At 38.9% G+C, this 72,089-nt stretch overlaps 2 protein-coding genes across 2 annotated transcripts in view; one reads left to right on the plus strand and one right to left on the minus strand.

The window, feature by feature from the left end:
- The window catches only part of AARD (alanine and arginine rich domain containing protein), a 4,797-nt gene extending 1,511 nt beyond the window's left edge, over nt 1–3,286 (minus strand). The window contains exon 1 of the mRNA XM_004679999.1: nt 2,915–3,286. Within this exon, the coding sequence (XP_004680056.1) occupies nt 2,915–3,286 (372 nt within the window). The remainder of the gene's footprint in view (nt 1–2,914) is intronic.
- Nucleotides 3,287–30,097: 26,811 nt separating this feature from the next.
- On the plus strand, nt 30,098–57,828 carry RAD21 (RAD21 homolog (S. pombe)). The gene is made up of 14 exons (XM_004679627.2): nt 30,098–30,281; nt 37,457–37,631; nt 42,687–42,816; nt 43,943–44,042; nt 45,491–45,597; nt 45,961–46,167; nt 46,643–46,768; nt 47,094–47,216; nt 48,846–49,069; nt 50,147–50,306; nt 50,740–50,888; nt 52,762–52,911; nt 54,049–54,132; nt 56,200–57,828. Exons 2-14 carry the CDS (start codon nt 37,488–37,490, stop codon nt 56,389–56,391), a joined length of 1,896 nt encoding a protein of 631 aa, XP_004679684.1. The 5' UTR covers nt 30,098–30,281; nt 37,457–37,487; the 3' UTR covers nt 56,392–57,828.
- The last annotated feature ends 14,261 nt before the right edge of the window (nt 57,829–72,089 follow it).

Below are 72,089 nucleotides of genomic sequence, written 5' to 3' on the forward strand. Positions count from 1 at the left end.
GCTATCGTGGTCAGAAACCTTGCCTGCCCTCACAAAACACACTATGAGGAGATTCACCCCTTTGTGCCCCTAGGCCCAAAAAGTCCTTTCCCACCTCTTTTCATACTGCATCCCATCAAATGCCAAGACTTGTATAAAAGCCTTCCCTGTGGTCAGTAGCTGTGCTTCCACAGCATTCTAGACACGTGCTACTCACAGCACACACACTCCACTAGGCTGTTGACTGAGGGCACAGTGCTTCATATTCATGATTGTGTCCCCAACTTGGGAGCACTTCCAGGGCACAGAACGTGGTGTGTACTCTATGCTGGGTTAAAAGACAACTGAATGAATGCATAAATGGATGAGTTGATGAATATTCACCATGTACTTTCAGATTAAGAACCAAGGAGTAAAACTGTTAAAATTTGCCGTCCGAGAAAAAGTAAGTATAATTCACACTTATTGTAGGAATTCTCAGATCCATGGTTCTTTGCTTTTGTTTTATCATGAATCCCTTGGAGAATGTGATGAAAACTATGAACCCTCTCTGAGGAACAGTGCATTTTATGCACCTGCAAAATTCCTTGTCTAATGTAAGTACATAGAACCTCTGAAATTCACTCATAAACCCTAGCAATCAATGTGAGACAGTTCAAACAAAAACTAACAGCATATCATATATAGCAACATGTCTCCACATTTAATTGAAGCCATCCATCATTATTCTTTATGCAAATCCCACCCCAGAACATGACACAGGGTGAGTGTGTGCTAATTCCTATAGAAACCTGGCTAACGGCCCTTTTGTCAGAAACAACATCTTCCAATGCCAATGTCAGCCTGAAGCACCCCTGTTCTTTAGCCTTTCTCATGATTGGACATGCACATTGATGAGCTGACTAGTCAATATGTTGAAGGTAATCTAAGGTCCAGTAACATAGTATCTAAGTGTATGTGAAGTTCTCTGCTCTGAGTACCTCATTTATTTTGGTACAATTAGACTCCCAAATAATTACATTATTTTAATAATAAGAGCCACTGAACAATGCCTATGTTCTAGACACTTTATATAACATTTCATCACCCTCATAGCAACCCTACTATCTCCATTTTACAAGTAGGTAAACTGAAACTCACACTTGCCAATAAACAGCCCCAGTGTCATGAGGCAAGGTGGTAAGCAGCGCTTGTAATGATAATGTTAGGATTTATAGCTGCCGCGCCAGCACGACAGCAGAGATGGTCTGAGCGAAGGACGTCAGGATTAAAGCACACACTCCTTGGTCAGCAAGCAAAGGCACACTTTATTTTTCTCTCCTTCCCTATTTATCCCCTTCAGCCTGGAGCTTGGGGCTGGGGGTAGGCGGAAGCTCTCAGCAAGTGCATCAATAACATGCGACAATAACATGGGGGTCAAAGAACACAAGGTAGCAAACACAAGGCAGGAACACTTCCTGCCTCCTGTTTTTCTGTTCCAGCACCCATGGCTCATTCTTTGTTTCCACACAACAGTGTGCATATAATTCTGTGGGGGGAGGTGGGGAGGTCTGTCCAGGCAAAGGACCCAACAATAGCCTTCTCTCTTTGAAAGCTTTTGTTCATCATCTCCTCTCCTCCTCACACCTCTACATACATTACTTGCCTGGAACGCCTCCTAGTGGTGGGGCAACTAATTAAATGTTAAGATTGGAAGGGGTTTCAAAGCTTAATATCATCTCTTCCCTTGGTTTAAACACAAGTCCAATGAGGTGCAGAGATGAGTGATAATATCCAGGATCAGAAGTGCAGAGATGGCTGAGCCAGGGCAGAAAAACTCCAGTTTTCACTGCTGGCCCACAGTGTACCCTTTCGCTGGGTATCCTAATAAGGTGTTTCTCTTATCAGACTAAGTGCAGGAAGAAATCCAGCTGTTTCTTCAACGTGGTTGGACCAAAGATAATTCATCTCCTGTTAAATTCAAATTATTAACATGGATAAAATTATATATGTGATGGTTTTACTCAGAAGTAAGATAAATATTCTGTAAACGTTCTTAAATCAGACAATTAACTGAGGTCGAAATCTGTTCTAACATAGTGGCTAATGCTTTGTTAGCATTCAATACAAAAGAACAGTATCTCCCAAGTCAAGTTTACACTATTGGCATCATAGACACCACCGTTTTAAAATCTGAATGGCTTTCACTTGTTTTGTCTTTTTCGATATTTGTTTCATTTGGAATCTATTTAAATTTATATTTATTTAATTTAAATTAAACAGTTAAGTTTACAGTGGCGTAAACTAAAATGTTCTAAGATAGTTATTTGGAAGATAAAAAATCTAAACTAGTCCAATTGTAACTTAAACATTAATAAAGTACATCCCCTCCTATTTAACATTCAAACTTAGCCTGCCTGATGTTTAAAAGCTACAATTTTATAAAACATCTTATTTTCAGTTTTCTGAATTCTTACCAAGGTGCTAAAACTTGCAGAAAGACTTGGCTAACAGAACCCCTCAATCCTAGGCGCGTATTTCGTAGAACTCTCCTCCTGCCTCCGCCCCCCACCCGGACCTCTACCCCCAAGTTCCTTGAAAAGAACTTTCTACCAGGTAGAAATACATAGAACAAGTTGGGCAGGAGTTACTGGACTAGTGGGAAGTGTCACTGAGCCCCTGTCCTGGGTGCTAGCACCCCGGATCCCGAGGACACCAGGCTGTGGGTAGGGATGCGTGGCCAGCCGCACTTGTCCGGCTGCGAGCTGGAGGTCGGGGGAGATCGACGGCCAGTGCCCTGCTCCCTCTCGCTGCACGCTTCTCCTTCTCCCTCTTGGGTTCAACTACTCTTGGCTTCCCTCTCGCTAGCCTCGGGCAGCGCTGGCGATTCCAGCGCCCCTGGAGCTGCCGAGGCCAGCGCGGACCCGCGAGCACGCCGCCCTGCGCACGCGCTCACCAGCTCCGCGCGTAGCCGGGTCAGAGCGTTCTCCGAGCGCGCGCGCTTCTGCTCCTGCTGCGCCGACGCCGCCTCCCGGGAGCGCCCGGAGCTGCGGAGCGACACCGCGAGCTGCAAGGCGCGCACCAGCCGCCGCCTGACGTCTTCCAGCAGCGGGCTGGCGACGGCAGCCTCCTCCTGGCCGTCCACGGTCCTGTCACGACCAGGGAAACCGCGCACAGAACGCGTTGCGGCGGGCCACAGTCCTCCTCTGCCTGGCGGTCCGGGGAGCGCCCGGGAAGTTTCCTCTTGCGCCATCCTGAGTCCCCGAGGCCCATCTCGGAGGGCCACGTCGAGTGGCAACTCCGGCGTGCTGCTCGCTAGCTGGTTCATCTCCACATGCGAGCGTCGGGACGCAGCAGGACCGGGGGCGGGGGGGGGGGGGGGGGGGGAAGCACCCAATGGGCAGGACCCCAGCCAGTGGGACTCCACTGTTGCTCAGCCACCCAGAGGTGTTCACTGCTCTCATCACTGTCCTTCTGTCCCTCTCTAGCAACAAAGGAGGTGGTGTCCATACCACTGGAAGTCCGAGGTGAGGTTTCAACTGATACATTTTTTCTTGCTTGTTCAAGTGTCTTTCCCATGGGAAGTCTTGAGTCCATCCAAGTAGGTGGAATTTGAGGTGTTGATGGAAGATTTGAGACGAAAAGGCAGACTATTTTGTTATCAAACTTCCCCGGCTGTCTCAATTATTTAATACTTTGTCCCTTTAAATTTTTTTTTCTGATGTTGTAGTTTCTGCCAGTCTTTGTCAGGTATTGCCCGTTGTTGACCACAGTTAGTTAGAAAATGCAGAAAGAACTGGAGATTCTGGAACTCCATGTCACTTTCACATTTCGGAAGGGGTTAAAGTGAAAAATAAATCCAGTTGCTGCAAAATGCGTTTTAATTCCTATTGAAGTATCATCATGTGACTATTACTTGTGTATCCTATGAAGGGACATAATCAACCGCCTCTTTCCACCTAATAGAGAATTTCTAAAAAGGAGTAGAGTCAAAACTTACTTGTGACCATGAATACACTCTCAGAGGACAAAGATGGTCATAGATTTTAGAGTTATTAATCTATTAAGTAAAGACTTACAATTCACCTTCAATTTTCCAGATCCATGGTGCCCATTAGGCAGTAAGGATTACTTTTTATTAGTGCTTACTGAAGTACCAGCACTTGTTAATACTGTGTACCAATAATACTCTTGGTTTCTGTATTTTGCAGATGAGGCAAAAAAATCACAGACTGGTAAGTGTTCTGCTGGGGATTCGTACCTAAGACATCTGTCTTGTCCTCTGAACTACTGGGACATATCCTGGAAACATACTGTCTCCTAAAGAAGAAAATGGAGCTCTCCTTTTATATGTTGCATGAGTGAAATCCAAACTCGCTACACTCCTAAGATTCTGAGTTGAGATGACCTGAAGATCCACTCAATAAGGAGGAAGACAAGGTAGCAGACTGCTGCAGATAATTTGCTATATTGCACTGAGACAGTAGGAAAATCTGTCTTTGCAAGGGGTTGAGAGATGGGGAGCTGGGGGAAGGAGTTTAATAGTCAGAGGACATGGGGTTTTTTAGGAAGAGAAGCTATTTTGTATAAACTACAATAGTGGATACACTTCATTATATAGTTCTGCAAACTCAGAATATACAGTGCCAGGACTGAACTCTGAGATAAACTATGGACTTTGGATAATAATGTTATGTCCATATAGATTCATCCCTTGTAATAAATGTGCTGCTCTGGTGCAGAATGTTGTTAGTGGGGGAGATTCATAAAGGAGAGAAAGGCGTGAAGACAATTAACAAAGCAACTCTTAGACACTAGATAACATAGTCATATTGACACCAACACAGATGAAGATATTGAATATTTATGCATACATTAACATATATATAGATACTGATAGACATAGGCATATAATGTAAATAATCTTGACAAAATCCTATGCTGTTTATTTTGGGTTTTAGGTGAAAAATTGGAGTTCCAAAAGATTAGAGATTTACCTAAGGTCATATAGTAAGTAAAGTAGGAAATACCAAAAGCAGGATTTGATTCCAGATCTGCAGGGCTCCCAGCATTTTGCTCTTTCCCTATTCCATGTCAGGAAATATGCAGTTGCACGATCACTAAAAATCTGCTAAAGGAGATTAAAACTTGGATTTCCTTTAGTCCAGTTACCTAGACCAGTTCTTCCCGAGTGCCAGTCTCACACTGGTGAGGCCCCTTCTCAGTCCATTTGAATCCTAGAAGGAGATTGGGTGCATGGACCCTATTCCTCATGCCTGCAGAACAGTAGCAAAAGTGTGGTAATCTCTATGCAAAAATCTAATCTCTTCACATAAATTCACCAGTTAATATCTACTACTTCTTTTATGTGTCCTCTAGCTGTACCTCCGGAGCCACTGATCCAATTCTACAGCCTTGCTTCCTCTTCAACCATCTACCTGAACAACTGAATAATTGTTCAAGGGTTAGACTCTGTTCCCATTGAATGTAGAATGTTCCTGAGTCTTCTATGCAAAAAAGAAACAAATAGTTCTCTAAGCTTCAAAGAAAGGACATCATGCTTATAACTTTGAAAGTAAATATTTGAAAGCTTTCAGTGAACAGCTTAAGAGGTTGAGAGACATTTCAGAATCTAAAGGGAATGTGCTGATTTCATTTTCTAGCTAACTAATGATGAGAACATTTCCTTATGGTAGATAAATGAAAACATTCAGAAATGCACTGATACAAATAAACACTTCATAAATGTTATTCCTGCTTCCCACAAAAGGGATGTGTGGGGGTTCTTGCCATAAGAACATGGCAAGAATATCACATTGCCTCAATGGACATCACAATGCTCTCTCTCTAAAATAAAGATAAAGAGAATTGGTATTAAAATTGCAAGGGATTGAGTCAGGTCTGACCTAAGGCATTGAGGCCAGGCTCCACAAGCACATTCCAGTGGATAGGATGACCAATTTAAATTGTGACCCAACGGAGCCAGTATAATCATCTCAATCTTATGTTCTAAGTTCATACGGTGAGGTGTATTTTCATTTGAAATACTCTCTGCCTCTTGCAGTGGAAACAATATTTCTCCATTCCTCTGGCCTCAGTCTTGTCCAAAGGTTTGCTTAAGCCAGAAAGAACAAAGGGTGAGTCCCAGCAAAATCCTTAGGTGTGGTCACACAATTCCCCCCTTTCTCTCTTTCAGCAGAACCTCAGAGCAGGCACTTCTTTTATCCTGGGTCCTAGAATGAAAATATGGAACTGAGGGTAAACTAGCCTGTCATGCATATATAGTTTGAGTGAGAAATAAGTATGTATCATAATCCTTGGAGAACAGTGTGTTCTCTTGAAAACGCTGATATTTGAGACACCTTCTGGTTTATTTCCCTTTCCTGAAAGTAGAGAGTGCAAAAGTAAGCATCCAGTGGATATAGAGTTCTGGTAAAGAGAAGTTTGACTAATTCATTTCTTTAAAGAGATGGAGAGAAGTTTCTTTGCCCCAAACATGAAAATTCTAGTTGTTGAAAGATACAAAATATTTCTAATAACTGTCCGAATACATTTACTCTTTCATAAAATGATTTGAGATGAATTATGAAAGTTGGGTATGAATATAGACAACAGGAACTTTTTTTATTGACGGATAATGCTTAACAGTCATGTACAAGTACATTTAATTTTAGTCTGTCAGTTCACAGTCTGAGAAGAACATCACAGCTTCATTTCCATACCATCAATAAAGAAGAGATATGTTTCTTTTCATATAATTTTGACTGTTTATCTTGTCTTCATGCTCTGTATGAAGACATTTCAATTATAGCTTTCTCCTATGATTTAAGTATAGTATAGAAAAGTATAGACAGAAAACTTAGAGCACTTTTCTGTGTATGCTAAGAAATACAGTAAGTGTGTCAAAACCTTGATACCTTTCCAACAACTATATTTTTTAATGTAAGATGAACAGGTTAACTATTTTTTGACAATTTAATTCTAGTAATTCTATGTACTCATGAAGCAATTGCTGCAGGAGATCATTATTGCCTTCTTTCTAAGATTAGACTTTTGCAGTCAAAAATAAATATTATCCAATTAGCGTACATTTTTTGCCCTATACCCAGGGCTATGTACTATTCAAAGAACACCTAAGCAGAGGAGTATATTACAGTGCCTCCCTTCTCTGATGACAGATATTTTGCTTTATTTATTTGTTTGTTCATTTTTAAACATCTTGTTTCTTTTTTCACAGTTTAGGGTTTCTTCCCTCAGATGTAGTCACCACAGTTTTCCTACCATCAATGTGCCCACAGTCCTCTACCAGCCTCCACCACACTCTCCTTTCTTCTATTCTCTGTCACCCTCTGTACCACCCTCTGTTCCCCCTCTATCTTCTCCCCCTCTCCTGAGTGTCTCAGACCTACTGTCTGCTTTCCAGAGTCAATTTTAGGGGTTTTCTTTGTCTAACCTTTATTTAGATTCCTAGATTCCTGCGAATCTAGTCTTTAGATTCAACGTATAAGGAAAATCATCCATTATTTATCTTTCTCCCCCTAGCTCACTTCATTTAGACTAATCCCTTCCAGTTCCATCCATGGCATGAGTTCATCTTTTTTTTATCTCTGAGCAGTATTCCATTTGCACATATATACCACAAATTCTTGATCTACTCATCTGTTCTGGGACATTTTGGTTGTTTCCATATCTTGGCTATTGTAAATAGTTCTGCTATAAACATATTTTTCTGGCTTGCACTTCCAGTATGATGTTGAATAGCAGCTCTTCCGATGTCTTCTCCAAATTCCCTAGTAAGGAATAGAACTTCCCTCTACTGTGTGTTTCTACTGCTGTATCCATAACTCCAACTATTACTCTTCACTATGCTAAACACTACTGCTGTATCTCCTATAGTCTGTGAGTTCTTGTGGAGGTACCTTGTCTTATTCATGATATCTAGCTCATTGTGTCATCAGTGGTATGGGAAGGATGAATGGATGCTAAACTAAAGATTGAAATGCACTCTAGGTTCATAGATTCATAGTTACCACCACTGTACCTAACAGAGTAAGTTGTACATTGATGATTCTAAGAATATGGAACTTCCATAGTATCTGATAAACCTCGCTTACTTTGCAGCAGTGAGAAAGTAAACTGAGCAAAGTACAGAAAACAATAGGAGCCTACTTGCTGCTTTCTAGTAGTTGGCAGTCCTCTGCTATCCAGAAAAATAAGATACCACAGCCTTTCTCCAGGCTAAGAGTGTAGCGTTAAATATTGTACCCAATATACAACCTAGAAAACTTAACTTTCCCATTCAATAAACCATATCATCATGGCACGACCACTTTGACCTAAAGCAGCCTGAATCAAATCCCACCTCCTCCCACTCTTTCTTTCTCTTTTTCAGCAAATTGCAAGACTATTTGCTCTTGGAAGCCAGAAGCCAGCACTGTAGGAATACAACACATCCAGGAATCCAATGCCATTGGTGAATTATCAGAACCTTTGGTCACTACTTCCTCCTTCATGACAGTTACTGAAGCCTCACTCTAAACACAATCCTGTAGTGAGGCCAGCATTGTGTTGCTTTTCAAGCAAGGTCCTGCTGACTTCATAAATAGAACCACTTTCTTTGAAAGTATTGTAAGAGGGAGAATGTATTCAAACTGGCCACAACACATCAAAAGCATGGCTTGCCTGAGAGTGTTGCTTAAGACAAAACAACAATGAAATGAGACACAGACACTTTGACACGTGCACACACACACACATGTACACACACACACACAGAAACAACCTTTGGGGGGAAACCCTGGGCAGTTATCAGATGGATTTGGGTTTCTCCTAGACTCTTAAATTATCAATTCATGACTTTCAGCAAGCTATTGCTCTGAACATATTTCCCTATAAAATGAGGAATGCAAGATCACTAGCCTCAGCATAGTGGTGATGAGTAACTGAAGTACTAACCACATATCAGAACTCCTGGACTTTGTAAGTATGCTACTGGTATTGACATTATTTATGTGTCTTTATATCAATTCAGTCTCACTCCTTAGGATCAATTTCTGGAAATGCAATGCTAGGTCAGTACATCATCCTTCCATATGACATGACCACTAGTGTTTATTCAGTGAAACACTAATTTACTGCAGCGATTTAATAATTTTTCTTTCTTTTTCACTTTGTTCGTTTTTGAGGAGAGGAGGTAAGTCTTTCTTTAGTTTTTGGTATGAATTAGCTTTTCTATTTGATTTTAATAATTTACTTTGGGAAGCTGCTATCCCCAGTTCTTTTCTAGTGCCACCACTCCCCAAGTCATATACCCCACACTGGCCTCCTGAGATAATTCTAGAATAGCTTCATACGAAGCCTTGCACTTACATTGAAGTTCCAGGGACTGAAGGAATTTTTGTTCTCAGAAAAAAAGGTCATTTACATTTTATAACAAGATTGAATGCAGTTCTTTAAAGTCATATGGCTAGTAATAAGTACGTTAATGTAGGCATAGGTAGATGTATGGGTAAAGGTATAGTTACAATAATGTGTCAATGTAGTTTCATCAGTTGTGACAATGTGGCCCTCTGGTGTGAGATATTAATGACTCTTCAGTTCACAAGAATGACATTCAGTTTTAGGAGGATCTTCATGAGGATTTTGTTCCTCTTCCATTGTTATCCTCCATTCATCATGAATGGAGACATCAGTGGGTCAGAGTAAGGATCTAAATTCAAATGGGGGGCTTGAAGTTCTGTCTAGATATAACTATGAGCTCAAATCCCTCTTTATCTGAAATTCAACTTTCTCCATTCATCTTGCTTCAGATTTAAGATGTAGTTCCTCTTTTTTATTTGACATTTATATTTTTCTTCAACCCATGTAATTTATTTTTATGATTAGCATCTTGGTTAGATTAATTTTTATCTTTTACTCTCAGGTATGTGAACACTTACACGTAACTTTATGATTTCCTGCCTTGACATAATACAATTTTTACTTAATGAGATATCCTACCTAGGCTAAATGATATTCATAGAGAATTGTAATAAAAAGCATCAGAGAAATGAAGTATATTGAGTTATTTTAGTGAATCAAGATAAATTTTAGTTATGGATTTTACCTATCCACCCATCTTTTATAATACTGTCTGATTTCTATTACTATTAAACCTGTCATTTCAATGTCTCTTAATTAATGTAATAAATAATTTCTATTGGATTTCATAATCTTGAGCAGTTATTAGCAAGGCAAAATTTAATTCCTTAGTCCCCAAATAATAAATACCCATTGAGAAGTACTTGATATTAAAATAACTCCTGGCAAAATATCTTTGACCCTCGGCTTTTCTATTCAAATAGAAATACTCTTATTCTAGTGAAAATTTGTTAAATATTAGATCCAGCTTATAATGCTGGTATTAGAAGACAGGTTTATAATTAATAAACTTTACTATGCTTGAAGGGATACATGAACTAGAGGAGTTTTATGGACCTTCAACCTGAGCCCAAGGTAAGTCATTACATCTTTGTTTTCTGATTTGATAAAACAAAGGAGCTAGCTATTAATTTGAAGTAAAAATTACAACCAGTGAGCCCTAATCAGAATATTCTTCTGCATGAACATGTTATCTTCCAAGAAGGAAAAAAAATGGTAACTAGGAAGCCAAATTATTGGCTCTATCTTGACCCCAGAAAGCAACCCTTCAAGTGAACTGGGTTTGAAGAGTCCAAAATGAACACTACTTTCTTCCACTCTTGCTTGTCACTAACTAGGAGATAGGACTACTGACAGTCATTGCTGGAGTATAAGACTCAGAACTAAACCAAAACAAACTCTAGAAAACTGACTAGAATTGAGGCTACAAGAAAGGGAGCTTGTGAGTTAAATGCCTAATGGTCTGGGGTGAAGGACTCAGGTTGTTCATGTGGTAGGTGTGGTGTGGTGACATATAGCTGAGGAGTTGTGAATCTGTTGCCCTAAATCATTTGTGGTGTTGTAACCCGATGTTACCTGAATAAAGAAAAAAATAAATTGCCACCGTAAAGCCAATTAACAAAGCTCCCTCCTCCCCCAGGATAGAGGCTGGCCGAGGACCTTGAGTTGACCATGTATTTAATTTGCTAAGGTTTCACCATATCTTCATCTTTATGATGACTTGCTAGTTTCCCTTGGTTCTTAGATTGAAAAAGTAATGCCTGAAATTTTTTTACATCCTACCTTCAGGCAGAGCTATGCTAATCAGTATATTTGTGCACAAAATGTCTTGTAAAGGAAAAAAGAGCCCTCCCTGGTGGCACAATTAGTTAAAGCACAGCACTCAGCACTATGAAGCCCAAGTGGCAGTCACTTCAGCGTGAGTTTCATCCCAGCCCCAGAGGTGACCCACATGTCATAGCAGACATCTCCTGTCTCTCCTGCTGCTCTCCTCAGTAGTGTGCTTTGTCAACCTGCCTGTTCTGCTCTCCACTCTGTCTCTGGTGAAGCCTCTCACCGCTCCTGCACCTCTGCCCCGTACCCCAGTTCTGTATGCAAAAATAAACAAAAATCTTTAAAAATAAATAAATAACAATAAAGGAAAAAAAATGGATAGGCAACCTATTTGCACAGAGTAATGGCGGACAATATATCTTTCTTTGTTTTGATATTATACCATGCTGTACTTGTGAGGAAAAATAGTACTTGATGAGTACATCAAAATTAAATAGCAAAACATGACTTTGTTTAATTTGGAGAGTTAAGAAAAATATTGGACAGAATAATTTAATCATCAAAAAATACTTCTTAAAGTGTATGTGTCTAATAAAAGTGAATTCAGTAAGGCAAAATTCATTTCCCCATAATTGTAACATCTTGCAGTTCTTTTGGGTCTTTATATTTTTGAACTAGCTCTAACTAGTTTGAACAGAAATGTTGTTAACACTGGCATTCTTCCTTGTTTTGTTTCAACTTGCTCTGCAACACATCTGCCTGGTCATAAATGATCACAGCGCTTGAGGGCACAGTTTTCCTAAGCTTGAATCCATAGACAGAGAAGGCCAAGTACACACACGCACACACACAAACACACACCTCCTCATAAATGCACACCTGAGTAGGGAGGTAACTTTGGGTTCTTCAGCAAAACAAACTGAAACACATAATTTTTTTAGATCAGTTGTTTACATATACAAGTCCCCATTATCTCTGTAAACCAAAAATTGCCCCAAACTTGATATAGGACAGAACAATATATAAATTTATGGAAAATCAGAACATAATTAGTACCCCTGATAAAATGTATAAACAATTTTCTAATGAGGTTCCATAGGTTTAAGACACATTCTGAGAAGCAAGTCATTCACCCTCCCCATTACCAAACATTATTTTCTATATTTCAGCACAAGTTAATGAATATCTTTTCCTAAAATATCCTTACCAATAGTGAATCTCGGAGCTGGTCTTCAGAAAGACATTTTGCTAGCATCATGCTATCATACTAAATCCTCCAACGACTTTTTCTTAACATTTCAAAACCTCCATTAGCAAGTTATAGTCTAGAAAGGGATTTAGTAGATAAGCCAACAAGTCAGTACATGTGCTAACTGTAACTTATAGATATGCCTGGTTTGCATAAGGATGGAGGAAAGAGTTGCAAGTCAGCTCACCCGAGAAATATTGAAGTCAGAGAATTTTTGTGAATATTTTGTGGAGCACATTTCATTTGATGCATTTGTTTTGTTTGATGCAGTTGCCTTTTTTTTAGTATTTATTTATTCATACAGAACTGGGGTACAGGCCAGAGCTGCAGGGGTGCACCAGAGACAGAGTAGGGAGCAGAACAGGCAAATCAATGAAGGCAAACTGCTGAGGGGAGCAGCAGGCAAGACAGGAGAGGTCTGCCAGGCCGTGTGGATCACCTCCAGGATCAGGGATCAAACTCACACTGAAGCAGCTGCTGCTTGCTTGCAGTGCTGCATCCTAACCCGTTGCGCCACCAGGGAGGACCCAGTTGCCTTTTTAAAAAAGCACATTGTTTTATCTATGCTACAGTTTAAAAATACTTTTACGGAACAGCTGGAAACTTCACCACTATGGCAATATCATTACTAGGAGAAAATATGCTACAGATTCTCAACAAAAAATCCCTAACCAACTTTTGAAACACAACCAGTTCATAAACCAAGACTTTCTCCTAATCTGTGCGTAAGAATACAACAGGCGGAAACTAATTCTTAGATGAATCCAAATTGATTTCACTTTGCAAGGTCAGTCTCAACCACCACCTTCTGATTACTGAGCTGGTGTTTCGAGTTATCTTAAAAATGGGAGGAAAATCCCAGTTGGTGGACACAAGGATAACATTAGTCACAGCAGTTAAATCTTGTTACAAAATCAGTCCATTGACATTCTAGTGTATGAATTAGTCTTTGTCAATTAGAAAAATATCCTTAATGCTAAAGTTGAGCCTTTACAAATGGTAACAGAATCAATCCATGTGCTTTAAGAGATACTGATTCTGCAATTGAGAAAATCCAGTTATTATTTCTTATTTGCTTCATTGTTTATCATTAATGACTTGATAAAGTTATTGCCAAAAAAATGTCTAGAGGACACAATTGACAAAACTGGAAAAAGACCTACATGAACTAAAATAGACCAAAAATCCACCAAGGGATAAACCTTTAAAAAAAAAAGTTCCTTCCTGGTAGAGCAGCAGGTTAGGACACAGCACTGCAAGTGAGCCGCAGCTGCTTCAGTGCGAGTTCAACCCCTGCCCTGGAGGTGACCACATGGCGTGGCAGCCCGCTCCTGACCCGCCCACTGCTCCCCTCAGCAGTGTACTTCATCAATATGCCTCTTCTCCTCACTCTGTCTGGTGAGTCCTCTTACTGCCCCTGAACCTCTGGTTTGTACCCCAGTTCTGTATGCATAAATAAATAAATCTTTTTTTTTAAAAATGCCCAGATAAAGGAAAATGAGACCTGGCAACACCAACTATAATAATTTAAAAAATTAGAGGGACTTTGACTGATAGTAAATTTAATGTGGATTAAAAATAGGAAATACCAGGGGGAAAGCTAATTTGAACTCTACCTCCAAAAGCTTTAATTGTTCAGTAAGTGCTTACTTTGCACTCCGTTTGGGTCTCCATATCATCATAAGTTTATAACAAGGGTCATTCAGTTTTATTCTGTGAGGGTCAGACCCCAATTGAGAACAGTGCTACATTTCAAATAAAAGGGAATGGGCATATATTCTGGAATTGGATGTTGGGCTTTAAGTCTTTAGTAGGGCCTTCCCTGGTGATGCAGCAGGTTAAGCACAGCACTACGAAGTAGGCCACAGCCTCCTTAGTATGCGTTTGATCCCTGGCTAGGGAGGTGACCCACATGGCACAGCAGATCTCTCCAGTCTCACCCACTGCTCCCCTCAGCAGTGCATTTAGTCACTCTGTCTCTGGTAAATCCTTTCACTGTCCCTGCATCTCTGGCCTGCACCCCAGTTCTATATGCATAAATAAATTATAAAAAGTCTTCAGTAAAATAAATTCTCCACAGATAGTGCTTCACAGAGTATTTATTGTGCAAAGTGATAGAGATTTCCATGTTCACTGTTTTGAATTCTAAACCGTGAAATTGTTAATATAGAAGAGGAGTATGGAAGGTTGCTCTTGAAAAATGTCTCTTAACATCAGGTCACTTCAGCCTGAAATCTAATGAATGAATCAACAATCTCTGATCACAGCTGATGACTATTTTTGTATGCATCATACCTCTGCTGAAGAGCTTCATTAATCCCATAAATACACCTTCTTAAAGGAAACAGAATGAGAATCATTTAATTAAATAAATGAGCAAATGGCAACTTTGGCAAAACTATTTCTAGCATAACAACCAGGATTTTTTCCAGCAGAGGAAAGGACCTTCATTCTACCCTGAATATAGGACAGGCTGTACAAAACTGGAGTTCCACAAACTATTAATTTAATAGAGAACAACTAACCTCCCGATGTTTCATACCAATTAAAGAGAAAGCTACACTCACAGAACCTCAGGTAGCAAACGGCTTCTCAGCGTAAATGAACTAAAAAAATTAGATGAGATCAGTTTTCTTTCCTACTTGAAAATTTTTGACCTCTGGGATGAAGAAAATGACTCCAATTTTCTATAAACTTAAGGTTTCAAGTATGTGAATGCAGGCACCAATAATATATCTTAATGGAAACATGGGAAGTTACCCTGTCATCTGCCACTTTCCCATTGGAAAACCAAAAGACTCTTCTGTCTCACACTCCATGCAGCCAACTCTTGGTCTGTAGAGTTAGAACAAGAGAAACAAATGCAATCTGGAGTAAGACTAAAATGTCAGGGAAGTGAATGCAATGCACAGTTTAAAGGCGATCCTGTGTTTTGGACCCCATCTTTGGTCTTCAAGCAGAGGATATTGCAAAAACTAGGAATGACCTGCAGGATGCTCCAGAGCATCAAAAGCTAAATAGGTTATTAGCTGACAGTTGAGCCCGTAGATTATAGAATCAGACAGAATTTAGTTCAGTTAGTTAGTCTGCTACTTACTAGCAGATAGTTAAACCTCCATCATCTCAGTTATTCCATCTACCAAATGGGAAAAAAACGTTATTGATATTTTATATATATATATATATATACATACACACACATACAGAGAGTCTACGATAAAATATTTTCTTTCTAAAATAGAAATAGCAATTAATGTACTGTATCTCTTTTCTGTGCAACTAGATAATAAAGATTATTTTTAAAAAATGTACGTCTACATTGTCTTTTTTTTTTCCCCAAAGCACAGTAGCCATTCCTAGACCTCTGATAGTGGTACAATAAGTACTTTTTGACTAGATAACTTTAGGATTATGATATAACTATAATAAGAAATACCATCTCTGCCATCATGCAGCGTAAAGTGTAGTAAGAAAAATAGATTTAAGCAATAATTGTTACCAAAGCTCTTTAAAGTTGCATGGATTACTGAACTTGTCTCTAAGATCAGTTTAAGCCTCTTAGTCTCCTTTCAGTGAGTCCTTCCACTCCCACATCCATAGACAGAGCTGTCTTCTTCGCGATGTCAGGCTCACATCAGTTTTTAAAATTGTTTCACTCTTCTAACTCCAACTCAGTGGTTCTCAAAAGTGGGTTGTATCTCCCCCTACTCCCACTCCAGGAGACTTTTGACAATGTCTAGAGACATTTTGATTGTCACATGGGGAAGGGAAAGAAGATACTACTGGCATCAAGTAGCTAGAGACCAGAGATGCTGAGAAAGAGCTGACGTACAGACAGCCCTCCACAAAGAACTGTTCTGCCAAAAATGACAATAACTTCTTGGTCGAGAAACCCTGCTCTAGCGATTTCTTTCTTAGATGTCTTCTATGTCATTTTTCTCCCCAGCTCCCTCCATGTGTTCCTTTTAATCCCTACACTATTATATAATTATAATGACAAAGCAATGGTTTTTACAATAGGATCACTTTTGTTTCAGACAAAAACTGGCTTTCTTGGAAAATGTATATCATGTGTGAGGGTGAAGTATTTTGTCAAAAGAAAATGTAAGTTGCTATCTCCAACAGAAATGAGTTTATTTTCTCACTTTTAGCTTTCCATTGAAAGGATAGAATGTGTCAAAGCCAGCCTACTTATTATTCTCCCCCTTTAAAACATGCTTCAGTGATGCATCTGACAATTTATACTCAGATGTAATAGCTGTCCTATAATAAAGATGAAGCCTGTTAGAATTCTTTAAAAGGTAGAATTCAATCATATAGGTCATCAATTCCTCACAAGAAGTTCCATCAAAGATAGATATGTATTTTTAATTTTTTATGATGGCAAATCCTAAAAAAAAAGTTAAGTCAGATAATGACACTTTTAATGATGCAGAATATTATTTAAAATCACAGTAGCTTCAAGCACATAGGTCTTAATACACCTATTCTTACATTTAAGAAATGTATATTCATTTGAACTTTGTTCACGTTTTTGAATATCCTAGTTCAAAACACATAGCAAACCAAGCAAAAAATTACTAGAGAAATTCCCTCTGAAATTTCTACTTTGGAATAAGTGTGAATCTCTGATAGGGGCCTCACCCCTCACTCACTCCACTCCAACAATATCAGTTTCCTTGTTGTTTCTTTTGAAACATTCACCAATGCTCCTTCCTCCCAGCCTTTGTATTTTCTGTTCCCTCTCTTGACATTCACTCCCCAGAGACGCCTCAGGACTCACCCTTCACATCCTTCAAATCTTGATATAAATATCACTTTTTCAGGGAGCCTTCCCTCACTCTGCAATTCCCTTTATTCTCTTGCCCTGCTCACTTTTTTCTATTGCACATTTCACTTTATAACATACTGTATTATTTTTACTTATCTTTACTAATCAGTCGCCTCATGCTCAAATGGAAATCAGCTCCTAACACAAATGTGTGTGGCATTCATTTAGTAAATAAAAGGAAAGAGAAGTGGGAACACCAGCAACATCCACCTTGCATAACCTGGTTCCTTATTGCTCCTGCTTGGTGACAGCTTCTAAGGCGGGTGCATAGCTTAGATGGTGTGATTCTAGAAACAAGGCCCCAGTAATGTCTCCCTGATGCTCTGGTCTCACAGCGTTGTGAGGTAGCCCTTTCTGTAGAGATTGGTTCTCAGGAGCCACAGCTCAAGCCAGTTCTTCTTCACAATCTTCATCTTAGATCATCCAGTTATTTTCTGCTACTGTTAAAGGGAAGGATGTCCTAAAGGAACTCTGCAGTCGTATGGACTCCACCCCCTACTCCAGAGATCGAAAACTACAACTCCCAGCAGCACCAGGGAGCGAACTGCAAGGGCCCAAGGGTAGAGCTAAGCAGGAATTCTGGGACTTTGGTGGGGGTAAATAGGGCGCCATTTGGTCTCTTGCTCTCTCGCTCGGAGACAGCTCTCCGGGCCTGGTAACTCGGTGCTTTCAGTTAGTTACCAGCGCTCCAAGTCAGCCTAGCCGGTAAGATATTCCAGTTGTTGTTTCCTTTTCTTTTCCCCTTTTGTAAATAAACCCATTTTGACCCTTTTGTGTGTGCCTGCAGTACAACAGAATTTTAATCGCGCGGGTGAGGCCCCACAGACAGGTGGCCCAGTTCACACTGGGGTGCCCTGTAACACTACCACCCATAGAGCCTGACTGATATTATATCTCCACTTTACAACATGAAAACTGCACACCAGGAACACTAATTGGTAGCAATAAATCAAGCTTAAGTTTATATGATGACACAAACAAAAGGAACAAGTCTTCCAATGACTCGGAATAGTAAAATCTTCTCAGTCCCAGAAATTCAGCCTCCAAATACCTCAAAACATGGATTTCTGAAACTGATAACTAAATATATTCTTCCCCGTCCAGCATTTTGCCTGCAATAGTTCACACCTGCTACCAGTACCTTGCCCAGAGGGAAGAAAACCCACATTTCAATATTTAAGTGTTTTGCATTATGTATACTGTGTGATATTTTTGTGGAATTTTCAAGATGTTGTACAGGGAAATTCAAATTAAGTCATAAAGATCGGCTGTTTGGTTATAAAACATCCATTGTGGTTTTACAGTGCATATTATGGATTCAAATCTTCCTTCAACTAAAAGTGGCTTGTTTCCCTTTTCTGATGGCTCAGTTGATGACTTGTGTGATTTGAGACAATCAGAGCCTAAGAATCTGACTGTTGCTTCAAATCTTTTTCACATTCTGTTTGTTGCAGCAGCTAAACTGTTTCCCATATCTAGTTATTTTGTATGTGTGTTTCTGGGAGTTTTTTTTTTTTGAAAAAGAAAATATTTTTAGGAGAGAATACCATCTCAGGAAATGGGGGGGAATACTCTCCATTATTCTACCAACATCTACAAAACGAAGACAGGCTACTCCTCTGAAGAGGGAATCTGGTCAGAGATGATTCCATAGTAGACATGGCAAATAAGGTAGGAGGGTTAGACCATGAATAGGGCCAACACTTTAGGGGGCTAAATTTGAAAACCACAAGGATACTGAATAATATGTTAATTTTCTATTTATTTGAGTTATTTTGTGCATTTTTAAGAATGGTCCAGAGCCCTTCCTTGGTGGCATAGCACTGCGAAGCTGCCACAGCCACTTCAGTGCAAGTTCAATCCCCTGCCCCAAGTGACCCACATGGCACAACAGACCTCTCCTGTCTTACCTGCTGCTCCCCTGCTGCAGTGTACTTCATTGATCTGCCTGTTCTGCTCCCCGCTCTGTCTCTGGTGAATCCTCTCACCACCCCCACACCTCTGATCTGTACCCAAGTTCTGTATGCATAAATAAGTAAATCTTAAAGAAAAAAAAAATGGATCCAAGAAAGTACAAAAAAAGAGTACAGAAATAAGTGACTTTCCCAAGCAGTCACATAATTAGAAACTGTCATTAACATTAAAAATTATAAAAGGAAAAGAGGGCCCTCCCTGGTGGCACAGGGGGTTAAAGCACAGCACTGAGAATCTAAAGCCACTTCCACATGAGTTTGATTCCCGCCTGCCCCGGAGATCCACATGGCGTGGCAGACCTCTCCTGACCCGCCCGCTGCTCCCCTCAGCAGTGTACTTCGTCCATCTGCCTGTTCTGTTCCCCACTCTGTTTCTGGTTAAGCCTCTCACGACTCCTGAGCTCTGGCCTGTACCCCAGTTCTGTGTGCACAAATAAATAAATCTTTAAAAAAAAAAAAAAAGGAAAAGAGGGTTTTCATTGCCACAAAAGCCAAAAATCAATTGTCTCATGTTCAAATGGAAATCAGCCCCTACCTAACAGAGAAAATGCTCCTTAAAAATAGTCATTTCATGCTATTTAACATAATAGTTGGTTAAGTTTAAAAGAGAAGGGAGAAAATAAAAGCCTTGCTACCCTCAATCAAAACCATCTTTTAAAGGATTTTATGTTGAAGAATTCAGTCACAAAATGTCATTACATAAAATGTTACCCTAAACATATTATATAGTATATGTAAATAAATGGGGCAACTCCCACTCTGTGCCAGGAAGACAAGGAAACAGGAACTGTACATGTATGGAGAAAGAGACAGGCATGTGTGGGACTGGAAGAAAACCTGGGATAGGGTCTCATATTTGGAGATGCAGAGTTTGCTAAGAGTCCAGAACGCATTTTTGTTAGATCATTCATTAAGTCTCACAGCTGTAAAAATCGCTTCACCCCACACATGGGGGAGCTCACTGGGTGTTTGCCCAATGGATACCACAGTGATGTCTGCGGAGCACAGAAATTTCTTTCTTCCTTCTTGTCTGAAAGTGTTCCTAAAGCAACAGGCACTGTGTTCCAATCAAGAGCAACAAGCTGATACTCAAAGGACTATATAGCAGAAAGATGCAAAACAAACAGGTCTTTGAGGTTAGCAAGGATTCAACTCTTCCAAATGTTGTGTTATGTGAAGACTAAAATATCTCTTATTCCTAATTTATTTGTCATTGATTACTTACAGAAAGGTCGATTACTATATGCAGGAGAAAAGTACTCTTTTCTAATTCTTTTTGTGGTGACATCGGTTTACAGTATAGTACATGATTCAGAGGCACCTCTCAGAGAGGTGATCACCTCTCTTTTCTTCCCACACCAGGGCTCCCTTAGTCCTGCACCACAGTCCATTGGATCCCCCTCACAATAGCAGATATATCACCCTGACTTGGTAAAGAAGCAGTCTTAATTGATTAAGATCTAAGTTAGATCATTTAACTGGCCTAAAGGAAAAGTGTATCTTTTTTCCAAGTTCTCAACAATAGTTAATTGCAGGGCTCCTTCACCAGAGCACCCCTCGACAATGCATGCAAACAAAATCCCACGTTAAGTGGCTGCAAATCTAGATCATGTGATACTGGCTCACATTTCATACAGCTTTTGCTTTGACATTGTCTTTGGGTCTGCTCCAAGAGAGAATGTCCCCTTTTGGGGACCTTTGGCTCACACATTCAGGTAAGCTTCGATTTATCAATGTTTTAATTATTACAGGTTTCTGGGTTCAGTCACTACTAAGTTTTTGTCCTCAAACTAGTCACGCTGCTATTGTGTGTTACATCAACAGCCCCCTCTGAAATTTCTCCGCATAAATCTCCTTTTCCCTGGATGCTTCTCTCAGTCACAAATCGCCATTGTTCAAGTTATCAACTTAGGGTCTCTGGGCTCCTCTCAGCTCCAAAATCCACTTCTCTTTGTGATTCAGGAGCTGCACTATGTAAACATTTCCGAATCAGTGGGTGCAATTCAAAGCTTTGTCGGCAGGGGGCGGAGAAGGGACATCGCTGGAGGAAAAGCTGGTCTTCCTGATTCTGGGAGTTTTTTGTTTTTGGCCCCTGCAGCTCTTGACAGTAAGCAATCTGTGGCACACCCAGTGCACCCACATCCCAGGAAGTTTCGCCAAGAGCACTGCAAAGTCTTATGAGTGCCCCTGACGGTGGCATCCTGGTGAGTCTCGCCAGCGTCCCCAAGGCTGATTCCCACCTAGTTTCACTGGAGCCCTGGTAGATTTTTCCAGTCAGCTCTGGTTATTGGCACCTCAGCTGATTGTGCTGCTATTAAATGGACCACAGCCATACCTTCTCCAACAGGGTCTGGAGTCAGTATTGGCCTCCTTCCAGGTTTTTCCCTTTCATCAGCACTTAGCCTCTGCAGTTGACAGCTACTCCCAACATCTGCTATACTGTATTTTGCCCAGTTTTCTTTATTGCTTACTGTTAATCCCCTGTTATTAGTTAATTATTCTATACCCTTTAGTAGTTAATGCTCTGCTATTAGTTCATTGTTAACTAATCCTTTATATTGAAATGTTCCACTCAAATTACTGAGAGATTTCTGTCTCCTGGTTACATTCTGAGTGACAGGCCACCTCTAGGTCACACATAGGAATTCTACCTAGGGTACTTTTGTTTTATACAAATGTCAGTAGCTACTGAATTCCAAAATAAATCCACCTATCATGCTAACGTTAGGCATGTAAGGACAAATTTCCAAGTCTGTTAATCTAGTATATTAAATTTAATTAATATATGTTATTTTGCAAAGGTCCGGGTATCAGAAAAATCTCCAAGACACTGAATTTCTGAATACTGAAAATGTAAAAGGCCTTCCAGGAGCCCACTAATATCTATGTAATTTGTGGTCATAAACTAATATTTTTATATCAATCTGAGGATCAAGTTGCACATTTAAATCCTTTAATGCTTATATATAGAAGAGTCTGGGCTTTACTACTTGACTTTATTATTTTCTATGACTCAGTGATATGAAATTTTTTTATTTCTTCTAATCACGGCCCTATAGGCAAACTACATTTTTAAAAACTATATTTTAACCCACATAGTAAGACTAGTAAGACATTTAAGATCCTTTTTTTTTTAAGGTTATTTACTTTTGCATACAAGAGCTGGGGTGTAGGCCAGAAGTGTAGAGGTAAGAGGATTCACCAGACAGAGAGGGGAGCAGAACAGGCAGATCTACTGAAATGCACTGCTGAGGAGAGCAGCAAGTCAGATAAGAGAGGTCTGCTGCACCATGTTATGTTAGCTCACTGGCTAGGGATGGAACTCATGCTGCAGTGGCTGCTTGTAGCTTCACAGAGCAGAGACTCAACCTTTGTGCCAGCAGGGAGGCCCAAGACATATGAGGTGTTTATGGTCTGCATCATCCTTTGTCATAAATGATCAGTAGTGAAGAAAATATTCGCAAACCATGAATCTAATAAGGATCTAGTATCCAGAATATGTAAAGAAATCACCTCAACTACAACAAAACAACCAGGTTAAAAATGGACTAATTACTTGAATAAATACTGTCCAAAGAAAATATATAAGTGGCCTGTAAGAGGCTAAATGTCCAGTCACTACAGAAATGCAAATTAATGCTGATAATGAGATACCACTTCTCATTTACTCAGATAATTTTTGTGAGAAGCTAAAGAAACTGGAACCTTGATATATTATTGGTAGGAATATAAAAATATTCAGACACGAGGAAAATAGTTTGACTGCTCTTCAAAATTACCATATGTCTTAGCAATTCCATTATTAAGTATGTACAAAAATAACTTAAAATAGGTCCTCAAACAAGTGTTTGTCCACAGATGTTCACAGAAATATTATTCACAATAACCAAAGGTATATCAAAGGTTTGAACTAATTCAAATATCCATCAAATGATAAATGAATACATAACATATGTGTGTCTGAATTATTACCCAAAAGAAAAAATCAATTACAGATACAGACTACAATGCAACCACATAGGTGAAATGGAGAGGAAGATGCTAAGCAGAGAAGTCAGAGGAAGACAATACTAGATGATTTCATTCATGTGGAATATCAAGAAACAAAGCAAAGGATCAAACAAAAGTAAACCAAAACAAACTCTAGAAATCTGACTGCAGAACTGAGGCCACTTAGAGAGTGAGGGTAGGGAAGGACAGGAAAGGGGGAGGGGCCAAGTGGGCTAGCGTAAAGCATCATGGGAACTTTGTCGATGGGCATAGTGGGAACATATATCTGAAGACATGTGAAGCTAGACCCATACGTTACATAGAGTGCTGTAAACCAATGTTACTTCAATAAAAATGATACAAGTTTTTAAAAGAATGCTTGTGTTTTAAACTTTAATATTTCATTTTGTATTTCTTTACACTTTTATCTCTTCAAAAAATGCATTGACTTTACATTAGTAAAGTTTTACTTTATGGAATAAAATATATACCTTTTGAGAAAAGGTATATATTTCAATAAAGACCACTCAAAATAGCTAAAGTTATTGAAGTGAGTGTTATATAATTATCAAATAAATGCTTATTGAATAGATGATTCCATATGTGGTTACCAGTCAGAGAAAGGGATTGTCTATGAAGTCACCCATAATGGAGATGGCAGAGTTCAGTTCAGGATGAAAAGATGAAGACAGAAGACACTACTGAATGTGTTGGACCCCCAACAGACAATATCATAACCCCCTTCTGCAACTGAAATTCATGGCCTCGCTGTGCTAAAGAAATGAATGATGACAATAGAAAAGCAACATAAAATGTGGACAGACATAGACCACAACTGATGTCCTGCTGAAGTTTTTCTAAAATTACTTTTCTAAATGAATGGTAAATAAATAAAACTTGATTTAAAAAAGAATAAAAGAATATCAATTAGATTTCATGCCAGTTCATCTTCCATTCTGAGATGGTAGATGAAGTTCACTGGTTTATGCTGACAACAAGATATATGAATGAGAATTCTATTTCCAATTGATTATTTGTTAGTGAATAAAATGTTATATTAGATGGTTACATATAAATATACCTGAATAAATTCCAGATGATCTAGAATAAAGACTGGTTGTAATGTTTTGTGAATCTTAGGAGATTTGCTTAAGTTTAAAATTATTTTTCATGCCTTGATCTCACTTTTTTATTTTTTAAAACATTATTTCAGAGAATTTCACACATATTCAAAAGTAGAGACAGAACTACAGTGATTGCTCATCTCATACACATTTCACCCAACTTCACAACTATTAACTCACAGCCAGTTCTGTTTTATTTATATCCGCCTCTTTTGGGGGATTATTTTGTAATACATCCCAAATGTCCTATCATGTAACCTGTAAGTATTTTAGAATATATCTGTAAAGCATAATGATACTCTTTTAGAATATAAGCACAGTACCATTTCACATTTAAAATAAATAATTCCTTAATAATATCCTTTTGAAAGCTGATCTTCCATGTACTAGTGGAAAAAGATTTTCTCCATTTTGAAAACTTTTATTCTGCAACTTAAAAAATACAATCAGTGGTTGAAGCAACACTTAAATAAAAGTTTAACCAGTCACTCTCTATAAAAAGTATGTAATGCATAGGAGAATAATTTTACATCAGATTCACCTTTACCAATGAAAGATGATTTATTTTGGATCCCTTAAAAAGAAAACCTTCTCTTGGGCCCCTCCCTGGTGGCGCAGAGAGTTAAAGCACAGTAGTCAGAAGCTAAAAGCCACTTCTACATGAGTTCAATCCCAGCCTATTCGAGGTGATTCACATGACATGGCCGACCTCTCCTGACCTGCCCACTACTCCCCTTAGCAGTGTATTTAGTCAGTCTGCCTGCTCTGCTCCCACTGTCTCTGGTGAAGCCTCTCACCACTCCCACACCTCTGGCCTGTTCTGTATGCATAAATAAATAAATAAATAAATCTTTCTTAAAAAAAAGTTATAGTAACCTAAACTCAATATTATTAAATGGAAAAGGTGCTAACTAGAAAATTGTACCCCGAGAAAATCCATGAGCACTGCACCTTGAAAATTCTTATTGAGTTGTGCAGAGACTTTCCAATAAAGACTTGACATGGTCAAAAAGAAATAATGTTTGTTTCTGGAAGCAGAATATTGAAGTGAGATATAACAGCTTTCAGGACTTAAGAAATTCATGAACTATGAACAATGTCAGATTACATGAAATTTTGCCTTCAAGGAAACCTGTAAAGTATTACCAGTGAACTTTAATTCTACAGTAGGGAACCACCTAGTCATGGAATTAAACATGTAAGTTGATTTTTTCACAACGAAAGCAGTTAATGGGAAAACAAAAAGACCCTGGAGAAGTTGGCTTTGACTATTGATTTACAAGTCCTGATTTTTCTCCCAAATAGTTTAAAATTTTTTGTTAAAGATTTATTTATCTATGCTTACAGAACTGGGGTACAGACCATATGTGTGAGAGGATTCACCAGAGACAGAGTGGGGAGCAGAACAGGCAGATCTACTGAAATACACTGCTGAGGGGAGCAGTGAGCGGGTCAGGAGAGGTCTGCCACGCCATGTGGGCCATCTCCCTTGCTGGCAATTGAACTCCTCCTGCAGTGGCTTCAGAGAGCTTAATAATGCAGTGCTTTAACCTATTGCACCACCAGAGAAATGTGTTTTCAAAGAGTAGAATGTAATAAAGAGACTTAGAACACATTTATGAGAGATTAGGCACCATAAAAAAATAATGAAGGGAAAAAGAAATAATGAGGGGACATGGGTACTTGAAAGTAAAGTTCATAGGAGATGAAACCCCTCGTAATAAACTAATACTCTCCAGAAGACAGCTGAAATGTCAGAAGGCTGAGCTAATTGAAATTAAAGACCAGTTAATCGTTTTTTATATTCTGGTATCTTGACAGACAGGCACTTTAGATAGGTTAAATGTTCATCAGTAAGAATTAAATACAGCTTAAAGTAACAGAAAAAACAAAAATATCAAAATACAGCTTTATTCTTCATTTATATAAGAGAAGTCTAGAGGCAGAGTAGATCACCACAAGGTTATCATGGAGCCAAGTTTGTCCACTGTACTTGTGCACAATTCTTAGCAGAATTAGCAGACTGCACATCTCTTAGCAGTCCAAGATGGCTGCTAAAGTGCTGGTTACCACGTCCACATTCCAAGCAAAAGATGAAGGAAAGAAAAGGGTGAAATATTACCTTTTTAAAAAAATCTCCTAGGGCCTCTTCCCAGTGGTACAACTGGTTAAGTCACAGCACTATGAAGCTCTCTGAAACCACTGCAGCCAGTTTTATCCCTGGCCAGGAGGCTGATCTGTGGAGCGGCAGATCTCTCCTGGCCTACCTGGTTCTCCCCTCAGCAGTGTATTTCAGTCAGTCGGTCTGTTCTGCTACCCACTCTGTCTCTGGTGAATCCTGTTACTCCACCACACATACCTCTGGCCTGTACCCCAGTTCTGTAAGCAAAATAAATAAATCTTTAAAAAAAAAATGTCCCAGGATTGATCATCTAACACTGAGTAGAAAGTAGAACACTGGCCACACCTCTATGTAACTGGGAGGGAAAAGAAACAATTTGAAGTCAAAGCCCATGTTCATAACCAACTTCAAAGAGAAGTCTTAGTGTCTTAGAGGAAAAAGTACACCTGTTGCGTTGAACATTTAGAATCAGACTGCACTAAAAACTGGCAGAAGGGAATTGTTTGTATTCAAATGAAGAGGAAATATGTGTGATTCCAACATCAGAAACTCTTAAAATGAATATAAGAAAGAGTCAGGAAGTCGTGCTTCGTTGACAGTAGTGAAAAGTTAGAGAGGATTAAACTGAAATTGATTGACAATGAAGGATTCACCATGTAAAGGGGTCATAATGAAAGTAGTTAATGTGAAAACAAAAAGACCCTGTGCTCTCTAATCTGACTGCTGACTTTTCCTAAATGATAAATTTTAGATCATTTAACAGCTGATAGACTTAAATTATCTGAAAGTTGTCGCATTTGGCAACCCCATAGTGATAAAGAAAGCAACAGGAGTCTTGGTGTGGGCTGTAGGATGCGGATGCTGCTTCATGCAGCAGACTGCTCAAGAGTAAGATCTTGGCCTTTTTATTGACAGAAAAGGGGGGAGGTCAAAGTGAACACTGGTTTTGGGGGCTTTAGGGAGGGTGAGTATATACCCAACTTCTACTGATGGCTCTAATTTTATTAACAAGGCCATCAAGTCCACTGATCAGTCCCTGGGGCAAAGTACATCAGTATTGCCCCAGGGCGATCAAGCATCTTGCTCTTTACTGTAAAGGAACCTTGTACATTACACCCACTGAAAGCAAGCAAATCATGTAATGGTAGGTATTGAATTCTTTCTTTAAAGAGGGTTTTTTTTGTTTGTTTGTTTGTTTTTGGTATGAGAGCAATTTTTTGTGTTTAGTTTTGTTTTCTGAGATGATGTAACAATCGCTAGTGTTGAATTTGTTTAAAGCATACCAGTAGACATGATCTAAGTGTTTGGAGCATTTAGTCTGCATTGGTTCAGAGGGAATCACATTAAAAATACCGGGGCCAGGTCCTCCCTGGTGGCACAATAGGTTAATGAGGCTATTGAAGCCACTGTTGCAAGAGTTCTGTCAGGGAGCTGACATACATGGTGTAGCAGATTTCTCTGGACCCGCCGGCTACTACCCTCAGCAGTGTATTTCAGTCAATCTGCCTATTCTCTCTCCACCCTATTGCTGGTGAATCCTCTCACCACCAACACCACCACCCCCAACACACACACACACACACACACTCAACACCTCTGGCCTGTACCCCTGTCCCGTATGTGTAAATAAATAAATCTTTTTAAAAATATATGGGGGCCTCCCTGGTGGAACAGGGGTTAAAGTATAAGCCCTGTCAAGCTATTACCTGCCACTTTGTCCTGAGTTCAAGCCACAAGGCACAGCAGACCTCTCCTGTCTCTTCAGCTGTACCCCTAAGTATTGTATTTCAGTAGATCCTTCTGTTCTGCTCCCCACTTTGTCTCTGCTGAATCCTCTCAACACCTGCATCTCTAACCTACATTCTAGTGCTTGTATGCATAAAATTAATAAAGATAAAATCTTTTTTGAAGGCACATTAAAAATAGTAAAAGTTTGCACATTTTTACTCCACAAATTGGGATTTCAGTAACTATCCTTAATACCAGTTTCTTAAAGCCCCCACTTAAAAATAAAGAACAAAACAATAATGACTACAACAAAGCCCTACCTATCTGAAATAGGTTATTTGTTCAAGGGAGCTCTGAATTCCAGCGGCCATAGCTAATTGGCTAATGGATTCCAGGCAGTGGGCTATTGGATTCCAAGTCAAAAACAGGTAACTCAGAAAAAGCAGAGTATAGGACTGCTCACTTCCTTATTTACTGATACAACAGCATAAGTAAGCTTATAAAAATGAGTTGTGTTGTGTATTGTCAAAACTCTTAAGAAGAGTCCAGAACTCAAGGTTACTTGTTGCTGGTAATAAGAAACCTTCAGATTTAAAAGTCAGTACCTACAAAGTCAGAAGTGTTAATGGTATGTTTGAGTATTTAAAAAGTGAAGTGACTGAAACATAGTAAGTCAGGAAAAAAGGGGCAAAAGAAGAAATCGCAGAAGAAAGCTGGGTTTGGGAAGTTGTGTCATCTTAAAAGCCTCAAAGGGAATAATTTTAGAAGAGGAGGAGAGTGAGCAGGTGTCTTCTGCAAAGGTTCTACTGGCTGCACTATAGGAAATTGTTCAATTCAAGTAGGACAAGAGGGAAGTGAGACACCAGGTATGAGGAGAATGATCATTCTCCATCTATCCAGTCTCAACAAATGAACCCAGTTCCACCTAATTCTGCAAGCGTGCAGAGCAGAGGAGTCATCCTTCAGTTGACTTTACTATCACCACAAAAGAAATCAGTCACCAATTCCCATGGGTTTTATTTCCTAAAAATCAGTTCCTTAAAGGAACAAAATTTGTATGTGGACCCTTATATTTACATCTGAGAAATCATCTCCTATATGCCTGGATAGTCTTTCTAAAAGATCGTGTATCTTGTGTACAGATAACCAGGATTTTCTTTTTCTCTATTCCCATCTTACTCCATTGCCACAGGACTTTTACATATGCTGTACTGTTTTCTGAAACAGCCTTCACGTTTCAGCTCCACCATCAAAGTTCCTCAAGGAAGACTTTCTCTCCCAGTTCCTAACTTCCGCCCACTCCCCCACCCCCACCACCTTATCAAGCCTCCCTCTCTTTCTGGTCTCTTCTTCATGGTACAAATAAGTATTTATGGAAGCTTTTAAGATTCCTTCCTGGCTGTCCTGCAAGCTTCGTGAAGGACGGTATTAGCTATGTTCTATTCATCAATTTATGTTAGCCCCTATCACAATGTGTGCAGAAGACTGTCAATAAATGAGGACTCACTGAATGAATGAAACCCCACATTTTGTGGAGTTTAAGTTTCACGTTAGCTATGTCGCTATACAGAACCATTAAAATGAATTTTTGTGCCAAGGGAAGATGAAACTGCAGAACAGTCCTTTTCTCTGAAACTAGAACAAGAATAAAGCTCCCCCTCCCTCCAGCACCCCCACCCCCCACTCCACTGACAGGCATTGCGCATGCGCCATGTGTCAATTCCGCAACTCTTGAAGACCCCGTAGCAACCTTTGCGCCTGCTCGCTTTAGGGCTCCACAACCAGAAGGCGGGTTCCTAGGAAAAGGAAATGGTCGCTGCGCCTGCGTCTCTCCCTCTAGGGCGCAGACTGGCTGCGCAGGCGCACAGGTACCATTTTGACCGTAAACATCCTGCCGATTTGAACCGAGGATTGGGCGGCAGGAAGAGCCGCGGCGTAACGGCAGCCATCTTGTTTGTTTGAGTGAATCGGAAAGGAGGCGGCGGCTGTGGCGGCCTCGAGAGCGGCTCCCAAGCTACACCTTACAAGGGCTCCCCCCTTTCCCCGCCCCCTCCCCCAACCCTTTTCCCCTCCCCAGGCCACCCAGCCCGCCTAATTCCCGGCGGAGAATAAGGTAAGATATTCGGCCGACCCCCTCTGATCCTGCTCCCTCCCCCCCACCCTTCCTGGCCGTCTTGCCTTCGGGGAGCGGGACCCCCCTGGGGTGCTAGGCAGGAGAGCGAGGGAACTGGTGGCACCCGCCGCGCCCCGGAATGGAGCCCGGACTGCCACCCCCGGGACTCCGGAGCGGCGGCGGCGCCTGCACAGGCCCCTTCGCCCCGGGCCCGCCCTCGGCTGGGACCCGCGCAGCCTGGGCCGCGACATTGCCTGTTGGCTAACAAACGCGGCTCCTCCAGTCCGAGGCCGAAGAGCCGTCACTGCGCCCGGCCCTCGGGGAGCCGCGTCTCCCGGGAGCAGAGGAAAGCCGGTGCCGCGGAGGGAGGGGAGGAGGTTTGAACGAGCCCGCTCTGGGCACCGGGCCGCCTACTCCCCGGTGAAAATGGCTGTCTGGGAAGACGCGGGATTCGCGGCGGGAGGCGGCGGCCCTGGGCCCGCGGTGCGGGCGCGGGAGTGAGCGAGGGACGGAGGGGCGGCCGCAGCCCGCCGAGCTGGGGTGCGGAGGTCGGATGCACGCGGGCCCGGCCTTGGCGCCCAAGACGAGGCCGGAGGGCGGCGGCCGGCCCCTGGCCGGGGAGTGCTGCTGCACCCCCCCCCCCCCCACGTCCTTTGTAAAGAGGAAATTTTACGTTGGGAATGAAAAACACCATTGAAAACGAGACCCTGGGTTTCTGGTTTTAAGAATCAGCAGAAGTGCCCCCCACCCCGGACTTTCCTAATGATTGAGGATATTGCCGGGATCTTAACTGATTAAGGATATTGTGACATCGAGACGCTTCAGGAGGTGTGTTTCTCCCCAGTGCTTGTCTTATTTTTTCCTCCCTGGGAGGCTTGGCGAGTGATGGGCTGTGAGCGTGTGCGGTGACACTGGCCAGTTGTAGTGCCTGCCAGACTTAGCGGACTAATTCTAATTTGAAAAAAGGAAACGCTGGAGGGTTGATTTGGCCTCCCGATGATTTGTTAAGCTGATTTCTAGGTTCAGAAACGCACCTGGATTTTCAGTGGTTTCTGGGGAAAGGCTGTGTTTATCAGCTTCTCTTTGCAAGAGAAAGTTAATATTTGTCCTCATGCTGTACAGGATGATCATTGATTTCAAAGGGGGGGGAGTTTCTATTTTTTTAACAATGAATGAAAATGCCGTTGAACCATGTGTGTTTGCAGAATTTTGGAGAAGGGCAGAAGTTTTCCACTGTTGGGGAGTTACTGAATTTCTGTGCTTAATGTTGGAGGCAACGGATACATTTCAAAATACATCGAATGAGAACATGTGCTATGACCTGTGATTTAGCTAAGAGCATGTAGATGATTGAGGTGATCTCAGTGCATAACTAAGAACTCGGTGCTTTTTATACACAAGTCAAGAATTACAGTGTATACAACAATCTTTTACTTTTTCTTAATGGTTATAAAGGCAACTTGTGTATTACAGAAGTTTTTTGCTTTGAGTGGTTTAAGTTTTAGAAAGTTGAACAGTTCGTTTCTGATTAAAGTACTGCTTATCGGAACACAAATTCCTAGAAATTGTATTTTGTGTAATTTGGTACACACGGGAAATTTCTAATTCTTAAATAGATCGTGTATTTTTGCTTAAATGTCATGTCAGAATGTTTGGCATAATTGTCATGCCGACTGGTATGTGCTCTGCTAGGAGATTATTTTTCAAAGTTACTTGCATCTATAAAAGTTCTTTGGTTATGTTAGTTGTGCTAGTCTACTTACTTTTCATGATCACAGTTAGTGATTATGATCATCCTCATTTTATAAATGAGAAAACTAAGAATCAGATATTAAGATTAAGATATACACCATTACAAAAAACTGAGTCTGGAGGGAGCTGGATTTGAACCTAGAGTTGTCTGGTTGTAACTTAGTAACAAATGGCCACTCCAGTAGCAGGGTAAAGTAACTTCAGACTCTTAACCTCAACACCCAGAAAGACAAGTTGTATTTATAAGTCAAGTATTGACGTTTTCCAAGCTTACTATATTTCTGATTTTCAACCTTCCGGATATTATAGTTAGGTAAACTGAACTGCACAGAGATGCTTAAACAGCTTACCTTGCTATATCGTTAATAGTAAGGCAGGATTGTGACTTGACTCCCACTGTGAACGTTTTGCTGTGAAGAGGTGATGTATGTGTATAGTACAAAAACGATAGGCCTCACTTTCCTTGAAGCCCCGTTTTCCAAAGGTAAAACTACCTATGTGGTTCATTTTATTTGTATTACAGTTATAAGTTTATGTAAATGGAGTCGTCATTTTGTATTGTATGAGTTACATTAATAAAAAGATTGCATGGGGTTAACTTTGGCTGTATAAATTTAAGTCACTTACTAGCAACCAGATAAGTTATTTTTAATGTTTTATTATCAAAGCTGGCAAGATAACAATGTATAGGTAGAATGTGGTCTCTGAAGTGAAAGTTCTACTTGCATTAAGTACTAATGACCATAGGTGCTTAGCTCACCTCTCCTTTTCAGTTTCTTGGGCTGTAAAATGGGCCAGTAATTAACTGCACAGAACTTTTTTTTTTCCCCCTTTAACTTTTTTCATTAATACATATCTCTAAGTACATTTTTGTCGTTACCAAAAGTTTCTGGTAACAGAGTATTTGTGTTTGCAATTTTTCATAAAAATATTGTCAGATTGCCCTTAAAAAGGGTTATACCAGTCAGTATAATACCAGTAGCCTGCCCTGCTCTGTTAACACATGTGAAATACTGGTAATGTCTAGCTTTGTTGTAAATACAGGAACTACAATTTAACTGACTTTTTGAAAGCTCTTAAAGATACTGCCATTTTTTTCATCCTGAGTGACCTAAAATATTCTGCCATTTCATATCAAAATTAAATACTTTTTTAGGATCATTGTAAAAAAAAAATGCTGCTCAAAGAAAATTGAAAAATCATGAAATTGCTTGGTATGTTCTGGAACCAAATGCAAGCTTACTGCTAAGATCTTGTGTAAAGGATTCGCAGGATTAAGAAACTACAAAACCTACAGAGATTAATCAACCGTTTTTGAAAGACTGGTTGAAGTTTGATATTACTAAGGGGGAAAGTGGTTTTAAAAACAGTAATTAAATTGCTCCTCATTTAGATAGAAACCAATAATTGATCCACCATTGTAGTGGTGGATCTGTTAGTTATCAGGGTAATTTCCTCTTGCTAATTGTTTCCCAGATTAATTTTAGCACTACTCTGCTTTAGTTACTCACCATCCCATGCCAGGGAAGCATCTATTTAGGAATCTCAGCCTCTCATAGCTGGGATATTTTAGGCATGGTGCTCTTGACTAGCAGCTGCAGTACTGGCCAAAGTACTGCCCATGAACTACCGACACCTGTTGAGTAGCGCCAGTGTTTTAATTTATAAAATCTCCAGAATAGTTTACATACATCAGTTATGAGATCACTTGGTGTATCCCATTCCTTTCATTAAATGTGTATTAAACAGTTGTCATGTGGCAGACAGTATTCCAAGAACTAAATATAAAGGCGTTTTTGGTTTTTTTGTTTGTTTGGGGGGAGGCCACAGCAATCTTTATAGTGAAACTTGAGATCTACATAAAGTCATCTTTTTTAAAAATAATGCTATAGGGGCAGCTAACAGTTAGCCATAGTCTTGAAGTAAGCAGCACTGTGTTGTAACCTCCAAGACTTTGATTATGGGAAGTATATTTTGTTCTGTAAAATACTATTAAAATATGGTTTAGGTGCTGTTATTTAATACTTTAAACCATAGAGTTTCTATTGAATTTTCCATAGTTTTTAATGTCCATTAGTTTTCTTAACTCCCAATTTAAATCTTTTGCAATATTAGGCATTGATGAAATTTGTGGCATTTTTTTTCCTCATGAAAAATTTGTCCTCATGTGAATTAATGACACTATACTCGGCCGAGCATCTGGCTCAGAATGCAAATTTACTGCACCTGGCCATTAAGTGACTGGAAATAGAGATGAGACAAATATGAGTGAATTACTTTTCCACCACCACCTCACCCTCCAAAACATTTCTGACAAGCATGAAATTGCTAGCCTGTGATAGTTTCAGTGCAAGTTTTCTATACATTATTGGAAAGAATGGGTAGTTTTTAATCAAAGGTGTGATAACCAAAGTTCTCATGTTAAGATGTATAATCTCTATGAAAACATGAAAGAGAAATTTGTTCTAGACCTTTTTTAAAAATAATTCAAAAGAAACAATCCCCTTGAACAGTATGTAAGAGATGTATCCTCTGTGTATGCTTATCAGCATATTTCTGTTATTATTTACCATCTTTATAACAAGTCTTATATGAAATTTCTCTTCATTTCTTTGGCCCCATTTCTGTTAGGATTTTTGTGTTGACTTTTGAGAGCTTTTTATGTATTTCAGATCTATGTCTTAATTAGATACATAGCTTGCATGTATATTTTCCCCTATCTCACTCATAGTTTCTTAGACTCTTTCAAAGGGCAAAAGTTCTTAATTTGATGGTCATTTTATCAGGTTCTTTCCTTGTTGAGTCACGCTTTAGGTATCAAAGGTTTTTCCCTTGTGGGTTTTTCTAACACTTTTGTAGTTTTACATTTAAATTTGTGATTTGTTTTTTTAGTTTAATTTTTCTATAGTGGGATATTTGGTAACAGTTCTTGTTTGTGTTTATTTCCCCCATGGATGGCAGCCTCTCAGCGGTACCTTTTGTTAAAAAGACTGTCCTTCCTCCCTTGGATTGCTTTTGCATCTTTGTAAGAAGTCATGTGTGGATGTTTCTGGATTACTAGGCTGTTCCATTGAACTGTGTGTCTTGTCTCCACACAGGGTTTGAAATGTGGTAGACAGATTCTTCCCACTTCATTCTTCTTTCCAAAACAGTTTTAGCAATTGTTCCTTTGCCTACCTATACACATATTAGGAAAATCTATTACTATAAAAGTTTCACTAGGATTTTGATTAGAGTTGTGTTTATTTTAGCTATTGTAGTTCCTTTGTCTACACATTTTAGGAAGATCTATTACTATAAAAATGTTTCACTAGGATTTTGTAGGAGTTATGTTTAAGTTTCTTTAAAACAACATATATTTATCATGGAATCACATTTTTAGACATTTGTCCCAGAGAAAAGAAAGCATATGTTCACCAAATATTTATATACCGGCTTTGCTTGAAATAGCATAAAGTGAAAACAGCCATGTGTCCTTAAATAGGGGTATGGCTAAGCAAATTGTGGTATATCCTGAAATAAAGAGGAGCATGTTCTTGATTCTTAGATGACTTGGATGATTCTCACCAGCATTGTGCTGAGACTGAATAGGCGTTCCACAAAGTCATCTATTGTGTGAATTATAGCTTATCAAAATGACAGGACAGATGAACAGGTTTGTGGTTGCCTGAGTCTTGGAATGGTAGGTATAAGAGATGGGTATGACAAAGGGAGGTGATGGTGGTGTTCTGTAGTAATGACACCTTAGAAACCATACATCCAAACTATAAACAATAATGTGGACCAACATTACCATAATAAAAGAAATGAGAACTAGACCAGAAAAAAGATAGTGAATAGGAGAGCGTTGCTGTAATGAAATCCTGTATCTATCTTACAATGGTTACACAAATCAACATGACATAACCAGTTATATCAATGACAATATCCTGGTTTTGATACTTAATGGGGGAAATTAGAAAGGATATGTGTTACCTCCTGTCATTTCTGGGACTTCCTGTAAATCTAGTTTCAAGAAAAAAAGTTTGCCTTTTAAGTATTTTTCATGTTGTGGTTATGCTTATTCCTGTAAAAGTGTGATTTTATATCTTAACCAAGTTTGAACATTCCAGAAAAAAACTTATACTCAACAAATAGATTTTTATATATATATATGAACACATTTTGTATGTACATTACATGTGTGATATATACATTATATTCTGCAAGTCAGTTTTTAAACTGCCTTTTTGTTTTGTTACATCTTAATGCATTAACATGCTAAAAGAAAAATGTGAATAGAATTTCTATAGTTCTAGGGCTGTTGTAGTTAATTATCATTGTATTGAATTTTATATTTAAATTGTAGATAAATGTTTTTCAGTTCCTGGATTGAAAAAATTGTATAATACTTTACCTTTTAAAGTATCAGCATTTCTAGACTCTTCAACTGTAGAATAGGGGCAGCTTATGTACTTACTGCTTGATGGAATATGACATGCTTAGCACACTGCTTGTTACAGAGGTAGCTGAAAATTAATGAGATTCTTACATGGAAATTTCCACCTTGATTAATATCTGCCCGAATGTTTTTATTTTTGGACATTCTGTCTTCTCATGTATATCCTTTCGATTTTGGCCAGTAGCTGACTGTTCCTACAGTAAGTCAGGATAGTAAGGGAATTAACACTTGATAGAACTCCAAAAAGAATAAAAGCTTTTTGATGATACTTTCACTTTAAAAAAATAAATAAATAACTACAGGACCTCCCTGGCTGTGCAAGGGTTAGTCTCTGCACTGTCAAGCCTATCACTAGCCACTGTGGCAACAAGTTCGATCCCCATCTGGGGAGCTGAACCCCCATGGCACAGCAGAGCTCCCCTGAACCTCTGGCCTTTGCTCCAATACTTCAGTTAATCAATCAGTTCTTTTTTTTTTTTTTTTAAAGATTTATTTATTTATGCATACAGAACTGGGGTACAGGCCAGAGATGCGGAGGGTGAGAGGCTTCACCAGAGACAGAGCGGGGAACAGAACAGGCAGATCAACGAAGTACACTGCTGAGGGGAGCAGCAGGCGGGTCAGGAGAGGTCGGTCTGCCATGCCATGTGGTCACCTCTGGAGCAGGCAGGAATGGAACTCATGCGGAAGCGGCTTTAGACTCTCAGTGCTGTGCCTTAACCCGCTGCGCCACCAGGGAGGGCCTCAATCAGTTCTTTTTTAAAAAAAGAAAAACAACTTTAAGTTATTTGACTCCTTTTTTCTTTAGCATGTCATATTTTGGGGTCTTTTTCTTGCCCTTAAAATTAAAGCTATAGTTTCTTAAAATTTATACTAGAATTCACTCAAGCCTTTCATAGTTTCATATCAAAAGAAATTGTATGTGTCTTAATAAATATTTCAGTTCTCAAAAGGTATTTACATTGACTTTTTTCATTCCTAGGTTTCCTCTTGTTCAATAGTCAACCAGAACAATGTTCTACGCACATTTTGTCCTCAGTAAAAGAGGGCCTCTGGCCAAAATTTGGCTAGCAGCCCATTGGGATAAGAAGCTGACCAAAGCCCATGTGTTTGAGTGTAATTTAGAGAGCAGTGTGGAGAGTATCATCTCACCAAAGGTATGTTTGATAATGTATTTTTCACTTTGTCAATTGTTTACTGGTATGAGAGAACTGTAAACAACCTTCTAGGTGGGCATCCCTTCATAGTGGAAGCAAAGACCATCCATAGGTTGTCCAAAGTTTCAGTTTGATAGTGTTTTCCACTTAAAAATCTTGTAAGTTCACAAAAACTTTGACTTGTTTAATGGCAGATGAATATGAAATCTGAAATCATACAGAACCCAAATACACATTTGGCTTTTTGAATGTTTATGTATGTAGTTATAGGTGTAAATGTGCCTAATTTAAGAAATAACAAAATAATATCCATACCTCTTACTCGATCTCAGCTTCTCAGACCTAGTTGTTTCTTGAAGATACTGTGTTTTCCCCATCTCAGATTTTTTAAATTTGCAATATTCACCTCCTAAATATTGAACTCTTTTCACTATAATGATTGGAAAAACCTTACCCTTATCTGCTTTGTGACTGCTCTGTTCCAGAGGAGCTTTTGTTGACATCCTCTGAAACTTTGCAGCAATTAATTTCCACCCTTGAATTTCACAAGTAGTATATAATGTGAAGTGATGTAGGGGTTTTTGTTGCCAAGAAGGATTTTTAAAACACTGACACAATTATATCTACTAACATGATTAACATATCATTGAAGAACTGACATGTTGGCTTCAAAAATAAGTGAAGAACTAATCTCAAGTCCTTAAATACAATTTTTTAATATATATGACATTTGTGTTTTCAAGGTCCTTTCTGGGCCTTTGCTTTATACGTATGTACACACACACAAATTGTCTGTTGTTAAAATGTTCCAGCTCACAACTGGCTGAACCAACATCTGGGCCTTCACTTTATACGTATACGTATGTACATATACAAATTGTCTATTGTTAAAATGTTCCAGCTCACAACTGGCTGAACCAACATTGGGAGCCACTCTTAGAATTGTCATTTTGAACAATGTTGACATAATATATAAGTAAGAGTGAGTTAACATGCATTGTTACTTGGATTAAAAAATATGTAAAGAGATTACTCAACCTGATAGAAAAGTGTGGCTCTTTATTGCTGAAAGAGCAAGGGAATCTCACAGCAACAAAGTTGGGACATAGCAGAGACTTGTTCATAAAGTGGGTTGTAGGTAAGAGGAGTGACAGCTGGTATTTGAAAATTGTAAAGTTACTATATATAGAGAGAATTTTGGCTGGTTTTAGAGTTATAGCTAGTGAATTTATTGATACTAAGGACATTCCCAACACTATATTTTAGGTAATAATACTTTAGAAACTACTAAATTGGAGATTTTATCAAAGAAAATAAGTTGCCTATAGTCCTAGAAAACCCTTCAGTACTTTGGTGTATTTTGAGAGTAATGTAAGTGCATGTGTAGTACACATAACATGGCATATGTACAAAAAATTGTATTACATGCTTTGTAACTACTCAGCATAGGTTTTTATAGCTCTATTTTTTTTAAATAATATAATAGTTTTTTTTTTTTTTTTACATCATTGTGTGCATTTTTCCATCTCAGTTGTAATCCCCTTGGGCTTCCCATTACCAAATCACCCACATGCCATCACCAAAGACCTGTGCATTTCCCTTTCCCCCCACTGTTTTTGATTCCATTCCCCACTCCAGTCCCATAAAATGTCTCTGATATATAGCTGTTCATTATTATTTTCTTGCCTGGTCTGTTTTCTTTTCTTTCTGGCTTATTTCACTAAGCATGATCTTTTCCGGCTCCATCCATGTTGCTGCAAAGGACATGTGTTTTGTTTTGTTTTGTTTTGGTTGCTGAATAATATTCTATTGTGTATGTGTACCACATCTGTTTGATCTAGTCATCCACTTTTGGGCATTTGGGCTGTTTCCATGTCTTTCCAATTGGAAATAAAGCAGCAGTAAACATGGGGTGCAGATATCTTTTTGAATCAGTGCTTTTGTGTCTTTTGGGTAGATACCTAGCAGTGGAATTGCTGGATGATATGGAATCTTCATGTTTAGCAGTTTGAGAAACCTCCAAACAGTTTTCCATTGTACTCGTTTGCATTCCCACCAGCAGTGCAGGAGAGTTCCTTTTTCTCCACATCCTTGTCAACATTTGTTGTTGCTAGTTTTAAGATGTGCCATTCTCACAGGGGTGAGGTGGTATCTCATCTCCCTTATTACAAGTGATGTTGAACATTTTTTCATATGCATGTTGGCCATCTGCATTTCCTCCTTGGAGAAGTGTCTTTGTAGCTTATCTGCCCATTTTTTTGATGGAGTTGTTTGTTTTTGTTGAGTTTCATCAGTTCTTTGTATTCATAGCTCTGTTTTTAATGGTGGTACTGTATAGCAACATACTCTCTTATTGAATCTCTTCTTTGGATTTTTTTCCCTACCCTTTTCTGGTTTTTTGAATTTTAGTTACTCTGGTTCTATATAGTACAACCATTATGCAACTATAAACAGACCTTTTCCTAAATACAAAACAGTATGGTTAGTTTTTTCTGTACATACTAAGAGAAGTTATTTGTACATGCATACATGAAAACCACCAATTTACTCTGAGGAGATTATACTAGTTTGCACTGTTGGTATAGCACTACTTTTTATAGGCAAACTTACTGAGAATGGGAACAGGAGAAATTGAGCTTATTTCTTGAAATTGACTGATGTGGCTAAACTTAACATTCATAAGCAAATATTGAGGGAGTTTAGGCTTAAAGGGATAATGAATAACATGTCCTCACAGTATGTGCAGGTACTTTGTACCCTTTATAGGGCCACCATTAAAGACCACCAGTCTGGTAAATGAAGGTACTAGCCACAAAACAAGGCTTACAGTTCAGGAATAATGTGGAAGATTGTAGCATATACGTTGGAATAACTTTAAAAATCATTACTTAGTTTTTGTTTGATTTTTTTTTCCTTTTTTTATTGTTACAGATTGTAAAGGTTTTTTCATGAGGACATTTTGGTTTAGTAGTTTAAAACTAGTGTGAGGCATGTGAACTAAATTTCAACTGCCTGTCTTCTCTCCCTTTTTCCCCTCCCTTTTTTGCAGGACAGGGTGAGCATTTCTTTACCCTCTCTGGTTTGGAATCTCCACTGACAGACAAATAACCTTTACAGAGCTTTTCCTGAAAAGATGGCCCATGTTCTTTATTATCCTGCATTGAGCTAGCTCAGTAGCAAAAATACCATGCTTTTTTTACTTCTCCTCTCCTAGGTGAAAATGCAGTCACATCAATCTTAAATTTTTTAAGATTCTATCTTTAAAAAAAAAAAAAAGATTCTTGGGTCCTCCTTGGTGGCTCACCGGGTTAAAGCATGGTACTAAGAAGCTAAAGCCACTTTTGCATGAGTTCGATCCCGCCTGCCCCCGAGGCGATCTACATGGCTAGGGCAGACCTCTCCTGACCCGCCCACTGCTCCCCCAGCTGTGTACTTCATCATTCAGCCTGTTCTGCTCCCCTCTCTCTGTCTTTGGTGAATCCTCTCATTGCCCCTGCACCTCTGCCTTGTACCACAGTTCTGTATATACAAATAAATAAATCTTTTTAAAAAATAGGTCCTTTATCAGGAACAATGTTTTAATTAGGTATTAACTATCGAGGACAATTTTATTTAATGTTAACCTTTTTTCTTAAAAAAATTTCCTTTATAAAGACAGATACTTGGAATCACTATTTCAGTTGAGTGTTAATGCTCTCTTTTCTTAACTACTTAATCTCATCTATATACTGTCCCACATGATCAAGGACTATCATGGAAAAAAAAACAAGCTACCGGGTGTATATATTTTTGGATGAAAAAAGATGAATGATACTGTTCTTCCTTAGTATGCTTTCCTGTCTGATGATAAAAAACAGTGAAAAGTCCTTTAAATAGTAAGGAAATTAGCAGTCATATTACTCAACCAAAAATGTGAATTGATTTAGCAGTTTAGTGTTGTCATCCAAGGGCTTACACCATTGTTAACTTGTTAGCTTCTTATTTTTAAAGCCTTCTGGTTATATGGTTTAGCCAGCAGCTCCATTCCCCACCTGCTCAACAAAGCAGAGAAGGAAGACTTGTTTTTAAAAGATTTATTTATGCATACAGAACTGGGGTACAGGCCAAGAAGGGCAGGGGCAGTGAGAGGATTCATCACCAGAGTGGAAGCAGAACAGGCAGATCTACAAAGTACACTGCTGAGGGGAGCAGCGGGTGGGTCACGAGAGGTCTGCCACACCATGTGGACACCTCCGGAGCGGGGATCAAACTCACTCAAGCAGCTGTGGTCACTTGCAGTGCTGAGCTCTAAACCGTTGCACCACCAGGGAGGGCCTGGGAGATTCTTTTTTTTTAAGATTTATTATTATTTGTGCATACAGAGCTGGGGAACTGGGGTACAGGCCAGAGGCTCAGGGGCTGCGAGAGGCCTCACCAGAGACAGAGCTGGGAGCAGAACAGGCAGATCAATGAAGTACACTGCTGAGGGGAGCAGCGGGCGGGTCAGGAGAGGTCTGCCACGCCTGTGGTCGCCTCCGGGGCAGGCGAGAAACAACTCATGCTGAAGTGGCTTTTAGCTTTTTAGTGCAGTGCTTTAACCCGCTGAGCCACCAGGGAAGGCCCGGAAGATTCTTTGTAGGGGTAAATTTGGTAAATTTTTCTCCGAAATGGACACACTTCACAACTATTTGTCATTGGCTGAGTTACATGCCAATCTGAGATAGGCATCAGTACAAGGAAATAATCAGCCTTCAAGGTTGAAAACATTTACTTCAAACAAAGTAAGAATTTGAACAAGGAGTGCTGACCTTTACTGTACTAATAACAGTAGCTCGTGAAATGTCTCTACCTGTTCTCAGCTATGTATCTTCACATCTTTGTTAGTCACAAATACTATGAGTCTAAACTTTGGAGATAACTTAAAGGGAATATATAGGATACTACGAGGCACCTTCAAATGAAAAAAACTAAAGAGAAAAACCGCCTACAAATTGCACAAAATACAAGCACATGGTTATCTCTCAAAACTAGAAAATTAGCTGCATACATTAGATTGATAGTCATGTTTTTTCACAGGTGAAGATGGCTCTCAGAACATCAGGACATCTTTTACTGGGAGTGGTTCGAATCTATCACAGAAAAGCCAAATACCTCCTTGCAGACTGTAATGAAGCATTCATTAAGATAAAGATGGCTTTTCGGCCAGGTATTGTTGACTTTCTTTCTCTTTTTAACTTTGAAGTTTCTTATTTTTCATGGAAAACTACTGGACAAATATTCTAGATCAGTATGTTTTGTCTTAATTGGAGTACAAGGAATCCTTAGGAAATAGGACTGGGAGGTCATTTTTTCAAGGGAAGAACCATTTTACTTCTGTTGGGTTATGAAAACATTTCTTTGGAGTTTCCTTTGGTAACCCTTTCTTCAAGTGTGATTTACTAGAACTGAACCACTGGAGGTTGAAATTTTCAACTTTAAGGTGTTGTGTTTTGTTTTTTAACATGGCTCAGGTAGAAAATCTTAGTATTTTTTTTCTCTGAATAATTTTAGTTTAGTCTTAAGATCAGACTTAAGTTTGATACTTTTCATTAAACATTCTTTGTACTTTTTTGTTTTGTTTCAGGTAATGATTCTAAAAACAGGCTCTAACAACCAGATGCCATCTGTACAGTTACTAGGCTATTGGAATTCACTTCTATAATTTTAATAATGAATGAAATTTTATTATAGTTAAACATAGTCTGGATGTATAGGAGAGATGCTTTATACTATAGTTTCTACTAAAGTTATATTCTAAAACTTCAAATTACTTTAATATGAGCATAATATTTTTTGAGATCTGAAATTTTGAGTTAGGCTATGATAGTTCAGTGATTTCTTAACATGTGACTACTTAAGTACACTTTTGTTTAGATTATAGGTTTTTCATTTTGTCTTTTAAAGCAATGCATATTATAGACAGCTTGAAAAAATAAAGAAAACTAAAATCATGTAATTTTGCTTTCCTTAAAACAACCAAACACTTAACATTGGGGCCATTCTTTTACCTCCTCAAAAATTTCATGCTGATTTTAAAATCTTATGCCCATTCAAACCCTTAGTCAGCCTAGTGCATAAAGAGTGCTTTGACTTTTCTTTTTAATCAGACAAGTAGGATGGCTTGTGGTTATAGAAAATAAAAAAGTAATTGTGTTTCAGTGTGCTTTTGTTTAGTAGTAGCCTTTCTTGAACATAAACTTGGTAAATAGTACTGAATGTACTTCCTTTTGATTCCTAAATGAGTGGTGTGGCCATACTAGATTTTCAGACTTTAACCTTTTTTTTTTTCCCAGGTGTTGTTGACTTGCCTGAGGAAAATCGAGAAGCTGCTTACAATGCTATTACTTTACCAGAAGAATTTCATGACTTTGATCAGCCACTGCCTGACTTAGAGTATGTTTTTCTCTTTTTTTAATTGTTGACTTGGTCTACAAAAATACATACCAGTAGTATGGCCTCTTTGACATTAAGTTCACATGTAGTTAGAATACTTAAATTTAGGGTAGTGTATAAATAGGAAATGCATAACCTAAAAGTTTCTTTAAGAAAGTCTTATAGAAGTCAGCAGTTATCTTCGGTCCTTCAGATCTTGCTGACAATTGATAACCAAGAAACTCTATATACCAAACTCCATATACTTTCTGATAGATTTCTAGTTTTTTAAATTATCTTGTGTCTCTTAATTCATTTCCTCCACCACCGTTTCTTATACTTAACTGGTTTTACTTTTATGAAAATACTCAGCTAAGGGCCCTCCCTGGTTGTGCAATAGGTTAAGACGCAGCACTGCAAGGTAAGCCACAGCTGCTTCAGTGCAGGTTCAATCCTTGGCATGGGAGGAGATCCACATGGTACAGGTCTTCTCCTGACCTGCCCACTGCTCCCCTCAGCAGTATACATTGTCAATCTGCCTGTTCTGCTCTCCACTCCGTCTCTGGTGACTCTTCTCACCGCTCCTACACCTCTGGTCTGTACCCCAGTTCTGTATGCATTCAAAAATAAATAAATCTCTCTTTTTTTTTTTTTAAATGCTCAGCTATAAAGTCAGTTAATATTCTGAACCCCATGTACTGATCATATGGCTGCTTTATCAATTTATTGGCAGTTCTATTTATCTGTATTCCCCAACTCACCTTCCACTTCCTCTTTTTTTTTAACGTAACATACCTTATTTGATCTGTAAAAACTTAAGCATACATCTTTTTAAAGATAAAGCATTTTAAAAACATACCCTTAATAATACAACATCTTGTTTAAAATAACAGTAATTTCATAACATAATATGCAGCAGGGTTCACATCTCCCCAGTTGATAAGTGATCAGGGTTCACATCTCCCCAGTTGACAAGTGAGACGCTCTTGCCCCTTTTTGAGTGAGGGTCTGTGCGTAGGTTATAGACTGTGGTTGATATGCCTCATAATTCTCAAAAATTTATCAATATTACAGCTTTGCAGTCCCCTTACATTTTTCCTTGCTGTTTATTTGTTCCACTTGTTGATTTGTTTTCAGGTATTTACTTTCTGAATTTGGCCAGTGACATTTCACATGGGTGTCTAACTTTACCTTTTTCAGTTTCTTTTTTTAACAATATGAGGATATTTGTGTAATAAACAGTCTCAGAAAGCCAGGTAACTTTAGAGTTCACACAGCCTATAATTAGAGCATCCTGATGAAAATCCATGCCACTAAATCATTTTTCAGATGCTTGGGTTATATCATTTTATGTTAAACATTAAGGCCCTTAAACCTTGACAGGTTATATCTTTCTCTTGGGGTAAGGAATTCTTTAAATACATTACAGTGAGACTTAAGATTAAAATGTATTTGAAATTCTTTTACAGTGACATCGATGTGGCCCAGCAGTTCAGCCTGAACCAAAGTAGAGTAGAAGAGATAACCATGAGAGAAGAAGTCGGGAACATCAGTATCCTACAAGAAAATGATTTTGGTAAGACAGACAAATAAGGCACTGTTTACCAGGTTATGATTATGTTATGTCACTATTGACATTTTGACAAAGAAAAAGTAAGCATACTTAACATAAATAAAGGCACTAAAGCATTTTCATCAAACAAAAGAACTTGTCTCCTGACCAGTATTTTGAGTAGCATTTCCATTCATGTGCTAATCTTACGTATTCATTATTTACCTACTCATACAGAGAGAGAAAACCTATGAATTCGTGTGAGAAGTCCTAAGAGTGAAGACCAAACTAAAAATACCAGTTTTCAGTGAACTATAACTCATTTAGCTTTCTGGTTTTGTGTGTATTTTTAACTTTTCAACTAATGACTGACAAATACTTGTTCAGGTGACTTTGGAATGGATGATCGTGAAATAATGAGAGAAGGCAACGCTTTTGAGGATGATGACATGTTAGTAAGCACCAGTGCTTCTAACCTCCTATTAGAACCTGAACAGAGCACCAGCAACTTGAATGAGAAAATTAACCATTTAGAATATGAAGACCAGTATAAGGATGACAATTTTGGAGAAGGAAATGATGGTGGTATATTAGGTAGGTCACAACATGGTAGTTATTCTGACATTTCTTTATTCAGCTGTGATGTTTTATAGCAGTTACTAAATCTGTCTTGAACATCTCTCTAGCTTTCGATGCATGAATTAGTGACCAGCTTTCTATAAGATAATAACTGCAATGTTGTTACATCTGTATAGCAGATACATTTGTTATATCCATGTATCTTAATTCAGGTATCTAATGGACTAGCTGTACAAGTTGCTATGAAATACAAAATGATGAAAACTGCAGCATTTTGCTTAAAAGTGCTTGTCTCAAGAGTTTAAAATGTTACTAGTTCTATTATTGCTTGCTAATTCTTTTGTAAATACCTTGGAGAGGAATGAATGCAGATTTACACTATTTTAACACAATTTTATTTTCAAGTGATGGGCGATTTTAACATTTCTTTTTGAGGTTATAATACAAATATAACCTCAATATAAATATAAATATATATTTCCTATTTCAGATGACAAACTTATTAGTAATAATGATGGTGGTATATTTGACGATCCTCCTGCGCTGTCTGAGGCAGGGGTCATGTTGCCAGAACAGCCTGCAAATGACGACATGGATGAAGATGATAATGTTTCAAGTAAGTATTTCACGTTGTGTGATCTTTGTGTGATTGTGTTGCTTCCAAAAAGATGTTTATTGTGAAAGACCACAAACTGAAAGTTCCAGCTTTCATTAACCGTAAATCTGTTCTTTTTCATGATTGTCTACTCATGCTAATTCCCTCATGTGTTTAATGCCCCTCTTCTGGCAAATAAAGTTTAACTCAGAGATTTCCTTATAAATTGTATTCAAGATTTCTTGGTACAATTTGGGTTTGAGTATCTAAAAGATTTTTTTATATATATCTGGAGTGCATATATTAAATTACAAACCTTTTGTGACCAAAGACTTTGTTTTTATAGTGGGTGGGCCTGATAGCCCTGACTCAGTGGATCCTGTTGAACCACTGCCAACTATGACTGATCAAACAACACTTGTTCCAAATGAGGAAGAAGCCTTTGCTTTGGAACCTATTGATATCACAGGTGAGCAAACAAACTTTCTGACTTAAGAAAACATTCAGGGTTCTAGTTCTAGATCTGTTACTGTGATTTGAGATAATTAAGCTGTTTTCATTGTCATCTGTATAGCAGATACATTTGTTACATCCATATATCTTAATTCAGGTGTCTAATGGACTAGCTGTACAAGTTGCTATGACATGCAAAAGTAATAGAACAAACTTTTTAGTTACGTGTATTTTAGTCTTTTGAGGTTCCCAAAATGCTAGTAGGTCACATAACAAAAAATAATACAGGGCATTATCCTTCTAGCATTCTAGAGTCTCTGCTACTGCGCTACAGTCTAGGAAAACTGAAAAATGCAATTTTTTTAAAAGGGGAAATACCAAACATGCTAAATTTAGTATTTCTTTCTGGAGTGCTTACTAAGAAACCATAGCAAAACGTTTAATTGAGGGAGTGCTGAGTAAAAGGCAGTGTGATTTGGATACGAACTTTAAAATTTCTAGGTGGTTATAGACAAGGGATAAAATACTTAATATCTGTTACAGTGTAATTCAAAACATAACTTTAAGTGGAAGGGTTTCCTACTAGTAATCAGATCACCAACTTGTTGAGACGTGGACTTATGGTTTTTAAAGGGTACTTGCTGTGTCCTGACTTGAGGAAATAAAAATATAGCCAGTCCTTATTCTTATGGAACTTAAATACTAATTAGGGTGTTGTGTTTGACAAATATTGTAGAAAACTAACTAGGTAAGGGCTATATACTAGTAACATAGGCTTTGCTGTGTTGTATGAACTTGACCTTTTCTTTCTGGGAAGGGCTCTCTGTAGCTGAAACACAGCTTGCACAGAAGGCAGTCACTTCATAATGTCTTTTTTTTTTTTGAACCATATGAATATCTTATATATACCACAGTTTTTAATGTGTGTTTAACATGCCTGAGAAGGTGGAATCTTGAGAAATTTACTTGAGCTTTTCTGTATCTTAAGAAGTTGAGATAACACTTTCTGCTTTGCAGAAAAGATGAATATACAGAGTGTCTAAAATGAGGTTACAGGTTTGATATCTCAACTGGGTTTGGACTTGGTTCACTGCCTATATAATTGCCATATGAATTGTAATTTTATATTTAAAAAAATCAGTTGCAACCAGTTTTAAAGTTACTGAACTTATGCTGGACACTTCACTAAGTATTTTAAGTATTCTTTTTTAAGTATTTTACAACTCTTCTAAGTGGTTGGTAATATTTCAAATGAGAAAATGAAGAAGATGAAGTTAACTTTTGTGATCAGTTAGTCAGCATTAATAAGTAGTAGAGCCCTGGCTTAAGCCTGACTTGGAATCAATGTGATGGTTTCCATGGTTGCAGCACAAAATTTACATGGACAGAAATGTATTGACTCTTACCTTATTTTATTTTGTGTTAAAAGTTTGCATAGTCTTTCTGCAAATATTTGTTGAGCACCTGCTGTATGCGTGAAAGTCTGTTCTAAATAGTGCTTGCAGAAGCATTGATTAAAAGACATTCTGTCCTTAAGAGGCTTCTCTGCAAAGAGTCTGGAAAAAAAAGTATACAGTGAGCCAAGTCTAGTAGAAAGAAGTATGCTGGTCTATCAGGAAAATAACATTTTCTTTTTCCCTTCTAGTTAAGGAAACAAAAGCTAAGAGGAAGAGGAAGCTTATTGTTGACAGTGTCAAAGAGTTGGATAGCAAGACAATTAGAGCTCAACTTAGTGATTACTCTGACATTGTTACTACTTTGGATCTGGCACCACCCACCAAGAAATTGATGATGTGGAAGGAGACAGGGGGAGTGGAAAAGCTCTTCTCTTTACCTGCTCAGCCTTTGTGGAATAACAGACTACTGAAGGTATATACTTGTGACATGTTTTATTTCTGTATACATTTTGTTCATTAAAAAATGTGGACCTTGTTGGATCCCTTTATACCAAGTATCTTTATATGGCACATCTTTTTTCACTTCCGTAAATCATAATATTGAACATCGTCTGCTCTGAAAATTTTGTATCACCACAAAGATACAGAATGATTCTTTCCCTATATTTAAAAAAAAAAAAACCACTGATTTTTTTAAATAATTGTTTTCAGCCTCCTGTGGTAAACTATTAGATCCCATTTCCCTAATATGTATTGTCCTTCAAATCTGCAATCTCTTGCTTTCTGGCTAAAAAACATGGGTAGTTCTTTTCCCACAATACAAAATTTTGTGGGGTTTTTTGGGAATTATTTTCACTTATAGGCCCTTTTCTGCAACTTTAGATTCCAAGGCCTGTGATGATTGAAGCAGTACTGTTATACTAGTTTTCCACGTGAAATAATAAGCTTGAGACATTGGCTTTTACTGAAGAATTTCAAAGCACCAAAGCTATTATAAAACTGTTGTTTATCAGAAGCATGGTCATATATATTATTTTTTTACACTGGAGTTTTTCCCCTAGGAAGTGATTCAAGATCTAGAAAAAACTCTTTGAGTGAAGATATCCATTTAAAAAACAAAATACCTAAGTTACATGAAATGTTTTAAGTGTAAGATGTGCCTTTGCTCAGAGGGATACTATGCAGTCATTAAAAACAAATCTATTGATAAGATTACCATTTGGATTTTAAAAACACTAAAGGTATTTGATATTCATACACTCAATCTAATTTGAGTAATAGGAAAATAAACTGCTGGTAAATTTAAAACTCTAGTGTTGTGTCCAAGTTATGAGACAGTGGATGAAAATTTTTCATTTTATTTTCAACTTTTCTAAAATTGCTGTGGTTACAATTTTGAAATAATGATGAAATGAAGACATACTCTTTATATACACTTGATTACAACTTTATTAAAATACACTTACGGAAATAAAAATGTCTGGTAGGTTTCAGTTAGTATTTTTTATTTTAAAATTGAGATTTTTCTTTTAAAAAATTTCTTTTTTAGCTCTTTACACGCTGTCTTACACCACTAGTACCTGAAGACCTTAGGAAAAGAAGGAAAGGAGGAGAAGCTGACAATTTGGATGAATTCCTCAAAGAATTTGAAAACCCAGAGGTTCCCAGAGAGGACCAGCAGCAGCAACACCAGCAGCGTGATGTTATCGGTCTGTTCTTTTGGAGTACTCCTTTGGTGAAGTTTAGTGAACGTTTAGCTTTAAACGTTCCTGTATATTGCTAAAGTAGAATCAGAAACAAAGGAGATACTAAGGTTTTGGGACACAGAGTACATCCATTATTGTCAGTCTGCTTAGTTTTGAAGCTTTCTTTTTTCACATGGTTAAAGCTCAGAAGTGCCTGAGTAGTAAGTCTGTTAACAAATTGTCATGCATTGGACCATAGTGGGACTTGTCTTCTTAAGGCCCCTTCCCACCTTTAGTACTATAAATTGAGTTATAGCCTTTGGGGGAGTAAAATTTTATTTGGCCTTTTTAAGAAAAAATGCCTTTATCTTAGAATACTAGCATTAATAGTAGATGGTTCTAAGTTATTATTGAAAACTACATGGCCTAAGTCTCCTCTTCATATGACGAATTGCAGATGAGCCCATTTTGGAAGAGCCAAGTCGTCTGCAGGAGTCTGGGATGGAGACCAGCAGAACAAACGTGGATGAGTCAGCCATGCCCCCACCACCGCCTCAGGGAGTGAAACGAAAAGCTGGACAAATTGACCCAGAGCCTGTGATCCCTGTAAGCTAATCTCTCAAGATGTTTGGGAACATTCAATTGTGTTAGATCTCTAATAATAGCAAGTAATTTAGGCAGAAAATGGCAGAGAACGTGTCCAGAGAGAAACAGTTCCAGCCAAGGATAAGAGCACACTGCCTTAAATGGTAGGAAGATGTTTTGGGTAATTTGGGTCTTTGGGACTCTTCTTGGATTAGTGTCTCGTTTCGAATGGTCTAAAGTGAGTATTCTTGGCTAACATGAAGTCTTTTACTGGACTTGATTCTGCTTTTTGTTTTCTCAAACATTAGTCCAGGGATAATCTAATAATTCTAGATCAAATAAGAAAAGCAATACATGGATCCTGTTAAATTCTGAGTATGTTAAGTGTCAGGAGTAAACAGACTAACTTCCTGCTAAATGAAACAATTTGTGTGCTTAAAAATAAGCCAGTAGGTAGCTATACGCTCTACGCCAAGTGGCACAAGAGGTCAGTTGACAATACGGTTCCTGCCTTTGCTATTACAAGAATTCGGTGAGCTTGGTAGTGCAGATGCCTTTTAAGATGGTGACTTAGTCTCCTTTGGTAAATACCCAGAAATAGATTTGCTGGATTATTTGTTAGTTCTTTTTTAAGCAGTTTTCATGCTGGCTTACATGGTCTATACAGATGTTCATTCTCTTTTCTCCACAACAAAAAAATGTGTGGGCTTGTTGATGTTCCGTTTACTCTTTCAAAAAAAACTTTCAAATAAGAAAAGCAGTACATGGACCCTGTTAAATTCTGAATGTGCTAAGTGTGTCAGGAGTAAACAGAAACTAACTTCCTGCTGAATAAAAGAATTTTTGTGCTTAAAAATAAGCTAGTAGATAGCTTCATTCTAGGCCAAGTGGCACAAGAGGCTACTGCTAGCTTCACTAGGACGGGAAAAGTAAGTGTAAGGAAAATAAGGTCTAGTCCAACCTTAAGTCTAGTAACCTTCAGCTTCATATTTTTTTTTTTTTTTTAAAGATTTATTTATTTTGTACATACAGAACTGGGGTACAGGCCAGAGGCTCAGGGGCGGTGAGAGGCTTCACCAGAGGCAGAGTGGGGAGCAGAACAGGCAGATCGACGAAGTACACTGCTGAGGGGAGCAGCGGGCGGGTCAGGAGAGGTCTGCCTCGCCATGTGGTCTCCTCCGGGGCAGGCGGGAATTGAACTCATGCGGAAGCAGCTTTAGATTCTCAGTGCAGTGCTTTAACCCGCTGCGCCACCAGGGAGGTCCTCAGCTTCATATTTTAAGAAAGTCTATGCCCTCTGGTGGTATGTCTGTTTCTGTTACGAGTTCAGAGTAGAGGTAAGAAATTCGGTTACTCTGATCCCACTTTCCTGGTACTTTTTTCCTGTCATTCCGTTATTTTAAGCCGTAGAGGAAGGTAACACAGAAGATGGACTCAGATAGTCTCCTTTTTTGACGTAGGTGTACCAAGGCTCTCATTTAGAACCCAAAATTAAAATTTTAACCTATTTTGTAATAACCTTAAGACAGTTAGATGTGGTAATAGTTGGCATATCAGGCATGTAAATAAGTTTTTTGCATTATCATGAAGTCACTGGGTTAGTCTACTTGTTTGTAAAATGCTGCTACAGAAAGTTTTTACTTTTTTTATTGTTTATAGTAAGAGTCAAATAATGAATATGAAAATTGTTCTAGGATGATGTAATGGGTTTTCTTCTGTAAACTAATGGTGTAGCTTTATAATTTAAGAACAAGGTACAGATTATTGATATAATCAGTTGTGAGGGAGTATGGAAATATGGCTCCAGTAGTTCTTGAAAATTTCAGCATCTTTATGTGTTTGTACACTTGACATTACAGGTAAAATGTGCATCTTAAATTGTTTTGTTGTTTAGCCTCAGCAGCCAGAGCAGATGGATATACCTCCTGTGGAGCTACCCCCAGAAGAGCCTCCAAATATCTGTCAGTTAATTCCAGAGCTAGAACTTCTGCCAGAGAAAGAGAAGGAGAAGGAAAAAGAGAAAGAAGATGATGAGGAGGAGGAGGTAAGAATAAGTAAATGAGATCTGAGGAATAAATATTCAATCCAGAAGAACTGAGTTACTTGATATTTTGTATTGTGGTACAGTAATAAAATTGTTTAAGCAAAAATTAACCAAAATCTCAGGACTCTGGAGCACCAAGAATCTGATTGTATGTTGTGGTGCTTGGTCCCTTCGTGGGGCATGGGACTGCCCTTTTAGTAAATCTTGTGGTTAGTGGTTAATTCTTAATACTTTTAGCTTCTGGTAAAAGTATGTTTCTCTGACCTGGAAAGCAAACAACCAAAACTTTTTTTTTTTTTTTTTTAATGAGGTGTTTTATAAACAGGTGTCCTTTTCTCTGGTCATTGAGAATGTTTTATGAAAGTCATACGCTATTCTGTTTAAAGTATTTTCCTATTAGCATTGAAACTTTGTAAAACTTGTATCCAATCTATAATTTTTCATTTTCATTAGCATTTGTTCATACTTGTAGTTTAATGTGAATGCTGCATTGTTTTACAGCCAGATTTTAGCCCAGAGCTACTCTAGCATAAGATATGCAGCTACCTCAGACATAGTAATGAGTCAATATTAAAAATTGTTGTGTAACTATAAAATTGTTCTTTGGAACACGGTATGTTACCTCCTGTGGGTCCTAGAACCCTCTCACCTCAGCAAGTCATTTTGGAAGCAAGTCTGTAGGAGGCATTTGGGAGTTGGGTATCTCAAGTAAAATATTTTCATGCCTTATAGCCCATTTATTTATTTATTTTTTAATCAAGTACGTCAGTACTGCTCACTCACCTTTGCTAGTCTGCGGGCTCTTTGGTTACTGGTCCATGATGTTAGGGGTCTGCTATAATATAAGTCACTGAGGAGGACAAAGATGGTGTAGTTGATTTTTATCCCAGCAGAAGTTTCTTCTCAATGGGCCAATAACCAACATCTAACCATTGGGCAATAGTCATGAGTCACATTGTATTGATCATATCCTTGCAAGAATACAGAACTAATGTTTTGTAATTTAAGAAATTCTTCAAGGTACATACTAGAGTCTTAAGTGATTTTATTTTTCCAGCAATATCAAATACAGTTTGAGAGAATGATTGAAGTAGTTTTGTCAGCTTTGTGTTTTGTTTGGGGGGCATTTTTATTCAGGATGAAGATGCTTCTGGGGGTGATCAGGATCAAGAAGAGAGAAGATGGAACAAGAGAACTCAGCAGATGCTTCATGGTCTACAGGTAAGTCAGTCTTAAGACTTCAAGGACTTGGCATTGCGCCCTCAAAATAATAGTCACATGTAACCAAAAAGTGACTTGACCGAACTCAAGCTGGGAAGTATCCAAACACTCCTGCAAAGCAGATCCCTGGTGAGATCGTATGAAACCACTTTGTGTCACTGCTTCTTATTTTTGGTTAACTTTACAAATTACATATAGATGAATTATCTTGAGTTCTATAAAAGCTGGACTTGTTTCCATTCTTAAAATTTTTACATCATCATCCATTTTTGTACACTTGTTTGATTTCTTCTCTCAGATGTTGTCCCCATAAAATTGCCACCACCAAGACACCTATGAGCCCTCTCAAGACTCTTGTAGTCTTCCCTCCCATGTTGATCCCTCTCCTTCCTTCTCCCCTGATGTCTCCAGTTTATAGTATGACCCCAAGTATGATTTCTCTCTGTTCCTTGTATAAGAGATTATGCTTATTTCACTGAGCATAGTTCATTCTGGCTGCACTCGTGTTGCTGCAAATGGCAGAAGTTCATCTCTTGTGAATGCCCCAGTCATCCGTTTGGGGCATTTAGATTGTTACCATATTTTAGCTACTGTAAATAGTGCTGCAGTAAGCATAGGAAACCAATTTCCTTTCGAATTAATGCTTTCTAGTCCTTTGGGTAGATTTCTAGGAATCAAATTGCCAGGTCTTATGGTAGATTGATTTTAAATAATTTGAGGATCCCCAAACTGTTCAAACCACTATGGTTGGACCAGTTTGCATTCCCACTGGCACTGTAAAAGGGTTCATTTTTCTCCACATCCTCCCCAGCACTTGATATTAGTTCTTTCATTATGGGCCATTCTTAACTGGTTTGAGGTGGTATCTCATTGTGGTTTTGATTTGCATTTCCCTGATTCTCAGTGGTGTTGAGCATTTTTTCATGTGCCTGTTGGCCAGCTGCATTTCCTCTTTGGGGAAGTGTCCTTTAAGCTCTTTTTGACTAGAAGCTCTTTGTAGGTTTCTAGTAATCAGTCCCTTACCAGTTTTGTGGAGTACAAATGTTTTCTCCCAGTCTGTGCGAAGTCTTTTCATCTTGTTGTCTCTTTGCTGTACAGAGCTTTTCAGTTTGATGTTTATCTTCCAGCTGTTTATCTTTCCCTTCACTTCTGGGAATGAGTCCTTAAAGATGTTTTTGAGGTGTCTGTCATGGAGTATTCTGCCTGTTTTCTATGTACTGCATGTTTTCAGGTCTTATTAAAGTCTTGGGTTTTAGTTCGGATCCATTGGAGTACTGTGCTCTGTGCTCTTTAAGTTAGTAGGCTTTGGAGTATAGCTTGAAGTCTGGAAGTACCTTCAGTCTTCCTTTTTCTAGTCAGGAGAGCTTTGGCTATTTGAGGGGTTTTGGTGTGTGTGTTTTGTTGTTGTTGTTTGTTTTTTTTTTTGTTTGGTTTTTTTTGGTGGTACCAACTAAGTTTCATTAATTTTTTTTAATGCCATTGAGATTTTTATTGGAATAGCATTGAATCTGTAAATTGCTTTTGATAGAATGACTATTTTGATAATGTTAATTCTGCCAATCCATGAGTAGGGGACAGCTTTCTATTTCTTCTGTATCTTCTATTTATTTTATCATTGCTTTGTAGATTTCTTTGTATAGGTCTTTTGGTTTCTTTGTGAGGTTTACTCCCAGGTATTTAATTTTGGGTGGTAAAATTGTGCATGGGATGGTTTTCTTGATTTCTTCTTCAGGTATACTGTATACAAGGAAGGCTACTGACATTTTGTATGTTGATTGTAACCTGCTGCTTTACTAAACTCATTTATTGTTTTAATTAGCTTTTCTGTGGAGTTGTTAGGGTTCTCTATATATTATCATATCATCCATGAATAGTGATAGTTTTACTACTACTTTCTCTATTTGGGTTCTTTGTATATCTTTCTTTTGCCTAAAGGGGAAGCTAGACTTTCTATTGCTTTTTCTTGGACATTGTTTCATTTATCCACTGCCAACCCCCACCAGAATATAGGGTCTCCTTTTTCCATTATCTAAAATTGTATTCATTTAATTCTTCATTTTATTTCAGAGAGCACTTGCTAAAACTGGAGCTGAATCCATCAGTTTGCTTGAATTATGTCGAAACACAAACAGAAAGCAAGCTGCAGCAAAGTTCTACAGCTTCTTGGTTCTTAAAAAGCAGCAAGCTATTGAGCTGACACAGGAAGAACCATACAGTGACATCATTGCAACCCCTGGACCAAGGTTCCACATCATTTGAGCAGCTAAAAGCATTAGAGCTAGTGTTCATTTCACTAGTGTGTACAAATTGCCCCCATGTGCCGGGCACACAAACCCTTTGAGAAAATTTAGGATTTTGTCTGTACAAAAGTCTCTGCCTTTCTTTTTTTCAGTATTTTAAATTTCATCTTTAAGAGAAACTGCTTATGGATGGATATGATGAAGAAAACAAACACCCCACAGATCCAGAAGAATAGTTCAAAGCAGATGTATGCAATACTAGCACACGTAAATGTTGAATAACATTTGGGATTTTTATGAACTTTCAATTCCTGGATTGGGAAAGAAAACTTGACTAACAATTTAAGAACTATTACTTAGGAAAATATCTTTTCCTAAGTAATCCCATCAGTCTTGGGGATCACTTTTTAGGGGTGGTACCCAAAACAACAGAGTGGTTCTCTTGAAAGTATAATTCCATATTGGCCAATGGGGTATGTGAAATGATGCTGTACTGATCCCCATCAGCTATAAAGAACAAGGAATTGGTTCAAAGTGCTCTGTTTTATAAATCATTCCATTTGAGACTTGATAATAATGAACCTATCCTAAAAATAGTTTTAATGAGATTCTAAAATGAGCCAAAATACTTTTTTAGCATAGAATCACTATAAAAAGCAACTTAACCAATAACTATAAATCAAAAGTTTTTAAAAAATGTTGGATATATTTTGAGTATTCAAATCATGAAAATAAAAATTATGCCAACTGAGGGACAGATGGAAAATTATACACTTGGTTGACTTTTAAGCAGACAATGCTGTAAAAACTATGGCTTCTCTGATATTTATTATAAATTTTAGTACCGATCTCTCCAACTCTGCACACTCCTGTGTTTGGAACTTTATTTTAGTAGCTTCGCAACAGAAATCATATATCTGGTTTCTGATAATTTAATTGAAGAAAAATACATCCAAATAAAGTCATTATTACTAACAGACCAGGTTACAGAAATTATGTGACTATTGTGATTATCAAAACACGTCTTAACTTTTTAGGGCAAAATGACACTGAAAGTTGTAGCTTAAGTGTTGGCACTTTTGGGGGTGGGGTGGGAGGATCACTTTTGAAACTCAGACTTCAGTGTATACCCAGTAATTTAAAATTATGTGAAATGTTTTAAATTTGTGAACTCGTAATTACTGTTTTGATGATTGTTTCTTGAGGATGTTAATTGTATAAAATTGCTATTGCAGCTTTATTTTCCATATGATGTGCCTGTAAACCATGGATTTCTCTCCCTTTGTAAAAAGACATTGTAGATAATTGAATGTTTGATTATAGAAAGGTCATTAGTTTCTTGTTACACATTTTGTTAGTCTGGTTTTGTTGCTTATCGGGTTTAATATTGTTCTTGAAAATAGTTGATGCTATGTTATGTATAACTTTTCTAATAAAAGTTGTGTTATAAGCTGTATAAGCAATACTTAATGGTTATTCAGTGGATTGTATGTGTTCAGTGATTATGTAAGGTTTGAATTAAGTCAGGTAGTGAAAGAGTTTCATCTATGGAGTATAAATTAAAAAAAACGTAGAAACTATAAAGAATTTAAGGGGCAGCAGAGAGAACGGGAGAAAGAGAAAAGGGAGGCATTGGGAGTGTCGGCATAGGTGGTTTAGTGGAGGGTGAGTGGGACATGCATGCAAGAGTAAAAACAACCCAAGATTTACAAAAATAAATGAAAAAGACAAGTGATCAATCTCAAGAGACAGGTGGGGGTATGGAGTTTGAGAAAGAAGAAATGGGCAGAATAAAGACCAAAAAGCGTAAGATTGACTGGCTCATCCAGGGTAAAGCCAAGCTGGCTCCATCAGAAGGAGGCAACAGGGAGATGGAGACACAGTGTACAGTGGAAGTTCTCGACCTTTTTGTCCATTGAAATCACTCAAGGAACTTAAAAATACAATGCTGCTTCCACTCCCTACAGGTCAGTTCTGTGGATTCCAGTTGCCCAATTAGCAGAGTCGTTGCATGGCTGCAAGGAAAACTGAAGCTCACAAAGTAACGAGTTTTTTTGTTTGTTTTTTAATGGTTTTATCTATTTCTGCATGGGAGAACTGGGTGCAGAGTGTGAGAGGACTTAACAGGAGGCAGAGTAGGGAGCAGAACAGGCAGATATACTGAAACACTGCTGAGGGAGCAACCGGTGGGACAGAAGAGGTCTGAACCATTGTGTGCAGCAGGAGACTGAATTTAGCGCAGCAGTAGCTGTGGACAGCCCCACCATGCTGTGCACCACCACAGAGGGCTAGTAATGAGTTTGCTACAATCTTTGAGTACAACTGAAGGTCTTAGAACTGCATCACTTAATGAATGGTTTGGCGTAATGTCCAGCTACCTCCAGTGTTAAAACTTGAGAAAGGCATGAGAGCTAGACTTACCTGCCACTGAGTGCACCAGGGTTGCCTTAAGATTGTTTATGCAACTAATTCTGAGCCTGGTGCAGAACTTGCTGAATGTCAAACTGGGCACAATGGCTGTGGTTAAAAAAAAAATAAAAAATGGAGAAAACAAGAGATTCATACTAGAAGTTTTCACAATATAATTTTGACAGTGGGATACAAAAGAATGAAGAGATAAAGGTTGATGTAAATATGAGGGAATCTGAATAAAATGGCCAGAAGCCACTTAGAGGATTATTTCCCTCCCTTTCAGCTCATTATCTTCCTGGCTTCAGTGTTCTACAAGGTGAGCAATCCTGGGCTGCAAATATGATGATCTAGAAGACCCCTCCTACACACTGATGGACAGCTACACAGTTTCCTTTGGAAGGAATTCAGACAGTGGCTGAACATTCCTAGACATCGGAGAACAGGAAAAGACCCTCATCTCAAAACAGGTAGAAAAACTGAGTCACAGTCCAGAAACCCCACCTCCAGCACTGCTATACTTTTTTTTTTTTTAAGATTGATTATTTATGCATACAAAACTGGGGTACAGGCCAGAGGCTTAGCGGTGGTGAGAGTATTAACCAGAGACAGAGTAAGGAGCAGAACAGGCTGACTGACATAAGTAACACTGCTGAGGGGAACAGCGGGCAGGTCAGGAGAGATGTGCCATGCCCTGTGGGTCACCTCCAGGGCCGGGGATTGAACTCGTGCTGCAGTGACTTTAGCTTCTTAGTGCTGTGCTTTAATCTGCCCACCAGAGGGCCCTCTGCTATACTCTTGGGTGGGGACTCCCAGCTCCTAGAAGGGTGAAGGACTGCCTTGTATCTCAAATCTTGTGCCTAATTTTAAGACTCCCACCCAAGGAAGAAGACTCCAAAATAATACTTTAAAAGCTGCTTTTCAGGGCTAGCCTCCTAATTTTGTGCACTTGAGGGTCTGACAGTAACCAATCCCAAGATTTAGGAAAACCAGTGGGCACTACACCTCCCTCTCCCTTTACCACACTACAATCCACCAGTATCTCCCTGGAAGGAGCTGTACCTGTAATGAGCTGTACCTGCCTGAGGAAGTGCCTCTTGATAGCTAAAAGCCTTGCGTTCTTGAGCCCATAGGAAACAAAGTTCTGAGGCATTGTTTACAGTTTATAAAAGAAAAGGTTGCACCTCTTGGTGCAAGTGCCTCTCAGCACTATGAAGCTATCCGCAGTCACTAGCCACTAGCTAGATCCTAACCAGGGAGCTGACCCACTTGGTGCAGCAGACCTCTCCTAACACCCGTTGCTCTCCTTAGCTGTGTATTTAAATCAGTTTGAAATTTAACCCAGGAATCTGCATTTTCAATAAGCACTCCTGTGATTGTGAGGCATGCAATTCCCAGTGGATGTCTTCAGATACCACAATTTAGCCTTATGCTCAGATCTGCTATTTCAGACACTTGCTAGCATCTGGAGTCCCAATTGGTGGGAGGAAGTGCCCTCCATGACCAGCTATTACTTCTGCTCTAGGACTAATCAGTTTTTAATTGGCCAACAGCTGTACAGCGGGATATTCTCACACAATTCAAGGACAGAATGAAGCTCCAGGTTGAGTAAGCTGGCACAGTGTTATTTCCAGAGGGCATCTAGCCAAAGGGGTTCTCATGTCCCATTCTAATGATCCCAGCTGTTGACTGTCCTATGAACTAGGAAAATGAGTAAAAGAGCCAATGGGTGGAAAATAAGCATATCAACAAGAATAATCAAAACAACAATGGACTCTCTATTGAATAAATTTAGCTTAGTGGTTGAGCGCATGGGATCGGAATTAGAGAACTGTGGACATACTATCAGCTCTGCCTCTTAACTAGACACCAGTTTGTTTTCTCTGAGGTATGGTTCGAGAAGACATTCCCCCATCTTCTGTTTCCAGAATATTTTTTCTATTCATGTATATCACAAGGTAGTTATTTATCTGCTTGTCTTTTTCTTGACGACCAGACTGAACTTTTGTCTGTAACCTCCGCACAGTGCTTAGTACGATGAGGCATTCTGCATCAGGGTGTGTGTATTTTTATACATGAGCATTACCGATGTTAAAGACAAAAGTAGCTCAACAAGCCAATGTTTGCAGATTAGTCTTGGGACTAGATTATGAAATTTTACCATTTTAAAAGGCCCATTCTCTTGCCTTAACTAGCAAGAAAAACTAAATGAGTATAATTTACCTGATAGTCTCCATTTCCCAGGGGATAAGGCATGTTCCACGGCACACTTAACTACTTGTGCCTTCTAAGACCACCACAGACGTCTCCTGCTCCACCTGCAAAAAGCCCACCGCTTCCTACGCCTTTGTTCTTAGAAAGATGGCTCAGAGTCCACCTACCAGAAGTGGTTGAATAAGAACAAATAAAGGCTCCAGATTCAGGTGATACATTGACCTGTTTGGAAGAGAGTCCTTCAGTGCTTAAATTTGTGGTAAAATACAGAAATCCCCACAATCATTCCTGGGATGAAGTTTTGTGTTCCGGGAAACTGCCAGTTTGTTGAGGAATATGATTTCACATGACCTGATGTGAAGAAAGCAGGAAAGACTGCTGAAATGCCGTAATTTGGAAAACCTAAGGACTGTAGAACAGATGATGCTAAGAAGGACAAATACTAGTCCTGCTGTCTGTAGAAAGTCCAGCAAGATAGTCAGCTTAGGAGTTCTACTGAGGCTTCCAGAGAGGCAGGAGGGTATGTGGGAGAAAGGGTAAAGGGCGCAAAGACTCTGGTGCCTTGCCTGTTGCGGTGGGTCACATATACCTGAGGAAGTGGGACCCTCTTTCTGAATGATAGCTTTGTAGACAGATGTTATACTGAGATCTCTGCATTGATCTGTTGATATTTCATAATCTAAACTATCCTGAAAATACACTGATGCCATAATACAGGCCTATTTTAATGACTCAATTGGGAACTAGAACCACAATTTCCTTGTCCCCAGACATGTTCTTTTACTAGACATGTTCCTTTACTATACAAATTAAAATCTGATAAGGGACAAAGTTTCTTTTTATTTTTTTAAGATTTTTATTTACTTATGCATACAGAACTGGGGTACAGGCCAGAGGTGCAGGGGCAGCGACAGGATTCACCAGAAACAGGGAGCAGAACAGGCAGATCAACAAAGTACACTGCTGAGAGGAAAAGCAGGCGAGACAAGAGAGGTTTGCCATGCCAAATGGGTCACCTCCGGGGCTGGGATGGAACTCACACTGAAGCAGCTACAGTGTGGCTTAGCTTCACAGTGCAGTGCTCCAACCCACAGTAGCACCAGGGAGGGCCGAAGACAAAGTTTCTAATGTACCATTTACCACCTATATGATTCCAAAAACCTGTCCGTGAAAGACCCAGCACACATGGGATCTCTGTTAAAGCTCTGGCAGTGTAGGTTGGTTGGAAGCAGGTGTGAAGACTGAATTCCCTAGCATACCCCACATGTGACAAAGCTGAAATGTCTCTAGAACTAGAGTACTAGCAGAGGGATTGCCAACCAGCCGTAGAGGGGAGCATGAATTTACCAGAGTCCAAAGCCTGGCCCTCAGGCGTATCCAGTTTGGTCAACAAACCCAAAAGCATAATCATTGCTCTGGATCTAACTTGGAGTATCCAGCTCAAGTTAACTTAAAGCAAAATCTTATTTGTTAGTGCAGGGTAAGAAATATCACTGCCACATGGCTCACAATTCTGTTGGCTTGATCCATCAAAGCATTCTCACAGCTGTGTCAACTGGTCACTTCTCCAGTCTGGAAACATATTCCTGAACTGGTTTCTGGGATATTTTGACCACCCTCTTGACCATTTATTTGTTTTTCCTTCCTCACTAGAAATTCATCCTCAGATTCCATTGTTGATTCTTCTTCATCTTCTTAACCTTCGATTGGAAGGCCCCCAAAGCTGTCCTTGAAATTCTCTTCTATCTGCACATTCCTCTGATAATTTCTTCCAGTCTCATGACTCTTAAATAGCCTCCATATGCTGGTAACTCTCAACCTTGTATTCCAGCTATGACTTTCATCTTGAACTGTCGGCTGCCTACTAGATATATTTACCGAGTTATTTTTTAAAACATCTCCACTTGATCCTGTCCAGAGCTTACTTCCTGATCTTACCCACAAGCAAGCTCCTCCAACAGCGTTGCCATGACAGCCAGTGGAAGTCTCCTACCAGGTGGAATCTTCTTTATCGCCTCAACTTTTCCACATATCCTCTACCAAATTCTGTTCCTGTGACTTTGAGATATAACCACTTTTACTGCCTTTGTAACTCTCTCCCAAGCCATCATCAACTCTCTGAACCACTCACTGCAAGTTTTCCTTTTATCTTAGTCCACTCCCTCCTTCAGATTCTCCCCACCACCAAAGTGATTGCATTAAAACTTTTGTCATATCACATCATTGTTTTGTTCAAAATCTTTCAGCGCCTTCACCACACATCTAAAAAGCCAGTCATTCAAAAGGCTTATAAGGTCTCATATAAGTCTATTCTCTTCCCCATTATCTATCTCTGTTCCCCTTGCCCAGTCTACTCCAATCAGTCTGACCTCCTGTTATGCTTGGAACAAGCCAGGGCCCCCTCAGGAATATTACACAGGTCATTTCCTTTGTCTGGAATAACCTTCCTTCAGATGTCTACATAGCCCATTCCCTTACCTTCTTAAGTCTTTGCTCAAATGAAATCTCTTGAAGCAATCTTGACTGACTATAAACTAAAATTGAAACACACATCTCAGTACTTACTCCTACCCTGCCTTACTATTCTCCACAGTGCTTATTCATAACTAACAGTACTACATATTTTAAATGTGTGTGTGTGTATGTGTGTGTTTCCACTAGAATAAGTAACAACTTAGGAGGACTGAGATTTTTGTTTCATTAATTCACCTCGGTATGTTTAAGACCAAACAAATAACACAGAAACAAGGTGCTTGGTATTTTTCTTGAATGAATGGATGATTATTCCATAACAGATTTATATCATGACATTGACTTCCATGATAAGTCTGTGGACTTAACTGCTATTGGCAGGGAAAAATGGGACTACATCAAACTAAAAAATTTCTTCATAATAAAGAAGACTATCATTAACACATGAAGTGGGAGAAGTATTTGTATATCATACATTAGAGAAGTAGGTGATATCCAAGATCTATGAAGAAATAAAACTCAACAAAAAAAGAAACAACCCAATCAAAAAATGGGTTATAAAAAATCTAACTTCACTTCTCTAAAGACAACAAATGGCTAACAGGCACATGAAAAAAAATTGTTCATCATCACTTATCATCAGGGAAATACATATCAAAACCAGAATGAGATACCATCTCACATTTCTGAGAATGACCCATGTCAGAAAGTCCAGAAACGTGTTGGCAATAATGAGGAGGAAAAGGAGCCCTTGTACACTGTTGGTGGGGATGGAAACTTGCTCAGCCTTTATGGGAAACAGTATGGAGTTTTCTCAAAATATTAATATAGATCTAAATAGGATCTAGCAATTCAACCCCAGGTATTGACCCAAAGAAAACAAAAATAATAATTTTGAAGGGATCTATGCACATCTATGTTCATTGCAGCACTATTTACACTAGCCACAGTATGGAAAAAACCCAAGTGTCCAACAGAGAAGTGGATTAAGAAGATAAGGCATATATAATATACTCTAGAATACTACTCAACCATTAAAATGATTAAGTTTTGACATATGCGACAACATAGAGGAAACTATGGAGGGTTAGTGCTAAGCAAGATAAACATCAAATTGTGTGACTTGTAAGTAGAATAGAGAAATAAAACAGTCAGTCAAAACCAAACCAGTAACAAACCCGAGAATCTGTATGCAGAATTCAGGCTACTGGAGGGGAGAAGCAAAGTGGGACAGGAGCCCAGTGGACTCTGCTGGGGGGCGGGGGGTGCGCGTGCCTTGGTGTTGGGTATGGATGATGATATCCATCTGAAGAGGTGTAATTCTGCACCTCACTCCCACACAGTGTTGTAAACCAATATTGCCTCAATAAAAGTTTTTTTATATATTAATAAGTAAAGATAAATTAGACAGGTGGAAAGGAGAGGATACTCACTTGTTTGATTATATCATGAAAAAAAGGGGGAAACATAGTTTTTGCATTTTCTATCATTTTTCTAATAGTTTAAATGTTAACTCATTAAGAGAACATTTTCAAAATACATTAGCATTGTTAATTTTGAGAAATTAAAGTTAATTCATCTAAATTAGAAAAAAAAAACTTCCTCCAACTCTCCCATTCAAACTCACTGCCCCCTTGCTTTCTTGACCTTAGCAGATAACTTAACATACACTTATAGGAGAAAATGTAAGCCCTTAACTGCAATATGCCTCAACTTACTGCTGCTCCCTACAAATTATCCCTCAAGCCACTTGCATGTTTAGCATTTGGTTGACTGCTTGTGGGGATAGTGAATGTAACTAAATTATGTCCTACTCATTACTGCAGGCTAACCCAGACTTAGTAGGGTTTTCAAGAACAGCAAGTGATGACAAGTCTCATCGCACACACGTTTTACAACTCTGCTTTGCATCATATTATTACTTTCCCACTGGCTTTGGCCAGTGGGAAAAACAAGTCACTAAGCTCCAAGTCAGTGTAGGAGAGGATTAGCCAAAGAGTGAGGACTCAAGGAGGGAAATTATGGTGGACATTTTGAAAAGAATCCATAAGTATTATTTTTAAAAGAAAAAGTAGTTGAGAACTCTGTACTATAATTATCCTCAAAAAATTTTTTTATTAAAAGGTTAATACCAAAGGAAAGAACTTTGCACAACTTTTTAGGGAAAAAAATTATTTTTTAAAAAAATTTCAATTCTGTTTGTCTTGCTAATGGTGTTTCCTTTACAGAACCAGTGGTTCTGTGAGGCTGTCAGTTATGATGCCATATTCAAACCCCTTTGACCCAGGTCTGGCTAAACTCAAAGGGTGGCACAGAAGAGATCACATGGTGAACCATAACCAATCAAATACCTTCCCTGAGAGTAGCCTAGGGGGTCTGAGGTTGTGGTGGAAAGGGACAAAAGGCGCTCTGTTGAAGGTAACAAATTTGGAGATGAAAGTCATTAGCCATACTTCGTTGCACATAGGAAAAACCTGTCCACCAAATGAAAGTATCTCCCTCAAAATACATATAGTGGCAAAAAGAGAAGCTACCCAGTGAAATTGATTCCAGTTCTTGTTTATGAGGTCCAATACCCTTTTCTGATAAGTAATCCTATTAATTCATTTTTCTTTTTAAGATTATTCATGCATACAGAACTGGGGTACAGGCCAGAGATGCAGGGGGTGAGAGGATTCCCCAGAGACAAGAGTGGGGAGCAGGACAGACAAATAAAAAATGTACACTGAGGAGAGCAGAGGGCAAGACAGGAGAGGTCTGCTGCACCATGTGGGTCAGCTCCCTGGCCAGGGATCGAACTCAGGCTGAAGCAGCAGCAGATAGCTTCATAGTGCTGCACTTTAAGCCATTATGACACCAAGGAGGGCCCTGAATTCATTTTTCTTAAGCTGGTTGAGTTTTTGTCATTTGCAACTAAGAACTCTGACTGACCTGAAACCCAGTCATAGCTGTTAAAGAAACCCATCTTCTCATTCTAGCCCAATCATCATATTTAGCTGTCAACTCTTACATATTTCAAACTCTAGTAGAAAATGTACTGTCATGAAAGGGCACGGAGGAAGAAGTGAAGGGAGCTTGAAGGAAATGAATAGGCCTCTGGGAAAGGGAAACAGATAGGATGAAAAATTACCACTCGGAATGGCCTGACAGAAGAAAAAGGAGACAGATAAATGGGCAACTTTGGGCAGCCAGGAAAGCAAATGGATGGATGAGAAAGACGACATGGAATATTGAGAACGGTGTTACGTGAAACACTCACAGGCGTAAGAACTCAGGACAATGGCTGTGTAGTTGTCAGTGGTTGTCTTTTGGAAAGATATACTCAAAATCATCATGAGAAAGAAAAGAGAGGGAAGAGTGATGAGGCAACTATACAGAGCACATTAAATTGAAAAATGACTTGTGAGGAGAATTACTTCTTGAGAGAAGCATAGCCCTGTTACTTTTAAATGTTTGGATTCTATCAAGCATGCATGTGGCTGATAGGGGCTTGTACTCCACAGGCGCTGCATTGGTGCCGCTTTCCCTAAGGACGCTGCTGTAAAACATCATCTAGGGCAAGGGCAATGGTTCCAGCTCTTGATTCCCTTCAGCATGCAGTCTTTCTTGTTTACCAACTGGCCCCTCCATATTTTCCTCTCACTTTTGCTTTGACAATTTCCCATAATCTCACTAGTTAACCATGGCCAGGCCAATTTTTACTTTCAATCACATCATCCTCATTCCTGCCCAGAGCCATTCCATTATGGTGCACAATTAATGTGAATACCCTGCCGATCATATCTTCAGTCATTGTAAAATTATCTATGTGACTTCTTCACAGAGTTTTAACAGAGAGAAAGAGACTCAGGAAACGAAGGGAGTGTGACATATAGCATTTATCAACAGCCCCTGACCCACTCTAAGTAGAGAATATATGTATGCATATACTATCAAATTCATCTGTGCATGAAATAAAATCTTCCAAGCAAATGGCTTTAGAGAGGAACTCCAAAATGAAATGAGTCCCAATTATTAATTATTGGAAGTTACTCTCTTGTATTTGGGACTTATTTGTTCACTCAGCATAGTTTATTTCCAATTTATGTGGAATTGTTCCTGACTAGTGACTGCATTTATGACACAATGGTCCTCCTAATCTGACATCATGGAGATGTTTCCAGGGTGAACCCACCCAGTTACTTTGTTGGAGTTCTCCAGCAGTTACCCCAGATCCAAAAGCTGGGTCCCTCCAGCTCTACCCTCCTACTAACACCACTAACTTCAATCTCAGGATGACTAATCGGGATAAGATATTTGTTGCAGAAAATAGAAACATTATGAAAGGAAATGTTAAGGTAACCAACATAGGAATGAAGATTCTTGAGGTACCCAAGGAAGAAATGAAAGAAGCCCCAGGAATCAGCAAAGTCTAATAGAGGTGGTGAAAAGCCTGGGTCTGTGCATTGGAAAGTCAGATTCAAAACCCAGCTCTGCAGTTTCTGTGCTCTGTAAACTGAATATTATAGCTACTTAGTCAATAGCAACTGAATGAATTAACAGTGAATTTAACTTTCAGAGCTCAAGTTCCTCATATGTGAAATGCGGAAGTCATTATCTGTTGCAGAGGGTGGTTGTAAAGAGTAAAGATTGTATGTTACATAAAAAGAATAGGAAAAAAAAAAATAGAGCGCACCCAACACCCAATTATAGCTCAACAAAGAATACACACTACATAGAATTTCCTCAAAATGTTAAAACCTGGTATAGCATATGACCCAGCAATTCCACTCCTAGGTATCTCTAGGGTCCAGTAATTTTACCCAAAATAGCCAGGCCTTTTTATTGCCTCACCCCTTCCCCCGGAGGAAAAAAGTCAGAAATTTGAATTTTGCGTGAAGTTTGCAAATTTTTAAATGTTCAATGCTCCATTGTTTGAAAGAAACAAAATTTATCTGCAAAACACAACAAAAAGCCAAAGAGCTACAAGACAAGGATGTGTCTTCTATTTGCAAATGTTCCTCCTCCTATAGCAGGGATTGCAGGGAGTTAAACTCACCTTGCCTCTAGAGGCAGAAGCCCTGGGTTAACAACCAGCTCTAGAGCTTTTCTAAAACTAGTCTGTAACATTTCTGGGATCAGAAATTTTATTTGTCAAATGGCTATAAGAAAACCTCATCCACTATTGCTCTGAGGAAAATGAAACCCTAACTAAGAAAGGACGTCATAAACTGTAAAACACTGATTTTCCTTAGAGCAGTTCAAACAGAAAACAGAGTTGTGTGCAGCAAAATGTTGGGCAACAGAGACTAAAAAGTTTTGTCTTTGGGCTTATCTTGGAAAACGAAAGTTCTGGGTCAGAGAATTTCGTGTTCAAAAAATGACAAGATCAGAGACTTCAACTCAGCATGGCCTTTGCTTTTAGCCTGAATTCGTTTCCATGGTCTTTTTGTCAAATGGTGAAAGCTGATAGCTTGTCTCAGCAGGAGCTGCAAAGTTTGGATGCTGGAATCCTCCTGTCTCCTGGCATCATCACCTGCCACAGCTGGAGGGGATGTGAACAGAGAAGGAGGAGCATGGGGAGGGCAGTCAGACTTAGAGACGAGTTAGGGGAGACAGGCCCTGCGCCCTGGTTATCATGATTCAAAGACAGAAGATGGAATGGAATGCTGCTGATTAAATGAGGGAGGCACCAAGCCCAAAATGTCAGAGTTAAAGCTACTTCACTGATGTGGAAAGTCATCTTGGCACCAGCTCATACAAAAAGAAGAGAGGCAAATCTGTCATCAGCTAAGCCTGAGAGGGAAACTTTAGTTCCCTGCACCCAGGAAGCACTTCTCCTGGTGGGAGCTGTCAAGTCAGACGGATAAATCCTGGGCTCCTGCAGTTTATTGAGCCCGAAATGAGTGTAGAAGGTCAGAGTGAAGTTAGATCTTCCAATCTTCCAGCTGAGGAGGTGCTGAAAATGAAAAGCTAGGAACTGCTTTATTGCTAGCTTGTCTTAAGGTGATTCCAGCCAAGAATGATGCAAATGTTAAGAAAAACAGAAGCTTCCAACCTTTCTTATGCCACAGACACCTTTAGCTATCAGTTGAAGCCTATGAACTGCTTGTCAGAATGTGTCTCTATCCTCCAAATAAAATCTATTATGAAGGAAACTGCTGAAATTAATGATCAAAATATTAAATATTTGTGAGCCAGTGATACACCTCTTTGTTAATGAATTAAATTATGATCTGCAACATTGACTAAAACTGACCACTATTCTGAAGTAGTGATGAGAAGTAATGAAGACTAACAGCATGCTGAGAAATCTGCAGAACGATATCGTGACATGAAAATGTGGTGGTTCCTGTGCTGATGAAACCATAGGTGTTGGTAATACCCTTGTGGTTTGTTGCCTAATTTCTGTAATAGGAGGAAATTCTCTATTTCAATTAGAAGTTAGTAAAGAGGTAATGTTTTTGTTTTGCACGTTCACAAATCCCCTATGGATCTGAGGACTTCCAGTTAAAAATCCCTGTGATAAAATGACTGAAACTAATTCAAATAACCTATCTCCTCTCCGCTCAGCTGATGAATGCAAATGAAAGCAATGCTTGCAAGCCTTCATTTTGCAAAGCTACAAACTGATATTTACCATTGGTTAGAATATTTGTAAGAGAGTAGGATTCAGCTAAATAAGTAGGATGCAGTTATTTTCTGTACACTAAATTTCAAATTCAAGACTCCATTAACCAATTTGGTAAGAAAACCTCATATTCAGTATTTATGGTGTTTCTACCAACCAGCCTTAGATATTTGACATTAGTCCAGAGTCTTACTCTGTCTCACATCATTGAGGGGTGCCTCTGGGTTGATCCCCTCACCACTGGCTGCCTGCCTGATGTCACTGTTTCTCTTGGATACCTGTTGGGGTTCAGTGAAGCTCTGCTGCCCGAGATGGACATTTTCCTTTATTTCAGCCTGCGTCCTTTCTTCCTAAAGGTACAATGTGGTTATTCCTCTTTAGCGCTTCTGACCTCCTTGTGATTGTTCTGTCACATATTTCTTCCATGGTCATAAGATAGAGGACAGATTCCTTGCTTAAATGGTTTTTTTTTTTTTAAAAAAAGAAGGGGCCCTCCTTGGTGGTGCAGAGGGTTAAAGCACCGCACTAACAGCTAAAGCCACTTCCCTATGAGTTAGATTTCCACCTGCCCCAGAGGTGACCCACATGGCTCGGCAGACCTCTCCTGACCCGCCTGCTGCTCCCCTCAGCAGTGTACTTTATCAGTCAGCCTGTTCTGCTCCCCACTCTGCCTCTGATGAATCCTATCATTGCCCCTGCACCTCTGGCCTGTACCCCAGTTCTGTATGAACAAATAAATAAATCTTAAAAAAAAAAAAAAGGAATTAGAGTAGGAAAAAAAAAAGCTCATATTTTAAAATATTATCCAGGCACATTCCAAAATTCCACTTGGAGTCAAGTTCAAAATAAATGCACACGTTTCAGAAGAAAAGCAATCTCTTAACCACACAGAAACTTTATGATTTAGACAAAACTGTCACTACACAATTTATTACCCCACCTAATTTACCAGATTTTATTCCAAATAATTTTTAGGCTATGAGCAGGCTAAGAATTGCAGCGCTGAGGATATTAACAGTATGTTACAGAAAGGTCTTTCTAAATATGATTTTTAAAAAATCAAAATTCAGTAAGAGGATATACCAATAAATTTGACATGTGAAAATAAAAACCATATGCATGGAATGAAAAGCACCAGGAGCAAAGTGAAAAAGACAAGACACTGAGAAGGGTTTATTTAAAAGAGAGGCTAATCTCCATAATTTCTAAAGAATTCTTAGAAATGAAAGGGAAAAGACCCAGCAACTCTTTGTGGGAAGAACAGGGAGGGCATGGTAAAGGACAAGAATACAGAGGAAGCAAAAGAAATACAAATAACTCATAATACACAATTCTCAGTCTACACATAAGAAAAACACAAAACCTCACAGGACTTCCTCGTCTGGTAATGTGGAACATAGATGTTAGGTTTATCCTCCTACATGAAATTAAAAGAAAAGACAAAATTTATACTGCAGCAGTTTTCAGACTTGAACACGAGGTCACTCAGGACAGTGGTCCCTAAGAGAAGAGAAATAAAGTTTACTGGTTGGAGAGAGTTTCCATGCTTCAGGGTAGCCAGGGGGACGCCAGGGGAGCTTGACAGTCTGAGTAGAAGAGATTGGCTTGGTGGTCTGAGACATCAAGATGACTAGACTTCAGAGGACCACCTGTGAGAAAAGAACCACACAAAGTAACAACCAGCATTTTAAAGAGGGACCCCTTGAATCTTCAGCTAAATACTAATCATTAAATGTATGAAAAGACACACAAAAGAAGTAGGGACTCGACACCTAGAACTCATACAGGGATGGGAACAGTTGGTGTTCCTTCGCCCATGGTGGTAAGCCTTGCTGTGAAAAGGGGCTGAATCCTCACAAAAGTATTGCCTCATAGTGGGAAAAATTTAGCACGAGGCTAGATATTGTTGGGCACATCCCTAAGTTTAAAAGTGACGCGTGAAAGGTACAAACTATTTCTAAGAAACAAGTCTACATCCCACTAAAGGTGCTCATGTGTCACTAGGAGGAGGA

This window comes from Condylura cristata, unplaced genomic scaffold (genome assembly GCF_000260355.1).
Source record: "Condylura cristata isolate star-nosed mole 26May11 unplaced genomic scaffold, ConCri1.0 scaffold00009, whole genome shotgun sequence".
NCBI classification, from domain to species: Eukaryota; Metazoa; Chordata; class Mammalia; order Eulipotyphla; family Talpidae; genus Condylura; species Condylura cristata.

Coding starts and splice junctions, on each gene's coding strand:
- RAD21 (XM_004679627.2), top strand. CDS start 37,488: ATGTTCTACGCACATTTTGTCCTCAGTAAAAGAGGGCCTCTGGCCAAA. Junction 46,769..47,093: donor TGAAGATGATAATGTTTCAA/GTAAGTATTTCA, acceptor TTGTTTTTATAG/TGGGTGGGCCTGATAGCCCT. Junction 50,307..50,739: donor CCAGCAGCGTGATGTTATCG/GTCTGTTCTTTT, acceptor GACGAATTGCAG/ATGAGCCCATTTTGGAAGAG.